This window comes from Hydra vulgaris, chromosome 06 (genome assembly GCF_038396675.1).
Source record: "Hydra vulgaris chromosome 06, alternate assembly HydraT2T_AEP".
NCBI lineage: Eukaryota > Metazoa > Cnidaria > Hydrozoa > Anthoathecata > Hydridae > Hydra > Hydra vulgaris.
The window spans coordinates 47,931,825-48,003,913 of NC_088925.1; the positions used below are offsets into that span (position 1 = coordinate 47,931,825).

The 72,089-nt window shown below is 28.7% G+C and overlaps 2 protein-coding genes and 1 long non-coding RNA gene across 3 annotated transcripts; 2 read left to right on the top strand and 1 right to left on the bottom strand.

Moving 5' to 3' along the window:
* Positions 1–21,639: 21,639 nt before the first annotated feature.
* On the bottom strand, positions 21,640–27,597 carry LOC136081459 (polyubiquitin-like). Its single transcript, XM_065798773.1, has 2 exons — positions 27,130–27,597; positions 21,640–21,984 (listed from the first exon to the last, which is right to left on the bottom strand). Exons 1-2 carry the CDS (start codon positions 27,589–27,591, stop codon positions 21,640–21,642), a joined length of 807 nt encoding a protein of 268 aa, XP_065654845.1. The 5' UTR covers positions 27,592–27,597.
* A 14,626-nt stretch (positions 27,598–42,223) lies between these two features.
* Positions 42,224–45,994, top strand: LOC136081926 (uncharacterized). Its single transcript, XR_010639248.1, has 4 exons — positions 42,224–43,020; positions 43,291–43,387; positions 44,787–44,917; positions 45,801–45,994. It is a non-coding gene; the product is annotated as an uncharacterized LOC136081926 (long non-coding RNA).
* A 5,448-nt stretch (positions 45,995–51,442) lies between these two features.
* LOC136081460 (tigger transposable element-derived protein 4-like) lies at positions 51,443–56,067 on the top strand. The gene is made up of 3 exons (XM_065798774.1): positions 51,443–51,515; positions 54,940–55,216; positions 55,491–56,067. The coding sequence occupies exons 1-3, from the start codon at positions 51,443–51,445 to the stop codon at positions 56,065–56,067; spliced, it is 927 nt and encodes a 308-aa protein (XP_065654846.1).
* Positions 56,068–72,089: the final 16,022 nt, after the last annotated feature.

Genomic DNA, 72,089 nt, shown 5'->3' on the forward strand with positions numbered 1-72,089 from the left:
TTCTCTCTTTATTTCGTGCTTGAACAATCTGAAATTATTTAAATATTTAGTAAATATAAAAAAGTTTAAAACTTTAATAGAGATAAGCATTAAATAACTTACACAAATATTTGTTGAGGCTTTTAACCAAGTGTCATGCGTCTTAAAAAATATTTTTTTTGTTAGGTTACTACTTTTTCATTTTATTTTTAATTTTGTCAATACATTCTTTAGTTTCTTTTTATCATCTGTTGAAAATTGGAAACAAATTTTTCTTCTTAGACACAACTGTGATTGCAAAATATTAAGCTGGTCATCTAGATCTGAAGATAACTCGTTTTTTAAAATTCAAAAATTTCAACTCGAGGAATTTGCAAATGATCTTTTTGTGAACCTTAGATATTAATTGAAAATATAATAATTGAAAAAATCATAAAAAAATTATAACTTTACTAAACTAATTAAAAATAAAGTAAAAAGTAATCGATAATATATTATATTATATAAATTCGATATATAAGAGAAAGGTAAAATATACTGTTAATCATATGATTGTATATAGATATAGTTATTATGTTTTTTGAGAAACTGATTTTGTAAAATTCAATAAAACTATACAAAAATCGTCGTTGCTGAGGTAAAAAATACGTCGTAATCGAGGGGGTTTGTCTCCCCCCCCCCCCCCTACACTCTAACTTTGTCAAAATCTCATTCATGTGTGCTACTAATTTTTTTGTAGTTTTATTGCACTTAACAAAATCAGTTTCTCAAGAAACATAATAACTATATCTATATACAATTTGACTGATTTTGTAAAGAAAACAAAAAACCGCCATTTTGTTTACTAAAAAACACGACTAGCACTACACAATATAAGTTAATGAAGTAATAGGCAAAAATAGGTGCCTTTTCTTGTAATCAATCTTTAGAATACACTTTTATGAACAACATCCAAATTATAACTAAGCGGAATCTCGCGGGATTACTACTTTTTCAATGCTTGAAAAATAGGTTAAAGAAAATAAATAAACTTTATTCTGTACTTTTTTGTTCGCACTTTTCGCATAAAATTTAGAGAAATAATATAAAACTTTTTAATAAAATATTATATAAATACCTTGAATAGTATCGTCCATAGTTAGTTTTTTAGTAACGATAAACAACTTTTTTGTAAACCATACTTATTTGACCACATTTTTTTTTTGTTTTTAAAATGCCTATTAAGTGCTTTTAATAACAGATGTTTAACTGCGTATACAATTTTTTCTTATACAATTAAATGCAACGGGGCTTTGTTTATGTAGTTTCAAAATAATAAAATCAAAATAGTGATTTTTTTTTTTTGACTTTTGGCCAGCTTTTTTGAAAATTAGCCCACTGTGCAGCGCAACAAAAAGTATTTGACGTTTGAAAAAAAAACACGTAGTTTTCATAAACTTTACTCTCTAAAACATTTTTTTATAATAAAGCTAAAACCTTGAGGTTTTTTGCGTCAATTAGTTTGACTCTTCTTTCCAACCATATATAGAAAGTTCTATGTTTAATATGGCTTCTTTTATATTTCATTCATGTCTTAAGACCACTATTGATAAAAAAAATCACGTTTTTTCACGTATTTTCACGTTTTTTCAAAAGTTCACGTTTTTTCAAAAGTAGTTTTTGAAGGTAAGATTTCCTAAGTACCAAAACATGTCAAATTTGTTCGAAAACTTCCATATAAATTAAAAAAAGGATAAGGAATTTAATGAAATGAGGAACCTTTTTAACATTTATACATAACTTCTTAGTTCTTGGCGTTTAAAAACTTTAAGGTCGGTTTGTGAATAAAGCAAGTACAGCCTTTCCTCTATTTAAATAAAGTATTTATTTATATGTTTTCTTGAAGGAATGGTACTTAGGAATTTTGTTCAGAAATTATGTATATTGTTTTTTTCCCTTTACGTATTGTTTGGTTAGATTTTTGCACTTGATTTTTGATGTTTTTTTATTTTATTTCGGTGCCGTTTCATTTCACAGCACAAAAAAATGCAATAACTTTGGATCCACTTAACTTTTAAAGTTGAAAGCCACCTAATTTTTTAATTTTTTTTTAGCTTTATACAACTATGTTAATCATGTATAAAAATCTCGACAAAAAAAAATCCTGTGGAATGGCAAAATAAAAAAAATTAATTTTGATTATTTTATTTATTAGGTTGAATTTATTTCAATTATATTACTTTTGTAATTTGTTTTGAGTGTAAGTGAGTGTAAAAACAAGTATTTCTCAGTATTCTTATTTTTAGTTACTTTTTATATAGCATTTTGTAAGTTAGAACTTTACTTTTATTGTCGGTCATAATTACTTTACTAGTTCAGATCGGACCCGTAAAAATACGGGTCTTTTTAAGTCTATTCCAAACCAAACTTTTCTATACTTTTTCCTCATATATCCTAGCTTTCCGGATCCATAAAATACAGGTCTTTACCAATTTACATATCTTTTCCACACCAATTATTTCTATACCTATTCCTTATTTACTTCATTATTTTTTAGTAAAATAATTTATTCTGAAAAAAATCTTTAAGAGCAAAAAGCTAAACATGCGCACCTTTTTCGCATACGTAGAGCTTATAAGAGAATTATAATTAGGTTTGTTTTTTTGCTTAAAGAATTTTATTGACAGCTCAGTGATTAAGTGCGCATCAGTGTTGTTTTTGGGGGGGGGGGGGGGTTAAGACCTCTTAGCGTAATAAATTTTGAAATTTTTTCAATCTTGCTTATGCATTTATAGCAAAAAAATGATAATATAGCAAAAAAGATTTCTAAAATTTATAATAAAGTTTTAAGCTTTCTCATTTTATAGATAAATTATACGCGATTTTCCATACAACGCCTGCAAACTCAACATATGCTACAGACGTTTACACTTACAGACGTTTGTATGTAACGCTATACAAATGGAACTAAGAAAATTTTAGACCACTAAAACATAGTTACAAAAAAAATTAGTTCATTCTTATGTTTATGATTAAAAACTAAAGAATAGATAAATCTACAAAGAATCTACAAACTAAAGAATAGATAAATCTACAAAGAAATCTACAAACTAAAGAATAAACTAAGATAAATCTACAAAGAATAAACTAAGATAAAACTACAAAGAAAAAAGAATAAACTAAGATAAATCTACAAAGAAATTTACAAACTAAAGAATAGATAAATCTACAAAGAGGTTATGAAGGGCAAATAAATTTTGACAGTTGTTTAACATACAATTAATATAAACTGTAAAAACTTTCATTTTTATCAATCATATATATCATGTAATAAGAGTTTTTTTTTCAAAATACAAATAATTAGAAAGTTGTATACTAATTTGACATAACCATGAAGAGTAAACTTAAAACTTCTTAAAAGTTTAAATGATTTTTCGGACGATGATGACTCAGATAGTGAAACGTAAACTTATAATATAAAGGTAATATATTTTTAAAATTGAAAAGCACAAAAATAAAATGAATATATTATGCAATAATTTCAATAATAACAATAATTTTAATAATAACACTGCGGTTTAAATAAAAAATTATATTATATCTTTGAATTAAAAAAATAAAAAGTAACTACTAAATAATTCGCGTTTTCTTGAAAAGAAAATTTTTAAAATTAGATTAGGTAAGTGGCGATTGTGTCGCAAAAGTTCGCAAACGCATTTATACGTGCAAGTTACGTGTGAGTTACGCTTATAAACGTATTTAATATGCGTGAATTGCGTATTAAATGCGTGCGTAAACGCGGTTATTCGCGTAAGTTGCGGTTACGTTTACGTAAGTAAACGCAATAAATTGCGTCAAATGCGTTTGAGTTTGCGGGTGAGTTTTTGTTTTGAAACACAAACGCAAAACGCAGTTTTTTTTTTGCCTTCCCATGTATGATTTTAAGTAAGAATTCTAAAACAACAAATTGAAGGTATAGCTATTCCTTTAATTCTATAATAACAAATTAAAGGTAAAGCTATACCTTTAATTTGTTATTATAGAATTGTTACTTAAAATCATACATAGGGAGTTGTTTCAAAAATTGTATTTTTTTACAAGACAGACAAAAAGTTAGAATGGAATTACTTATTAGTAGCCATAGGAAGCTCGCAGAAGAGAGGAAACCAGTTTTGTCATCGAGTAGATTTATACTAAATGTATACAACACAAAAACACGTCAACTCACTCTGTAATTTAACGGGTGATGCGGAAGTTATCGGACAAATCTAAATTTAATTATTTGAGCATAAAAATTTGTTTTCGTTTTTTTAAGCGTACGCATAAACGTTCTATAAAAGATAGATTTTATTATATGAAATGCAATGAAAATGAGATTAAATGCAGCTGAACGAGAATCTTTTCGAAAGCAACTCAAAATGTTTTTTTGTAAATAAACCTAATGTAAAATAAAAGAAATTGTAAATCACTTTGAAAAGGAAAGATTTGCTCGAAGTATAATACATGATAAGTTAAAAAGACTTGAAACTGTTCAATCCTTTGCTGATAGAAAACACCATGATAGTCCAACATCCTAGACTAGAGAAAAGAAAGCCGAATTAACGAGACTTGTCAACAATCAAAAAGGAAGCAGTCGGAGAAAAATAGGTTTTAAATTCGATGCAGATCAATCGACAATTGGTCTTCAGTTAAAAAAAATTGAATATTAAATATAGAAAACATGAAAATACATTAAAATACGCTGTAGAACAACAATTAAAAGCAAAGAAAAGAAGCAAGAAACTAGTTAACCAATTCTAGAAGCACAAACTCGCTTCTGGTTATCGATGACGAAAAATACTTTTGTTTTGCAGAGGACAATAAGCTTGGAAATTCTGGATACTGCACAAACAACAAAAAGACATATCCAAAAACTGTTCATTTAAAGGAAAAGAGAAATTTCCAAAAAAATAATAATGTAGATAGTGTTGCGTTAATTCGATAACCCTACAACCAGATTAGTTTCTTGCGCATGCCCGCAAATTTATAGTGTTTAAACTATTGCGGCTTGCGCAGTAATTTTTTTCTCTTTTTGCAGTTACGCTCTTTTCTTTGCACTCAGCTCTTCTATATTTGGATTATTGTAATTTGTATTGAGCATCCTAAAATATATGTATAATAATCAAATCGCACCTTTATTCTAAAGGTAATACTTGCCCCACGTAGTATTAAGTCTTTTTATGGAGCCCACGGACAGATCATGCTTGTTATGGAAAACATGATTAAGAAGTTATTGGAAAATTAAACAGCTAAGTGTTTTTTCTATATTTATTAAATTTATTGCGATTAATGATTATTTATTATTTAATTAAGGTTTCATTACTACATTTTATGTATTTTTTGATTTAGTATTACTAAAGAAATTCTTCGTAAAGAATTTTATTAATAAATGGCTCATATAAGAAATTTTGCGCATGGACAGGCTTATTCTGCAATTAATAAACTGTCGCTTATAATGACAATTATATTATAGCATTAGACATTCTAAAACAGCGATTTTCTAATATACAATTAACAATTTCTTTTTATATGAAAAAACTTTTAAAACTCGAACGCGTTTAGAGTATTAAAAATATCAGTTCGTTACGAAACCTTTTAGATAACATTGAAATTCAAATTCGCAGCCTAGAAAATATTGGCATTGATTCTTCAATGTATGGCTGTTTACTTATTCCAATTTTATTAGAAAAGCTTCTTGAAGAACTTCATTTTATAATAAGTCGTAAGCTTAACAAACATGGAACATGGGATATTAAAGATGTTTTTAATGTATTAAAATGTAAATTAAGAGCACGTGAACACGTTAATTCTTCTGACTTGATTACTTTACCGATTACTGCTAGTACGTTCCATTCCACTGAAAATTCTAATAAACATAAGAAAACAAATATTTACAAGCAAGATAATTCGTTCTTTATATGATATTAAATTTTGGAATTTAATACAAAGTGAAGGAAATCCCGCACATATTATATCTTGTGGTTGTAAGCTCAATACCTTTCAAAATAATGATCTTTGGTTTAAAGGCCCGAGTTTCTTATATAATAGGTGTTTTCTTAATCTGCGGAATAATTCGTTGTCACGGTCGACTCAGTAATGCGCCGTTACCTTAAATACTAAATTCCCGATATATTTACCGAAAAATTCTCTTATTACAAACTTAATAATTTTACATTTCCATTCATTTAGTAAAAATAGCGGTGTTAAGGAAACTTTAAATGAATTATGGTCAAAGCTTTGGTTGTCCAAAACTCGTAATCGAATTAAAAACATAATTAGAGACTCTTACATATGCAGAAAATGCGGTAGCAAACCTTTTCCATATCCTAATGCTCCGCCTTTACCTCTATCTAGACTTGACGATGATTATGCCTTTAAAAACGTAAGAGTAGATCTTTGTGGTCCAATTATGTTAAAGAATATAGATGAAAATTGTGTAATTTACAAAGCATTTGTGTTTGTCGCTACATGTTGTAGTACACGTTTACTTTATTTAGATTTGGTTCCCGATTGTACGGCGGAAGTTTGTATCTGTGTCCGTAAATTTATTGGTCGCTATGGCGCGTCTTCTCAAGTCATTGTGACAATGGTTCACATTTTACTGCGGAAGAAACTCAAAAGTTTGCAAGTATGCAACGAATTCGTTGGAGTTTCAATATTCCTGAAACTCCTTGGTGGGGAGGGATGTTCTAAAGATTGATTCGAATTACTAAATAAGCTCTCAAGAAGACCCTAGGCCCATTAAAACTTACATATGAAGAAATGCAAACAATACGAAATAGAATTAATAACTAATAATCGTCCCATCACGTTTACTTACGAAGTGCCAGGAGACGAACCGCTCAATCCAAATCATCTATTATACGGAATAAACGTTCATCTTGAATCCGTGGATTTAAATGATATATTAATCAAAAATGACTATAAAGCATGATTTGGGAAACGATAATCAATTGGCGATGTTGTGTTTGTTGACGACCCGAAAGCTCCTCGGTCAGTATGGAAAATAACAGTTGTTTAAAGTTTGAAACCATCGAGTGATGGTCAAGTACGAGCAGCGGAAGTTAGATTTATATTTAATGATAACCCGTCAATTTTTAAGAGAACGTTAAACAAGCTGTATCTGCTAAAAAATTATAAACATTTGAAAAAAATAATTGACATAACATTTATAAACGAGAGAAACATTGCATTGATATATTATTTAACAGTGCGCAATGTTGCGTTAGTTCGATAACGCTACAGCCAGATTAGCTTCTTGCGCATGTCCACGATTTTATAGTATCAATATTTAAACTAATTTGGCATGCGCTGAATTCTCTTCTCTTTTTGCAGTTACGTTCTTTTTTTTTGCACTCAGCTCTTGCATATTTGGATTTATGTAATTTGTATTGAGCATCCTAAAAAATATGTATAATAATCAAATCGCACCTTTATTCTAAAGGTAATACTTGCCCCACATAGTATTTAGTCTTTTTAGATAGCCATATCTGAACGCGGTGAGTTCGAGCCATAGTTTTGCACATCCAAGGCTGCAGCAATTAATTCATCAATCTATATTAATGAATGTTTATAAAAACGACTTCTTCCATTCATTCAAAAGTATCAAAGAGAATTTAACTATTTATTATGGCCAGATTTAGCAAGTTCTCATTATTCTAGAGATTCTCTAAATTGGACGGATCAATGTCTATTACGTTGATGAAGAATTTAATCCCCCAAATGTGCCTCAAACACAACGAATTGAAAACTTTCAATTGGTCGTGTTTATCTTCTGTGCCAAATGTTCCCGGATTAAATTCCTGAGCGATAACATTCGGGAACATTTGGCACAGAAGACCTATATAAAGAGTAATATATATTAACAGAAAAGTTGATGAATTTTCAATTTTTTGTTATAAGAGTTGAGCTCCGTAAAGTAGTATATTGTTTGATATTTTAACGTTCATATTAATGTTTATATTAAGCTATCCGGGCACAATTATTGTAAATATTAATAGTAAAACAACGGGTAACAGCTACATTACGTGGGAAAATTCTTATTTGATTAGACGCATAAGGACGATTATCCAATAACAAGTAAAAAAATATCCAATTTAAAAAAATTTTTCATTAGGTAAAAAATTGTAATTAATATATGTTACTACTGTTTAAAATTATTCTAGAATTTATTAGGGTTCGTAACTTATGGGCATCTTATGCATATTATGCGCATAATTTATGCAAAAGTTATGCGCATAAAATGCGCATAAAAACTTGACGGATAAATGGCAAAATAAATTTACTAAATATTGTCAAATTTAGAAATTTTTTCGGCAGAATTCATTACTGTAGCATTGTTAGTAATAATGCTTCTGAACTTTTGTGGGCCGAGAGCCTGGATTACTTTTATGATAGCTGCATCGTTTTGAATTATGCCCGATGTATCGAATGAAGTAAAAAAAAAAGTTTCGGATTTGGTGGCTTATTACAAAAGTTTACTTTATAATCGCAACCAATATTTGTCCAACCATCACCGACGAGCGTTAAATTTCCAGATGATTCGAGAATTTCTCCTACTTAGCGGAGCTTACTTTTTATCAAGAAGCGAACCTGACAGCGCACAGTGACTCAAAACAACAAAAAAATGGTAATAAACCCCTCACAACTTTTCTATAAATTAAATGCCCTTTTTTAAATAATTATAAATTGCAATAATTTTTTATTTCAAAAGTATAAATAATTTTTTAATAAAACTTTTATTTTGTATTTTATAGTAAAAAAAGTGAAAAAATTTGTTGTTATTTTCAAAGAAATCTGAAAAACGTGAGATTTTTATTTAACTAAAATAGAGTACTTTTAATTTAAATAAAAGTGTATATTTATTTTGAAGATAATCTTATGGCTCTATATATTTCAAATTTACTAAAAAGAAAAAAAAAAGTCTGATTTTTTTGTTTAAGTTTAAAGACTTTTTTTAAAAAAAAGGCAGCAAGTAATTGCATTTTTTTGATTTATATATCAGCTAAAAAAATGTTCCACCGAGTTCCAAAAATATACATATATTTTCTAGTTAATTAACATTTCTACTTTCAAAAATATAAAGGGATTACTGCGGTCTCATGCTGTATTGGAAGTTATTAAAGAAATACAAATGTTGTTAAACACTTAAAAACCTTGTTTTCCGCCATTTTTGAAAGTATTTTGTTATTACCAAAACAAATGAAAATGGCGGGAAACTTACAGTTTAATTTTTTACTGGTATTACTTGCTCTAATATACTTTTTAAATCATAAATATTATATATAGTTTTAAAAAACGTGCTTTTGTCATTATATACTATTTAAAAGTTTGTTAAGATATTTATTGACAATTTTAAAGAACGATTATTATTCGATAAGTACAACATGTTTGAAAAAGCTTAACTGAACAACTCTATTATTTCCTGTTATATAAAGTTAACTTAGTAATATAATGTTTTTACAGGAGGTAACAATGTGACAATTGTTAAAGCCATAACAAAATAAAATTTTAAACAGATAAATAAAAAAATATATAATGTAATTTAAAATGTTTCTGATATATTAGTTTTATTATATTGATGGTTCTTAAAAACAATAACAATGAAATGATTAGATCTTATCCCAATTATACGTGAATTAGGAGTGGATAAATTAAAATTATGGAAGGATTTATTACTGAATACTGAAGAAATTCGCTAGGAAAACTTAAATAAAGTAAAGGTTGCTTTAGTTATATTTATTTCAAAGGTGAAGAAAAAACTAAAACAATGTGGACGAAATTATGATACATTTATACAAAAAGAAAATCATTGGCTTCAAAGAAATCTTATGAACAATAAAAATAGCCATTTTGGTTCTAGAAGGCCCCATAAACAATGTAGTGTTCTTGGAGAGCAAAGCAAAAGGAAAAAAAAAAAGAACTAGCCACTGAACATCATGAAGCTCTATTTCTAGCTTCTGCAAAAAGTGAAAATATTGCTGGAGAAAAAAAAAGCCTCTTTTTTAAAAAACAGTATTTCTAATGTTTTAGAGATAGAAAAAGTTGAAGAAACTTTGTATAAAACCTTTCCTATTAATATGAGTGTAGTGGAAGCTCTTGCGTTAAAAATGAACACTGATCTCAGCGATCTCAACAATATCAAATGATCAAAAACTCTTGTACACAATGTACATATTTTTCCTACCTTGCACGATATTTTGAGGAAAAATTGAAATGCTATCCTGAAAATATACACTTCTCTAAAATTTCTGCAAAATGTATATTCTCAGTGTAAATACTCTTCAAAGCATGTTAGATCACACGGTGAGTAGAATAACTGAAATGATTGATATGCCTAATTGTGGTCAAGGTAACGAAATATTTGGAGTTTTATATGGAAAGATTAGTTTTGATGGAGCATCAAGCCAAACTATTTATAAACAGAAATACGAGACAAGCAACACAAGTATAGAACTTAAAAGTGAAGGAAATCTTTTTAGTACAGCTTTTGTGCCTCTATTGCTCAAAGCAAAAAATGGCGAAATTTGGAAAAATGGAAATCCTTCAAGTTGTCACTTTTGTAGACCTATATCTCTAATATAAAAAAGAGAGTCCAATTTTATCCAGAGAAGAAAAATTGGATCTAAAAAGTCAAATAAATACCTTAAAGACGTTTTGCAAAGTTTTTGATATTGTCGGAAGAAAGGTGACCTTTAATATCAGCTGTAGAGTTGATCTTACAATGTTTGATAATAAAGTAGTTAACGCACTTACTGAGACAAAATCCACTCAATCCTGCAATGTGTGCAATGCTAAACCCAACAAATGAACAATATTGATTTATTAAAAGCAAAAACTGAGAATGAGTCAGCTTTGGGGCTCGGAATTTCAGCTTTGCATTGCTGGATAAAATGCTTGGAAATTATTATTCATTTGAGTTATAAAATTGAAATTAAAAATTATTAGCCAAAAACAATTGAGGAAAAATTATCTGTAGACTTAAAAAAAAAGAGATTCAGGTACTCTTCAGAGAACGGTTAAGCCTATATGCTGACATGCCTAAAACTGGGTCTGGAAATACCAATGACGGCAATACTGCCAGAAGAGCATTTAAAAATAGTGCAGTTTTTTCTGAAATTGCTAAAGTCGATTGTGATATAATTGAAAGATTGCATAATATTCTCATAACAATATCTTATGGATATCCTATTAATATCAATGAATTAGATTTATAGTGCACTGAAACAGCTAAACGTATAGTGAGTTTGTACGACTGGTATGTTATGCCTCCTACTGTACATAAACTGCTACTGCATAGTTCTTCTATATCAGATAAATTACCTTTGCCAATTGGGGTATATTTGGAAGATGCATTGGAGAGTTTAAATAAACAGATGAGAAATTCTAGACTTAAGCACACGGCAAAAATATCAAGGTTAAACACAATGATGAATCAGATGCACTACCTTCTATTAAAATCAGATCCAAAAGTATCAAGCATATCTTTTAGAAAACATAAGATCTATCGAGGAAAACCGTTACCAGACAAAGTTATTAAATTAATTGTAATGTAAATAATAAAATAAATGAAACAAAATAGAGTTTTTTTTCTCTATGCATCAACAACCTTTAAAAACCATTTTTTTTTTAATATCAAGTAGAGCAATATATCAAAATAATGTGTTTGTCTTGAAGATTCTAAAATTAAAATTTTTTTTTTGTACGCGTATAGTCACCTTTAACGCGCACATACGCGCATTATACGCGTCGAAGCTGCGCGTAAAAAAAAAATTTATCAACAAATTTAAAATCTTTGACCCAAAAAATATTATTTTGATATATAACATTCTTTATTTACAACTTATGTCAAACTTTATTTAATTTTTGCCGTTTTTTGAACGTCCTGAGTGTGCAGCGTTTTCGCGCACGCACAGTGACACAGTTAACTTTTATCACACAGTTTGACGGCTGTTATAAAAGTCAACATAGTGATGTACTTAAAAAATATTTTTTTAGATACGTGTATAGTATCATGGCTTTTCTAAACTGGATATTATTTTTTTTATAACTCACAAACTGAATTTTACAGTTACAAATTAGAGAGGGGTCCTTTATAGATATTCAAAACAAGTAAAATTTGATAAAAAATATGTTCAACTTTATTTCTTCATAAATTTAAAATTAATTTTATTCTTTGCGCTTTTTTTAGTAAATTTTGAAATATATTTATAGTTTATTATTTTCTTGCAATAATAAAAAAATGTAAATAAAAAGTATCTTTTTTTTCTATTGTTTAAAATGTGTAAAAAATCTTTATTACAATTGTCAGAGTGGTAAAGATATAATGTAATACTTTTCGGAACACAAGCGAACACATTTATAAATATGTACAAAAAATGATTAACATGTTTACTATGAGTTAAAAAGAGTTTTAGCTGCTACCTCTTGCAACTTTGAGCACAGTCAAGCTCAAAAGCTGAAAACATTTTGTAGAACCCCTCACTTTGAGGGTGTTTTAATATTTGGTATTGATGTAACTTAAAAATTCCAAAAATTTTTGTTGATGAATTCAGTTAATTTTAATAAAATGAGGATGATAAAAATATGTTTATTCTTAAATTTGAAAACTGACAACCTGAAATAATTAGTTCTCAATGAATAAAGAGTCTTCCGTTTGATAAAGCAACGCAATATAACAAATTTGATGGTTCAATTAGTCAAAGATTATTAAACAAAAATTATCAGATAGCAGTTCTCATAATTTATTAAATGTAAGTTCTTTGACTAAATCTGTGTTGATTAATAAAGAAAGTAAACTTAAAAATGAAACGGCAAACTTGCTTTCATTCATCATTTTTTTCGTAGGGCGAAAAATATCTGCTACAAACCAAATCATGATCATGAATGATGAAACGGTACGCACTGCCTTATCCAATGCAACTGACTCTAGTCAGTCATGTTTTAGTGTATACAGCTCATCATAAATGAGTGAAATTGTTATTAAAAAAAGCATTCCACTCATACTCTCCAGTAAGGTTTTTCAAACTTGCATGCTTGGATAAGATGCTTTGAATGCTAATTGGATATTGCATATAAAATAAAAATTAAATCTTGGCAAGTAAGATATTTAAAGCCAAGAATTCAGTTATGGAGCAAGAGAGTTTAGTTCAGAAAAGGTTCTTGGATAAAGCCTCTTTAATTGATAGTAGATCAACTATGAGCAGAAGGTAGTGGGAACCCTAAGGAGAGCTTTTTTATATAAAGACGTATTTAGTGAAATACGGGAATTGATATAGTGCTAATTGAAAGATTGCGTGTTGTACTTTGTTGAATTTCCAGTGGTTTTAAACTAGATTTTAATATTTCGGTATCATTGTTTTAAAATGAACAGCTATTTTGTTAAATATTACTCCTGGTACTACCCCAGCTAGCACACATACATTGATAAAACGTTAGAACAATGTTGTGCGTTGCGTTGGCCCAACATCGACCGCCAACGTTTTTCATATCATTTTGGTTACAAATGCGACGCCGCCAACAACCAAAAAACAACGTTGGTTCAATGTTGTATTTTAAGTCGGCATTGCGTAATGTTTTACTTTGATTCAACGTTGTACTTTACGTTGGCACAACGTTGTATTTTACGTTGGCAAAGCGTTGTATTTTACGTTGGTAAAACGTTGTATTTTACGTTGGTAAAACGTTGTATTTTACGTTGGTAAAACGTTGTATTTTAAGTTGATTCAATGTTATATTTTACGTTTCCTCAACGTTATATTTACCTTTTATCGGAACCGAATTTATTTTTTTTCATGTTATGCATATACATTTAAACATAAAATATTATGTATTTATACGCGTGTATAATCGTATATATATGTTTAAATGCATTTATATATATGCATTTCCGCCATTTTGATGCTGAGTTAACAATTTTTACTACATATAATTATACTTATTATTATGCATCTGATTAAAGAAACATTATTTATGTTTGTTTTGCTTGTGGCTTGATATTTCATTACATAAAAAAGAGAAAAATATATAAGCAAATATATTTCCATGATGAACTGAAATATCTAAATTAAAAATAATTCTCATAAATTATACAAATGTATATTTGTATATCCGCCATTTCTCTATGCAAACGTAACGTTAATCCACTGTATAAAATCCAACGTTGTTCCAATGTATGTATATACATCAAATCAACGACGGGTGAATAACATTGGATCAACGTTGGGTTTAGATCGTAAAAAAAATCATCTTTTTGCGATGTTTTTACATACATTAATTCAGCGTTGGTTTATACACCCCAGCTAGCACACTTACGTTGGGCCAACGTATGTAAAACCATCGCAAACGTCGGCTGTTTTTTCAAATGCAAAACCAACGTTGATCCAACGTCATTTGTTTAATGATGAAATTAATACAGATGGAACTAAAAACAGCTGGCTCATTTACATTGGTTCAACGTATGTAAAAACATCGCAAAAAATTGATTGTTTTAACGATGTAAACCCAACGTTGATCCAATGTTATTAAACCGACGTTGATTTAATATTAAATCAACAATATATAATTATATAATTTTTATAATTCACCATCAGTAGGTTCATCAGGAAGATTCATTTAATATTAAATCAACGTCGGTTTAATAACATTGGATCAACGTTGGGTTTGCATCGTAAAAACAATCAATTTTTTGCGATGTTTTTACATACTTGAACCAATGTAAATGAGCCAGCTGTTTTTAGTTCCATCGGTATTAATTTCATCATTAAACAAATGACATTGGATCAACGTTGGTTTTGCATTGGAAAAAACAGCCGACGGTTACGATGGTTTTACATACGTTGGCCCAACGTAAGTGTGCTAGCTGGGATATGCCTCAAAGTCTGCATAAAATATTAATAGACCGATAGATTTAGTGGAAAAAATGAAATTTTCTATTGGTCTTATGTCAGAGGAAACTCATGAGGCTTGTAATGATGATTTTAAGGGTTATCGCCAAGACTATGCATGAAAAATAAGTCAATCAAAATGCAATGAAGATGTAATAAATTGATTATTGTGCACTTCTAATCCGTTTAAGAAATAAAGCAATTAAAAAGGAAAAAAAAATTTTAATTGAGTTTTAAAAGTTTTATGTTGTCCTGACATATAAATATCAATCAATCATATATATATATATATTCTGAAAATAAATTTTCACGGCTATTTACAAATAGTAATGAAATACTAATCTCAAGTAAATACCTTAAAAAATTAGTTCATTTATATACAATTAATCTTAGTAATAATAGTAATAATAGCATAATAAATAATAGTAATAACAATAATAACAATAATAATAACAACAGTAATAATAATAAAGTAATTATAATAATTTAAATAAATCGGTATTACTTTTCATACAGCAATCGTTTTTACTTACAAAGTTACAGTAACAAACAGTAATAAACTGACAAAACGTAACAACTAACAATGACATAAAAATGGCTATTGCTAAAAAAATTATAAAGATTTAGTAAATATATTAATATAATCATAGTTGTTATAATATAATAATCAAAATATATTGCAAATATTATGACAAAATAAATAAATACAATATAAACAGAAAAACACTGAGAAAATCAAAACAAAACACAAGTTACAACAAACATTACAAACAAAAAATTACCTTTAGCAAAAAAAAAAAAAAAAAAAAAAAACTTAATATTAAAAAAAATGATAATACACGGTAGAATAAAACATGTGATAAATGGCTAAAATGAAAATAAAAACAAATAATATATAACTGTATAAAAAAAATTTATATATCATTAAAAATAAATAATAATTAAAAATAAATAAATAAATGACTAACAAAAAATAATAAGTAAAACTATATACGCTAAAAAACTGAAGAAAAATAAATAAATAATCCTAAGAAATATATGAAAGAAAACTAAAGAAATATATGAAAGAAAACTAAAGAAATATATGAAAAAATAATAAAAATCTTGATTTGCCCATCGTGGTTCCGATGTTTAAATAGTTTTTTTTTCTTTCTTTGCCATTCTTTTTATATGTTTCATTCATTAACGTTTTTTTTTTTAAGTTCTATTTTCATTACTTTTTTACTTATTTTCTTACAGATATTTCTTTTTCTTTTTTTCTTTTAAAACGTTTATTTATCCTTTTTTTTTGTTGATTTTATTTTTGTTTGATTTATAAATGTTTTCTTTTCCCTTTTACTTTTTTCCTTTCCGATATAATAATAATAAGTTATGAGTTTTGTTTGTTTTGTTTTATTCGAAATGTTGTATAGTTTTCTTGTATTTAGGACTGTTAGGAAACAAGTAATAAATTTATGTGTAAAAAAATGATTGTTTGATTAAGGTGGTAGACTGCTAAAAAACATTGAAAAAAGTAGTTTTTCAAAAGTTGATTAGTTAAAAACTTTAACTATTGCTGTTTTTAAAAACATACATATTATTTTACAAAAAAACATAAAAAGGCCTAAAAAAACAGTTTAAACTTAGTAGGGTGATTTTGCTTCCCCTAGCAACGCTCATAACAACGTCAAAATAAGGCAATTTTAACTAAATTTTACAAAATCTAAGCACTCAAACCAATAGCTACTTCTTTGTTTTTTGTTTTTCTATGTTTAAATGACATGGTGTGAAAGAACAACGTTGTTGAATTGGTTTATTACTATATATTAACTCGATAAAAGTGCATACTATCAACATGGGTTCTGCAGAAAGAAGAAATAAGTCTAAAAGCAAAAAACGTAAATGTTATAGATTACTTGCGAATAAAATTCACTTGACTTCTGAATATACTACTTCAAGTTCAAATAATACATCAAATAATACATCTCTAACAAATACTTCTTCAAGCAAATCAGCATCTGCTGAAAAGTTAAATTTACCTACTTCTGATACTCCAAGTATTAGTCAAGATAGTAATCCTGAATGTTACATTATATTTAATTCTGATGTCTTGAGTTCAATTTTAAATCTTGTTGGTTCTTGTCCAAAATGCCAATCTTTAATAAAATTGAATAATGATTTATCAAGAAAGAAAGGATTTTCACATCAACTTGTTTTGTCTTGCACTGCAAAAAAATGTCAATGGCAAAATGAGTTTTTTACCTCAAAAAAAATTGAAAAAAACAGTGATAATGAAACACAAGGCATGAAATCGTTTGACATTAATATCAGAATGTGTGTAGCTTTCAGAGAAATTGGAAAAGGTTATGCTGCAATGGAAAGTTTTTGTAACATAATAAACAGTCCACCACCAATGCAAAAAAAAACATACAATAACATTGCCTATAAATTGCATTCGTCTTATATCAAAGTTGCCCAAGATTCAATGAAGCGAGCAGCTGCACAAGCACAACGTACAAGTGAGTCTACTATTGGTGACCCTGATATAAAAAATGTTACTGTAAGTGTTGATGGAACGTGGCAGCGACGCGGTTTTTCCTCGCTGAACGGTGTTGTTACAGCTATTAGTAATGGGAAGTGTGTTGACACTCAAACTCTCATAAAGGATTGTAAAAGTTGCCAATATTGGCAGAGAAACAAAGATATACCGGGATACAATGACTGGGTAGAATCACATATTTGCCCAATTAATCACAAAGGTAGTGCAGGTGCAATGGAAGCTATTGGGGCATTGCAAATATTTAAACGATCAACTGCTTTTAACAAACTGCGTTATACAAAATACTGTGGTGATGGTGACAGTAAGTCTTACCAAAATATAGAAAGTAATAATGTTTACCCAGGGTATAAAATTGAAAAAAGTGAATGTGTCAGCCATGTTTAAAAAAGAGTTGGGTCTCGTTTACGCTTTCTTAAAGTATTGTACAAGGGAAAAGTTTTAAAAGATGGTAAAAGACTTACTGGAAAAGGAAGGATGACAGATAAAGTCATTAATACATTGCAAAACTATTATGGAATGAGTATACGACAAAACAAAGGGAATTTGTATGGCATGAAAAAATCCATAGCAGGACTAATTCATCACTGTTCTGAAAGCAGCAGCGATGAAGAACGCCATAAGTATTGTCCTCGTACTAGCGATTCGTGGTGTAAATATCAAGGGACAAGATTAATCAAACTTTGACTTATAAAAACAGTATAAACATTCCAGAAGCTGTTTGTGAAATTATAAAACCTATTTTTTCACACAAAGATCTTGGTGCAAACAAGTTATTAAAAAGATGTCTTGATGGAGAAACACAGAATGCAAATGAATCGCTCAATAATGTAATTTGGACAAAATGCCCAAAAAATGTGTACGTGGGTAGGTCAACACTTGAAATTAGTGTTGCATCTGCTGTCATACAGTTTAATGAAGGTAAAACTGGTATGATAGATGTTCTTCACAGTTTAGGAATTTTACCAGGACATTTTACTAAAAACGGTTTTCAAAATAGTGATGTGCTACGTGAAAAGCTTATGGACATAAAATCATCTGAAAAGTTTAAAAGCTTAGAGCAACAAGGAAGGGGTTTGATGATAAGCACAATGATGAAGAAGGAACATTATATGAAAAGGGGGGGGGGGGGGTTTAACCTGTTTTCAAGTGTTAATATATTTGTACTTTTAAAATATAAAGTTTTATTTGCATTTTTCTCTGTTGTAAAGTTTTTCATATTCTGGATAAGATTGCGGGAGCTGTATTTGTCCAATTGATTTGAAATTTTGTACAGATGTTCATTTTTATGAGCTTTATGTCCTGAAATAAAGAAATTTTGGATAAAAAATAAAATTAAATTTTTTGGGCTGTTTTGGGGTCAGGAATTTGGCCTAAATTTAGACGCATAGAAAAAGCTTATGGTGCATCGAAATTGAAAAAGATTCAAAGTTTTTGTTTATCTCAGGACATTTATATACTTAAAAGGTACACAACTGTAAAATTTTGAGACTTGATATATTTTACTTTTTGAGATATCTTTTCCAAGAACTTTGCACTTTTTAGGCCTAAAAACACTTAAATTTGCCAAAAAATTAGAAAGAGGAAAAAAAAAAAAAATTTTTTTTGTTTTCAATCCTATTTATCGTGTTTAAAATGAGAAAATCAATTGGAATAATGTCAGATTTTAAAATTTTTTTTTAGCAGTCTACCACCTTAATATAAACTTTGATTAAATATATTGCTACGCTTAATTAGTTTTGCTATGCAAAATCAGTAAACCATAGTTGATACACCACCTAATTTCGCTCTGCAAAATTAAGTAACCATAGTAAACAAATATAAAAATATCACTTTTGTAAGAAGCAAAGACGTCACATATAATACACATTAGGGTGTACTGAAATAACTTTTTTTTTGAAATTAAAAATTTAAATATTATTTTCATATGCCCATAGAAAGTTTAAGATACTATATAAATTTTTTTTCCATAACTTCAAAATAAACTACCAAAATAAGGTAAAGGGGGAGTTATTAACAATTAATAGTCATAACTATTAAACACAATATATTTTTGTTAAAGTTCAAAAACTGCCATTAAATTTTTATCTATTTCAAAATAATAATTAAAAGAAAATTTTTTTAAAATTAGCTTGTTAGAGATTTTGTAAAGATTCAGGGGCGTTGGCGGGAAGGGGGGGGGATTGAGTTTTAAGATCAAACCTAGATAACGTTTTTTTTACTATCCATATTTGCCACATTTATAGTGGGAATAAAATATCAAAAATTTTGGCTCAACCCTTTCAAAAAATAAAAAAACTATACAAAGATTAGATGCAGAAACAAGCCTTTTATGGATTATGGACCCCGTTTAGTAAAAACTAAAATATAAATTCGTGAAGATTGAATAAGTTAAGAAATAAATATATTCATTTTTAAAATATAAAAATTATATAATCATCTGTTTGAGGTTTTTTTTTGTATTGTTTTTAGGTAAGAGTTTACGGTGATGGCAACCTGCTCGAATAAAACCATCTCTTAAATCATGTCCATAGACAGCAGCACAAGCTCTTGTTGCTTGTTTAACAGCCCGCTCAACACTTTGTGTGTGGCATGGTATGGAGTCAACAACCATAGGATTCACCTTAAAATCAAGTATTGTCTCAGTTGTAAAGCTACATGTTTGAACTGGTTCAAATACATTATGAGTCCGAGAACATAACTCAGTGAGATTCTTAGAATCTATGTTTAAATACAAAGAATGAGTCCTTTCTCGGACAGATGTTTCTCCTTTGTTAAAACCTCTTCTGATCTATAGAATACAAACCACTGCAAAAACTCGTTCTTCCACTATAGAACTACAATGCAAAGTGGCTAAAACAGCTTTATTGTGAGAAAACCAGGCTCCTGATATAACATATTTTTCAACAATATCCCTGGTAACCTGGTTTTGCATTTTTACTTAAGGTTTCTAATACATATCTAAGATCCTCAATAAAAGACCACCTCACCTTTATATCAAACCACAATGGATAGTAAACACCAGCAGAATATTCAACTAAACGACTTAAAGTAATTAAGTTTTGCCCAGACAGTCCATGAATTGATACCCAAACTCGCATCAGTCTATTTGCAATGGTCAACCATCTGCTGTGATTAACAGGACCACACTCCATCTTTATAAGATCTGTTGGTATGTTACCTGAAAGTATAGCGAAAATCATTTTATACCCATAGAGCTAATCAGTTGAAAGATTATCGATCACATCTTAATATAATTCAATAGATCTTTTACCAATGGTTATTGTTGGAAATGCTCAAGCTACTGGAAGTAATATAGCACAACTTAAGAGTTTACCCACGACTCCGCTGAACCCATTACTAGAAGTTGTTTTACCATCTAGTTTCTGAACAAGATGCCTATGCGGAAGCTCATTAGTATGCAGCATACATATAATCCATGTTAACTTTTCATTTAAAAGAACCTCTATTCTTTCTAGAGCCGCACCTAATCTTCTAGTGTTAGTAGCTGTAGAGCCTGCTCCAATATACAGTAAGTTTATATCAAATTTTCTACACCAATCTGCTATAGGTTTGGCTATTATTAACGCAGATTTTTCGCCTACTCCAGGCTTAAGAGGAGAGAAATGGAATACATATTTTCCACCTGATTCACTTGTAACAGTGTAGAAGTTCATATTTATTGTTTTAGAATAATATTTTAATGTTGTTTTATGTTGATTATTAAAAAGAGTTAAATTGTCTCTACCGTCAAAAAATAATGCTTTAATTTTATCTGACTGATACAACTGTAAATCTACTGTCTGGAGCTTTTCCATTTCTTTTTTCTTTTCTCTATGAATTTTGTGATGGTCAATGACCAGTTTGTTATCCTTTTCATTAACAATCCCAAGATCTATAAGAACTGCAGAAGAAATAGCAGCAGCTTCTCTCTTACTTGTTCCGTATCTTAAAACTGCTTGAGCAAGAAGAGGAAAGTGATTTGTATTGATGACAGATTGCTTTATTGCGTCTTCAATTTTGGTGTCCATAAACTAGTTAGAAGATTCATTTGCTTTCTTAATCACATCTACCTCTATTTCTTCATTAAAATACTCGTTATTACTTAACTCTACTTTCTTCTCCACTAATTTTTTAAACATTAAAGTTTTTTCTTTTGCATTAGCTTAGCTAGCCGAGTATCTTCTTTTTTATCTCTACAATGTATTTGGTACACACTTTTCATTCTCTTTTCATTCCAATTTTCAATCTCTGAGCTCTGATAAACTTCAGCTCTATTTCAGGAATTTTTAAACTTAATGGACAATTACAGATTGGAAGAATAGCACAATGAGAACATTTTGAGTCAGAACAAGTTGGATCTTCCTTGCATTTAATACCATGTTTGCAACGAAGAATATCAAATATTGCGTCAATTTCGTTATATAACTTATCCTTTTGAGTATTTGTCACTCTTCCCCAAACAGTTTGAGTAACTCTTTTCCACTCTTTTTCATTTTTCTGAACTATATAATGATTAGGTTGAATTTGAATATTGGTATTCACTTGTTTATACTTTGCAACAACCTAAATAAAAAATATATATATTTAAAATAGCTATAATAATGAAAGAGTAGAAAAATATATATTATATAATAATTTTCTTAAAATATTAAACTTAGCTAACTTTACAAGATGATTTTTTGGCAGCTTCGTGAATAATTACTTTTGACACATACTGAAGATTGGTTTTTAAGGACTCCTTTCTAACAACAGTAACTGTAAAACATTTGTGAGGGTTGGTATTTCAGAGGGTAATTCAAAAAATCAGCACCAAGACCAATGAATTCTTTAACTTTTATGCTGCCTGGGATAGAATTACTACGTGTCCTTCTTTTTTTTATTCATAACATGTATTAATTTATAATATATATATATATATATATATATATATATATATATATATATATATATATATATATATATATATATATATATATATATATATATATATATATATATATATATATATATACGTATGTGATTTATTTATTGAATTTAATTAATTTTATTCCTAAACTTATTTATAATTTTACTTAAAATAACTCTTTAACCTTTGCACATCAGTATCTTGAAAACGCTTAATATAATTTAGAGGTAAATAACGCATAACTTATAGAAAATAACTTTACAGATCATTAAAATTAGAGTTAAATAATTTTGTTATTTTATAAACATATTTAATAAAATAATTTAATAAAAACATTTTAAGTTTTTATAGTAAAATATTTTACAATTAATCAATTTAGTAGTTAAAAAATAAGTGTTATTAGTTTAATTTATTTAAATCTGTATTTTGTTTCTTATGCAATGTAAATCTGTATTTTGTTTTTTAAGCAATGTTTTCGTTTATTTTTCTTCCAACCAAATATAGTAACTTTATTTAATTTAATCATTATAAAATATTGAAACCTTCATTTTGGTAATTTATTTTGAATTTATGGAAGAAAAAAAATTTGTAGTATATCTTAAAAGGTCTATGGATATCTGAAAGTAATATTTAAGTTTTTAATTTCGAAAAAAAGTTTTTTCACTACACCCTAATACGCATGTAAAATATAGTGTACGTAGCACAAATGAAAAATCTCTAACTACCAGAAACAGGTTGTTGCTATGCAAAACTAGGTAACCATAGCATCTAAATATAAAAATTATCACTTTCATAAGAAGCACTGACTTCATTTTGGTACTCTAGCAAAATTTGGTAAATACTTTACTAATATTAAACTAGTAATTAATTTTGTCTCATAAATTAACTATTCTGGCCCAATGCGGCACGGTAATAATGATGCTTACGATGAACTAAGTGGTTTAGTCAAATCCTTAAAAGCTTCAAATTCAACAAGACAAAGAGAAGTTCCAGTTCGGATAAAGAAGTTTGCTAACTTCATATCGATTTCTTATTTTGATTATTCAGGATTTTTTACATTAGTATGTTTCAGCTGAGATTAAGATGTCGTTGTTGAAGTTGATTGATGATTCGGCTTTTTGTTTTGCAAATAATTGTTTCTCATCTTCACTTGCGTTTGGAAATGATGTTCGTTTATGTGCTGTGATGCAATCTTTTGCCCGTTGAATTGTCTTTTGGCAGGCTTTGCAAGTTCCAGTTCTCTTTATTGTATCGAGATTTTGCAAATATTTACTTATTTTAAAGTTTTCCATTTCCTTTCTGTTTGAGGAAAAACGTGTAATTAACCTATAAATTTTTCACTTTTTCATCATTTTACTTAATTCTTTATTTAAAGCACGTTTATAATTAATAAGTTAAAGTTATTATTTATAAAAGTGTTTTAATTAAAAAGATTTAATAGTGGAATTAAAATTTATTAACTTTCATTTCTACTCTTCTAACTGATGATTTTTTTTGTTCCAAAAGCACATTAATTAAAAATTTCATGAAAACTAGAATTATGATTCGTTTTTTTGTCTGTCTGTCTAATCGAAACAATTTAACGGTTTTTAATGATTTGAAGTTGAAAAAAAGCTATGCGCATAATTTATTGGCGAATATCTGCTTATACAAATTTTTTCGAACTCTAATATTTAATAAATCCTGCATAACTCTTGTAAACTGTAATATAAAAAGGTTTAAAGTTATATAAATAATTTATTTCCAACATACTACGAACTCTATAATACTCTATTTTTAATTTAAAGTCCTTAAACAATGTTCAACTATCAAGTTATAGTTGGATAAGATCATTTTTGTTGAAATAATTGTTTGCAAACATTTTCAGACAATAATACTACAAACAATAGTAGCCTAATACTTGTGAATAATTTTCTCGTGTCTTATCGGAGCCATATTAAACACCAAATATTAGGCTTTATATTATCACACAAAATAAATTACAAATAATAGCCTAAATCATATTACATATACGATGTTAATTGCACATTCGTAGGAAGGTTATTACACATTCTTACAAAAATAGTTACACATTCTTGCGAAGTTAAATAAACATTCTTACGAAGTTAAATACACATTCATACACTAAAAGTTAAGTACAAACTGTTACATTATTTACTGAAAGTTAAGTACACGTTGTTACATTATTACGAAAAGTTAAGTACAAGTTATTACAAAGTTAAATACACAATCGTACGAAGTAAAATACACATTTATACCAAGTTAAGTATACACACTTACAAAGTTATATACACATTCATATTCTAAAAGTTAAATACACAAATAAAAATATTTTTCAGCCACTAATTAAAGTTCAAGAAAATGAATAGCCACTTTAACTCTTTACTAGCAAGAAAACGCTTTTCGTTGGTGAGGCCTTCATTGTTTTGTTCTTTCGTTTTTACATTGCGTTTTGCATCATCAAAACCAATGTCTTAAGTGATAGCTTTTCATATATATGTATACAATGTATATACATTGTATACATTGCAACAGATTGTAAAGATGAAGAACCTTTCTTGAACCTTTCTGTTTCCTGATGTTCTATCTTCTAATCCTTCCCAGCCAAGATAAAAAGTTGTTAATGGAACGGATTACCTAAACACATTTCAATTTGTTAACTGTAAATGCAAACCACGCAAACATTTTTGTATTGGATTTGCAGTAGACCTATATAGACGTTTTGAGCAGTCCACTTTAATTTTGCTTATTAATTACTAAGCGAACAATTAGTGGCATTAACTAACAGTAGCAAGTCAATAACTTTTCAGTATGTAATATAGTTTTTTAAATAATCATAATTTAGTGCACTATGGTTTTTCAGACTTCCCTTGCAACCAGCAATTTAGCATTATAGTCAAGTTTTTAGAGAAAACTTAGCTCTAAAAATATCCTGTTAGCCTAATATTTTACCAGTGCTCAAAAAAAATTTAAGATAAGTTTCACAGCTTAAAGTTTACTAATAATACCACATCTTTTGGCTTATTAGCAGTTTGTTTTCATCTTTTAAGTAAAAAATAACTTGTTGGACAACTAGAAAACGTAAATATAAATTCAAAAACAGTTATTACACATCAAAGAAAAGGAAAGAAAAAAACTACAGCCTCATTACCGATTGCAAGTTTTTCAAGTGTTAAGAAGTTTTTTTTGGTAATGAATACAAGACAAAAAAGACTTTTACACAAAAAAATTTCTTATACTGATACCTTATACCAACTAAAGATAGTAAAAGTTATGATAAAAAGGTTTGTTGACAAAAAATACGAAGAAGAGGCATCATATTTTGTGACTTTTAGAATAATAACAATTTTAGACTTTTTTTTATTACACAATCATTATTAGCGTTTTTCTAGCGTTTTATTTTTTCTATACTTTGCAACACATAAAACACGTTTTCTCAACTTCTAATGAAGATTTAGATTTGAAATTTTCAGGAAATGTTCCTTGTTGTGTTGTCTGGGGTTTGTATCACAATGAAAGTTCAATTTTTATTTTAAGTATATTTTTTTATCTTTTTGGGTAATTCGTTTTACTACTTTTTGTAAAAAAATTGAATAACTTAAAAATAAGTTATGGATTTTTCACATACGTAGTAGAAACGCCAGTTATTAGTACTCTAAATATTCATTGATAATTTGGAGTTTCTAGCATTTGTAAAACTTTTACAATCATGTTAGAAAGTTTTTTAAAATGGCAACTTAACCTAGTCCTTAATTACTTTTTTTTTTCAATTTTATAAATAAAAAAAAGAAACTTAAGTAATTTAAATGAAATTTAATTGCAAATAATGTTCCTTTATAAAAATTTTAACAATTTTATTTTAAGGGGATCTGCTACCTGATGTAACCATTGAGCAAAACTACTGTGGACTGCATAATATGCCTAAATAGGTCCACTGAAATTCTGCAATAGAGTGTTTGCTGAGGATACTGGAGTCTTGTTAGAATATTGAAGTAATATCTTAACAATATATATTTTTTTTCAGCAATTAAGTATTTTTTTTAAAGAAATGCGTCTTTTCACAGTTTTTTTGTGAGTTCATTGTTTAAAATAATTATACGTGCGCAATTATTCTTTTATAATTGTTTTTTTTTAAGTTACTTTATATGACAACAATATATGATAACAACATTATCAGCTTTAACTTTTTAAGTGGAAACATTGTTGGGAAAACTTAAAAGGTTTTCAGTTTTTTAACAGAGTGGTCAACAAAGATCCATAAATTTCATTTCTTTTTCTAACTTTTATTAGTGGACATGTTTTTACCTACCAGCAGTCAAGAATTGGTAATATAACCAGAACTCATTTTAAAAACAAAAAAAATCTCTTTAAAACAACAACAGCGAAAACAACAAAACAATAATAATAATAGTCTATGCTCTGATGATGCTTAAAAGGAAACCTACAATTCAAAAATCCACATCCTAATAACAAAATCAAAAAATCTTTTAATCATTTTTTAAAACAAAAGCACCTAACAACAAATCTAATTAAAAACCTGATAAAGAAAGAAAGATAGGTAAAAAAAAAAACATTCACACAAAATTACGTTAAACCAAAATGTAACAATACATAATACAATTTAAAATGATTTCACAACAAAAAGCGCAGATAGATTTATTGACTTGTTCATATCAGACTGTGAAAAGATAAATATCTTACTAGTCGATGCATCAATAAGAGTTTAAAACCTGAGTTAAGCACAACTTAAAGATTGTTAGTGCAACTAATGCCTAAAATTTAGTAAAACTATATTTGCATACCATATTGGGTCGTATTGATATCAATTGAACAACTAAAGTAGATTCGCCATCAATATTGTAGCTACTGAGAGTTCTTCCATCTTCCAACTGTTCACCAGCAAAAATTAAACGCTGCTGGTCTGGTGGAATACCTTCCTTGTCTTGAATTTTAGCCTTTACGTTGTCAATTGTATCAGCAGGTTCAACTTCTAGTGTGATGGTTTTACCAGTAAGGCTTTTAACAAATATTTCCATGCCTCCTCTTAACCGGAGAACAAGATGAAGGGTAGATTCCTTATCAATGTTGTAATCACTTAATGTTCTACCATCTTCTAATTGTTTACCAACAAAAATTAAACGCTGCTGATCTGGTGGAATACTTTCCTTGTCTTGAATTTTAGTCTTTACGTTGTCAATTGAATCAGGAGGTTCAACACCCAACAGGATGGTTTTACCAGTGAGGCGTTTCACAAATATTTGCATACCTCCTCTTAATGGAATGGCAGGACTATGATTAAAAGTGTTGCAGACGCTCATTGTTACAGAAATACCCGACTGCGTACCAGAAATTATTGATTGCTGACCTGATGGTATAGCTAAACAAATATCATGTATTTAAAATAAAAATACAAAACTTTTTAAAACATATATTTGAATTCATCTTTTAGGATTTAACGTTATTTGAAAAAATTTTTTTTTTCAAGTACTTGTGTACCACTCAATTTTTTACTATGATTACCACTCAAATTACACACTATGATTTACCCTGAGTTTTAGGGGTAGAGCGGGGCATATAGGGACACTTAAGAAACAAATGCTAGTTGCGGATAAACTAATTTTTTTTTTTTCTTCGCTGTTTATATAAAAATAAAATAACAAAATTACAATGAAACTTTTACCTTACGCAAAGAATATATATAAAACAGACAGGGACTCAAAGAAGATACGGATGACTGGTGTCACCACAATCTTTTCATAAAGCCCCTTTACAATAACATTTAAAGCCCACATGGCTTTAGTAAATTTACAATAAAACATTTTTTCTGAAAAATACTACGTGAAGCATAAAACTCAATAACATAATTTACAATAACATTTAATAACATTTAAAGCCCACATACCTTTAGTAAATTTACAATAAAATATTTTTTCTGAAAAATACTAGGTAAAGAATAAAAACTCATATATACATCCTCAAATATACACATACACAAACAAATATACAAACATACTTACACACACATATATAAACATACTCGCATATATATCAGAAGTTAAGGAGATGCAATTTCATTTGTCGTTTAAAAGAGGAAGTGCTTTTTAAATCTTTTATGTTGTTATTTTTTAATTGATTCCATAATGACGGACCTTGGTTAATAATTGAGAATTTTGACACTTGCGATTTTACTCTGCTCAATTGATAGTTATGGTTGCTATTTGATCGAATATTGTATTTTTGTGAAAACGCCAATGTAAAAATATCAGAAAATACTTTCGGCAGCAAGTTGTTCTTATATTTATACATAAATATTAATATTTAAAGCGAATTAAGTTTTGATATATTTAACACATTCATGTATTTCATTACAGGGGAAGGGTTTTCTAATCTTTTTAAATAGTTAACCGCTTTACATGCGTGGTTTTGTAGCCTCTGTAATCTTATTAATTTAGTTTTGTGTGTGTTAGCCCAAACAATATTAGCGTAAGAGAGATGCCAATGAACAAGACTGAAGTAAAGCATTTTGCGTGATTTATAATTAAGAAAGGCCCTAGATTTATATAATACACTTATAGCAGAAGATATTTTTGCTTCAATAAGACTAATATGTTTTTTTCCATGATGGTTCTCATTAAATATTACTCCCAAAAACCTTGTATAATTTACTCGATTTATTTCATTTTTATTAATTGACAGTTTTGGCAACTTTAACGGAAGATTAGTTGATTGTCTTATTTTATGGAAGAGAGTAAAACTTGTTTTTTCACAATTTAATGAAACCTTATTAGCTATAAACCATTGGTTAAAGTTTTCCAGTTCTGTGTTTATTGTTTCGAACAATATTTTTACATCAGAATTGCTGTAGAATAAATTTGTATCGTCTGCATACATAATTGACGATATTTTATGAGAAGCTTTATTCATATCATTAACATATATTAAAAATAATAAAGGTCCCAAGATCGATCACTGATGGACTCCGCAATCAACATCAAGAGCTCCTGACTCCTCTAGGACAACAAACTGTTTTCTATTAAAAAGATAACTTTTAACCCACTTATATGTTAGGCCTTTAATGCCGTAATGCTTTAACTTTGAAAGCAAAATTCCGTGATCAGCGCACAGTGGGCCAGAATGCACTTTTACTGGATAAAATTCATAACTAATTTAATATTAGAGCTATATTCACTAAAATTAATATGAGTACTAATATGATGTCTGCGCTTTTTATGAAGGTAATATTTTTTTATTTCGTTGCTATGGATACCTTTATTTTGCTTAGCAACAACCTACTTTTGTTATCAGCAGATATTTTATAAGTGCTATATTCACTAAATTTGGCATGAGTACCAATATGAGATCACACTTCTTATAAAAGTGATAATTTTTTAAATTTAGTTGTTATGGATACTTATATTGCTTAGTTACCGGATACTTTCCTTAGTTACAAAGTGGTAAATTGATATTTGAATATCTTATCGGATTTTTGACCCACCTATATTGAATAAAAATTGAGTATTTAGGTAAATAATGTTTTAGGAATAATAAAAGCAAAATATAGTGCAAGAAAACGTTATCAATTTTAAATAACATCAAAAAATTATAAAACAATAATATCGTTTGAAGATTGTTTAAGTAATTGTAAAACATCTGAAGGAAATGCTTTATAATTTGTTTGGTGTGATGTTGATTTACGCAATGATGAAATAACAGGATCACTGGAAACTAGGAGTCTATTGATAAGATCAGTATTTGTTGCTTTTCTGGATGTTTTTCGGCTGAAATTTTCGCGATAAGATTTAAAGTCTTTATTTCTAGTCTCTTGAGCTTCCTCTGACATAAGTCCGATGGGTAATGTAAGGCTTTTAATTATGTCATGTCCATGTATCAATACTTTGTGAACTGATTGAGCCATGTAATACCATGGATAAAGGGACACATATAGTCTAAAAGTGTCAAAACAATAATCCTTGAACTTTAAGCAGTCTATTTCATATCCTGAAGAGAGCGTTACCAAGATAATGTAAAATCTGAATATAAGATTTTGGTCAATACCCAGAATTTCAGCTGTTTGTTCATATGCTGCAAAAGCACGCCTTGAGGTATTGCCATCATTACTTGTTCCAGAACCACCACTTTTAGGGAAATCAACAACAAGTCCCATTTTGTTCATAAAATCAGTCTGAATCTTTTGTTTAGCTACAGATGCCTTTTCTTTGTGTTCTTTAGATCTTGCTTGCCACTTTCTTGTTTCTTTTTTATATGCAATGTGCAATAACATCTCAAAAAATCGAATCCATGCATGAAGACTGGAAAGACCATATTTGAACTCTCTGTTAGTATAATCTATATTAAGGATATCAAGACTATTCATATTTTTTGGAGAGACACCACACACTGAACAGCATTGGTATGAGTTATTTTTTTCAGATAATATTGTTTGAACCTTCCCATCAATCATTGTAAGTTCAATAATACAATTCACTTCAATAGAAGATCCGCAAACCTCTAATAAAATCATACCCAAGCTTTCTATCTCACTTATAATGTACTGATCTTCTTCAATCACAGATTCCTTGGACTCCATTTTGTATGCAAATCTTATGGGTCTACAATAGGCTGTGGAGGACGACTTTTGATTTCTCCATATAGGCACCTTTTCGTTGCTGTTGTTAAATCCAGTCAAATCCAATGGGACAAGACAAGTAATAAATAATGATTCTTCACGCTTTAAATCTCTGTTAATGTTGGGTTCTGATAAAACTTGTTTATAAATGCTTTGGCCAGTAGCACCATCAAAACCAGCCTTACACGTTAGTGTCATTGTTTTTATTGCTTTGTCGTTCAATATCAAGTGCCTTAGAACAGGTTCCTGAACTGCACAGATTCTTTGCAAAGTATGAGTCATTAAATCTTTTAAAGGAACTGAAGCTGAATAGTCCTCCACTGTTATGTTTGCAGGGTAACATTTCAATTTTGCATCTCTGACATCATTGTAAGCGGGGTAGATGTTATATTCTTTCTCCAAGGCTCCGCTTCTAATCAATTGATAGGAAGCTTTTGTCAGACTTGCATCAATTATTAAAGCCAGTGCTTCGTCTGCTGAATATTTAGTTGCTTTATCTGTATTTGATATATTTTAAGCATTCTTGGCAGCAATAACAACAGATTCATCTCTAAATTTTTTATTAGCAGCAAAAAATAATTCATTGGATGAATGAGATTCAATTAAACAAGATACACGCCGTTTTTTAGTTTTATTAGAACTATTATCAAATGCAACTGGTTTTCGACCACGTCTACTTGCAGTTGGTTCATTGTCTTTTTTTCTGACAATTAAATATTCATTAAGCCAGTTCACAAACTTTTTTTCAAAATTTTTCACAGTATAATTTGCAGATTTCCACTTTTTTTTATACAAGTATACAAATCGTTGAACAGCATGTCTAAAATCAACGTCTTTAAAATCAGCAAATTTTGGCTGAATAAATTTTAATATATCTTCAGTAATATTTTGTTTTGAAATACTAAGATTGTTTTTTTGGAGAAAATTATGAATGTCTAAGTTTAACAAAACCATATCTAAATAATTATTGTTACAAGTATTTTGTATTTAAAAGTAAAATGTTATCATATATATGCCGCCTGGACTACTAATACTTGTTAGTAATTAAGTTACTACAAGTGTTAGTAATTAAAATTAAAAGTAATTAAATTACTGTCAGTGTTAGTAATTAAATTACTAACAACTACCGAAAATATGTTGTTGCTATGTTATGCAAAGTAAGGTATCCATAGTAACCAAAAAAAGTTAACCTCATAAGAATTCTGAATCTCATTTTAATACAAACTCCCAATATTGTGTATTTAGCGCAAGTAAAATACTGTTAAAACAACGTTAATGCAAAAATGAGTTGTTGCTATGCAAAATTTAGTACCATAGCAACCAAGTTAAAACATACATAAAATCTGAACGGGGATTTAAGGGGACGAGCAATCAATTAAAACTCGATTGAAGCATCATATAGCTCAAATAAATATAAGACAACACATGGCAAATTGTGGTAATTATTAGTTATTGTGCGGCAAAAATAAGTTTCTTAAGAAATTTTTTTTTTTAATCTGTGATTTTCAAAGTATAACTGAGATAACATGCTATGACAAATTTATTTCACACATTGGTTTTTCTTATCTCTAAATACTCTAGAATAACATGTACTAATTTTTTGTTTCGAAAACGTAGATGTAATTGAAAAATAACACAACGTTGATGTCACCGTTAATAACTTATTTATAATTTTTATTTTTTTTTTATTTTATCTCAATATTCAAATGCTTAGAGTCCTGGTAACTAAGGGATTTAATATAAATAAATTATCAATAGATTTCTCCTAATATATGTAGATACTAAAATTAAATAGGTTTTCAAGATTAGACAACTAAAATTATTCCCATTTTGTCCACCTACTGGCCCACTGTGCAGCGGTATCGAATGCCTTAGAGAGATCAATAAATCCTCCAAGTACTTGTTCCCCTTTATCAAAGCACATAGATATTTTATTGGAAAGTTCAATAATAGCGTGTTCAGTAGAGCAGTATCTCTGAAATCCAAATTGGTTTTTGTATAAAAGCGTATTGAAATTCATGTAATCATAAATTCTATTAAAAATTACCCTTTCAAATATTTTTGAAAAGACAGGGAGTAATGATATAAGGTGGTAATTGGAAACAGAAGAACAATCACCATTTTTAAAAACTGGGTAAATTTTAGCTAATTTTAATTTATCAGGAAATATACTATTCTCAAATTAAAATGCTATTAAATAAAATAATGGTTTACTTATACTATCCATAACATAGATAGCTACATTACTAGTAATGTCGTCATATCCACATGACTTGTTACGCTTTAGTTCAAAAAGTGCTTTGTTAAACTCGTGTTTATTTATTTTTTCATTAGATATGCTAGTCGCGGGTTTATCTTCCAAGTATTCATCAAACATTTTAGTCGACTGAACAATATTAGATGCAAGAGAGGCGCCTACATTAACAAAATATTTGTTAAATTCTTGACATATATTTTTTTCACTTGTTATAGTTTTGTTGTTAATAATTACTTATTTTGGTAAGCAAGAGATTTTCTTTTTCTCTCTTCCTGTTACTTCATTTATAATAGACCAAATTTTCTTGATATCAAACTTGTTTTTATCCAGCTGGTTAGAATAGTACTTTATTTTAGCTTGTTTTAAGTTATTTTGATAAAACTTTTTATATGATTTGTACGCATTTTCGTCAATTTCCTTTTTAGATTTTAGAAATTTTGTATAAAGCTTTTGTTTTCTTTTTGCGCTATTGGGGTCTGCAGACATATAGACATCTGGGGTCTGCAGACATATAGACATCGACAGAATAGACATCTTCCCATCGCTCTTCGTACAACTTCTTTTTAAGTTTATCCAGGCTTTTAATACAAAGATTTCTTTTAGTAACAAATACTTTTTTATTGCCGTCGTTACATGAAACTCCGTGCGCAATGTGATAGATAGGAAAATGATCAGAGAAATCTGAAATAAAAATGCCAGATTCGAATTAAGTATCTAAAAAATTATTAGTTAAAATATTATCAATTGAGGACGAAGTAGCTTTTGTAATACGCGTTGGCTTAAAATGGTAGATATAATGTTTAATTCAAGTAGTAAATTAAAAAAGTTTATTGTATTTACAAACTTTTCATAACACATAGCATCCAAGTTTAAATCACCAGCGAAAAAAATATGCTTATTCTGAATGCTCATTTGCGATATAATTGCTTTAAGGCTATTATGAAAGTTAATTTGCTTACCGCACGGTGGTCGATAAAGCGAGGAGATTAAAAAAGGCTTACCAGTTTTATTTAGAATTTCAATACACTAAGTTTCAATATGTTTGTTTGCTTTACAAAAAGTTTTTTTTGCTTTAAATACAAACTTGTCAAGAATATAGATTGCAACGCCGCCTCCCATGCTTCCAACACGTGGTTGACTTATTATTTTGTATGATGATAAATTGTACAAAGAATTTTCTGACAAAGGCATTTTTGCATCTTCCCAAGTTTCTGAGGTACATATAACATCAAAAAGATAGTTTATAGAGTAATAAAAATGTTTAAAAGCCTCAAAGTTTTTATTCATTGATCTTATGTTTATACTTAGGATACTAAAATCTTTATTGTTTTTTACTCTATTAAACTCGTCAGGTTTATAGTATGTGTTGTCGAGACAACTAATATTTATTTCAGTCAAAAAGCTATATTCATTTTTGTTAGCTCTCGAAAAGTTTAAAACTGGAGACTCTAAGTTTTCAATATTAATTGTTATATTCAACTGTTTTTCTTTCATTCTCGGTAGATTCGCTGACTAATTTTCCTTGAAAAGATTTGATTCCGATTAACGATGTTTTAATTTTTTAATTTTTTTGTCAACTTTGCGTATCTTTGTCTCAAGTTGATCACCGTTAAAATTTAGGCCACGTTTAAGGTCTTCAACATCTATATCTAAGCTATCAATTTTTTCTTGGAAGCATCTGAAAGTTTCTTTAAAGCACTTTAAAATTGTGTCAGATTGAATTGACATTAATTCCTTTAGCATTCCCATAGTAATTACCTTTTCATTCTCCATAACAATAATCAAAAAAATATTAAAGTCAAATATATTAAAATATCTCTAACTTTCTTTGTTTACACGTGCGCTCTGCTCAATGATCAATGTGTAATCATTGTTAACACTGTTTTTTACAAATTTCCTAAAAACCATTGATAAAAGAAAATGAAAAAACAAAAAACTAAAATATTAAAAATAAGTTACAACAACCAAAGTAAAGAAACTCAAGACTAGCAAAATCTTTACATTTTGCAAGTGGGTAGGTTGAAACGGGACAGTTTAGAAGCTGCATTTATTCGTCAATTGCTTTATAAATGATGAAAAATGAAGGCTATCAATCAACTTAATATGTTCAGACATTAGGCTCTCAAATAAGTAATAAACCCATAGAAACTACACGCTCTTACACCCATACTCCACAAATAAGAAGTAACAGCTAAAATATAATTTTGTTGTTGTTTTATTATAAAATACCTGTATACTTTTAACCTGTATATTTTTAACTTTGTAACTACTACTAAATTTGAAACTAAACAAAAAATTTTATGAATCACATAAATCACACAAAAAATATGCTGAAACTATTTGTAAATATTTTTGATGAGCTGGCTAATTAGCAAAGGCGAGTGTAGAGGAAACAAAAATAAGCCACATTTATCAGCAGCTATTCAAATGCTAAGTTCTTTTTTACTCACAGCTAAAACTGCATTTCATCCCAATTTGGAGTAATGACCTTTTTTTTATATAATTTTTAACCATCTTTGTTTCCATCAAACACTATTAGTAAGCGAAGTTAAGTTATCAGAGTAAGAATTTCTTTTTTTTTTTTTGATTATTTGTTTATTTCGCCGTTTAATAACTTTTACAGTTTAAAAGTTTATAAATGAAAAAAAACTGGCGGGGCAAGTAGAAGACATTAATTTGTCTTATCACCGAGTCCCAATCGAACGTACCCAGTCGGCATATCTAGTATTGTAAATACTCGGAGTATTCATCACGTATAACATACCGCCGTTGATAACAGAAAAATACGCATTTAGTTTTAAGTTTTGAATTTGAGTTCAATACCACTTATTTATCAAAAATACGTATTATTTAATACTAGCAGTAAGCAACCCGTAATACGGGTTTTTAGTAATTTAATCAATTCTTATAGTTAACGAAAAAAAAAAGACTACATTAACATCGTTAAGTTCTTTTTAAAATCTGTTACACACAGCAGGTATTATAAAAAGAAAGTCAAGTAAAGCTTGCCAACACCTAAAAAAAGAAATGAAAAGTAATTACAATTTTTAATAACAAAAGTATCATTTGCATTTTATTGTTAGTAGAGTATAACAGATAATAATATAACAGAAAATATAAAGAATTAAAAAAATAGCTATAACAGCCCAGCTCTATCAAGACAAAACACAGAAATAATAGCGCATAGCATAAGATATTTGTAAGCACACATTATACTATGTTTCTCAAAATACTTAAAAAAGAAAAGATTATCGAAAGGCTTGACAACTTAACGTAAAAACACGGCTAAATAACACCACAAATTTATAAGATATTTTATCAACTGAAATATTTGAACTAAAAAATTTTTATTTGTTTCAAAATTGAACAATTATGGTTAAACAATTTGAATAATTATATCATAAAATAGCAAGCAAATCGTAAAATATTTTATATACATGGTCTGGTGTTTTATATACATGTTTTATATACATGGTCATGGTGTGGTATAAAGAAATACGTAAGAGCTCAGTAATTACATGTTTTATTGATGCTCCCTGTACTAATTCTCATTTAACTCTCATCTAAGTGAGAGAGGGAGAGAAAGAAAGTGTTTCCAAAGCAGCATATTAAAAAAAGTAAAAGACACGCAATAAATAATATCAACTGGTTTAATTAAGTTACCAGTAAACAAAACTATTTTTACCTATATTATTAGAAGTTCCAGCTTCTCTCTAACTGTTGACTAATGACTAATAGAGTAAATTTCATATCATTAAAATTTACAAAATTAAAACCATGTTTCAACAGTAAGGAAACTAATCAAGTGATGACAAAGACAACTAAAAAAAAGAACATTGAAAAACAACAGAATTATGTTTGAATTTATAAAAAAATTTAAAATCATTTTAATTTAAAACTGTTATCAACTGTTACTGTAAATGATAAAATTCATTTTTAGTATTGTTCTAAAGTGTTTAAAATCATATAAAAAAATATTAACACTGCTTGACACTGAATTCTGGCAAGTAAGTTTTCTGCTTGCCGAGCAGCATATTTTACATTTCAACAATGACTAATTTTACCTTGCCTAGATCTATCTCTTTCATTTGGACAACAATTATTTTTGCCTATTAGAATTTACACAAATAAATTCTTCGCTTATTAATAGCCATTTCAATTTCACTGTATTCTTTAAAAATACTACCAGTAATATTACTATTGTTTCAATTGGATAATAAAAAAATGTAAAAGAATCTTACAATTTGTGATCTTTTCTAATTAAAGACTATATTTTAACTTAAAATTAATTGAAATCCATGACTTTTTTTAAGTATATAAACAGAAAAGCAATAATATAAACAGAAAAGCAATGATAAAAACAGAAAAGCAAAAAATCTGGAACAAACATTTCTTTTAATAAAACTGCTATATTTAAACGAATTAAATTAAATAAAGCTCTAGAACTTCCCACATTGTTGATGGCAAAACTACAACACGTCCTGGTCTAATATTATGATCATTTCCAAGGTTGTTTACATGTTTGTGTAAGGCATCATACTGCTTGCTTCTGTTTAGGTTAATTGTCTAACTGAAAGTCTGTAATTGTAATACTGAGATAATGTAACATGATTTCTAACCAATGTAGCACAGTCAGGGTTGTGAACCATTTGCAAATTATGCCAACCAGCATCACCCTTTGGAAAAAATAGAGAATAAAGCGTAGAATCTATTTTGGCAGACATACTTGATTTAGTTTTAAGAGGATGACCCTTGGGTAAATAACAACTCCCCTGGAAGCAGGTGGAGCACCGTATTTGCCAACAAATATAACTGCAACATCATGTGAAAGGAGATTATAGCAACGTTTATCTTGCCCTTCAAGTAAAGTCATTTTTATAACTAAGACTGAGCAACCTTCTATAGCTGTTAGGCGAATTTCTTCATCTTGCACTTCAGCTATGTTTTTAAATGCAGGAGAAATTGGATTCTCTTCACTAATAAAATTTTGCAATCAAAACATTAAACCATTTAAGCAAAGATCAGTACGACATTGTCGCATTCTAAATATTACTGCTGCAAGTGGATCATAGATGTATAGTTGACAATGTCAGCGGAACATCTTGATTTTGCAGTAACACCTAAAGCAGTAACAGTTTGACACTAAATACTGAAGTGTAACCCTCTGTTATAAGTACATCACTTGGCTGGCAAGGTTGTCACATCTTGCTCTACACATTTACCAAGTCACAGCACTTTGAAAACATGGAAGCAACATAATATAAACATATGTACCAACTATACATGTATAAATGTGTTTAAATATGTTTAAGGTTAAATATATACCTTATATACATATTTAAACACATTTATAAAACAATTATATAACACATATTAACACATACACAAACAAAAAAAAACACTTTACATTATTATAAAAAAACATTGATAAAACAACTAAAAACAAACAATAAACATGTGCAAACAAAAATTTTTAAAATGATGCTAGAAATTTAAAAAAAAAATTTAAAGTAAAAAAATAATTATATACAAACAATACTCTTTACCTTCATTTTTTCATAAGAACTGTAATCCTCATAGCAAAATTTAACCTTTACATACAATAACATGTGACATGCCATGTCAGTGTTGGCACAAAATTTTAATTTATTTTTCTAAATTTTCTAAAAAAGAACAAAAATAGTTAAGAGCATCACAGAAGTTTCAAAGTAGTAATAACCAACTTTATGGAAATAGTATTAGTATAACTTTTTTGTTGCATAAAAAATAATTAGGCCTCATCCATGCCCCTATTTTCCTTCTAAAAAATAAAATATAAGCTCAATAAAAACAAAACTGCTAAAAAAAAACAACGAAGCTAAGAGAAAAACTAAAGCAAACAAAATGTAAACGATTTTAAAAATTAAAAGAAGTGACCCTTTCTATTTTATATCTAAAAAAATGTTATGTATAAATTGCTATTTTCTATACTTACTTCAATTATAATATGATCTTAATGATAATTATTTATCTTAATATGATTCTTTATGTAATATTTTTAAACTAATTGATAATAATTAAATTCCAAAAGGTAAAAAGTTTTAACTCGCTTAAAAGATCTTTCACCTATGACCGCGTGCATTTGGAGAACGCGCTCTTTCAAAGCCTAGTAACTAAAGAAACGACGTTAAACATTAAACGTTTCTGTAGCAATTAGATTATAGATATATATACATTTATAAACCCTTGGAGTCGCGGACAGCGTCATAGTGCATGTGTTGGGAGAAAACATTGAACAAAACATGATAAAACTTATAAATGTGTTATGTACAATACAAAACAGGTTACTAACGCGGGTTTGTAAACCGCCCCCCCCTCCAACACACAAACTATGATGCTGCCGCGACTCCAAGGATATATATATATATATATATATATATATATATATATATATATATATATATGTATATATATATTGAACTATTTATTAGTGAAAACATATGAAAATCAAAATTTTCTTTTTAATATAGTATATTTTATGAATAAACCTCTTCAACTTCCTTAGTACAACAACTCAAATATGATTAATAACAACTCCGTAAACATGAATTTTTTAATAATCTAAATCTTAATAATTTATAAACAATTAAAATTAAATAAAAATGTATGAAAATGATTAATGCTATATTAAATATAGAAAAACAAAACATATAATAACACAATTATATCCTAAACCTAATTAAATTTAAAAGTACAATTTAAAAAAAGATTACAATAAATTAATTACTTAATAAAATTTTAAAAAGATTTTATATTACCTTTTATTTCAAGCTACTAAACATTATCTACCTAATGTCTACTTAAACACTTTGAACTTGTACCATGAAAGGTCGTGACTTCTTTAAAAAAACACTTGGTTAAGAAAAGTCTGGAAACTACTTAAAAACTAAAAAAATTGTGCTTTTTACAGAATACAGAACTGTAACTAATATCGAACAATAGGCATAACTATGTGCACTAATAATAATATTCACTGTGCTATTTATATTAGGAAATAAAAGCAGTGAGTTCTAGTAATGAAACTACCTATTAATCATTTTTAACAACAGACACTATCATAAAGATAAGCCAAAGGTAACAACATTACGCAAAAAATTATCAAAGATAATGTTATGTATTTTCAGAATAGTTATTGAAGGCTAGACAACACTTAGACCTAAAGCAGTAACACCGCTTGACTGGTAAGGTTGACGAATCGTGCTCTAGATCTATAAATCAATTATATTGTGTTTCATAGTTTTACTAACTATAAAACACAATTTTTTTTTTAATGTTACATAACATATAAAAACACCTCTTATAACAATCATGTACACATTAGATAAAATACATTTCATACTATTAGAAAAACATATTTATATAAACATATTTATAAAACAACTATAAAACATATATCACCACATACACGTATTTATCAAAAACTTTTTAACTTTGAGCATAATATAAACATATATGCAAACCTTTAACAACTATAAAACAACATTTATTAGCATCAATTATTTTTAATGTAACAAAGAATGCAGACTACAATTCACAACATTGGAATGAAAAAGATGAAACCATTTAAGAATAAAATTAAAAATTTCTACTAAATACATATTCAGATACCTTGAAATGAAGCATAACACAACATTCTTTTGACAAATTCCAGAAGAATTTTTTTTTAATTTTTCTATTTCTCATTATTTTTCCTAAGAATATAAAATATACATATAGATATAAAGAAATATAAAATAGATTAAAAGAAACGCAAACTTATGTATATAAACTTACATGACCACAAGCAACAGTTTTATTTTATTTAACTTTCATAATAAATACATAAATAAAATTTTATTCTCATTATTCTTTCTACAAAAAACAATCTTAATCTATAAATAAGAAAATGAATTGAACTTATTAAAAAAGCCATCAGCTCCTCTTAACTGCTCTAGAAAATCAATCAATACTTGCTTAAAATGTTCTAAAAAGACTAACGACAAAACTGAAACAGTTTACTAAAAAAGAAACATTGTACTAAAAAAACTATTTTACCAGTCAATTTAGTTCTAACTTCCTCTAAAAAATGAAAACAGGCGATAAAAATTAGAAAAATAAAAACAACCAACAACAAACAAACGATTATTTAAATTTTTATTTTAAACAATGAACAACATTAATTCTTTTTGAAAATAAAAATATATCAGCTCTAATTTGCTTGCTTGCGAAAGACCGCATGGAATATATAACTGCGCATTCGCAAGTTTAGAAACTACTTAAAAACGAAGAAATGGTGTATTACAGAATACAGAATCGTCATTAACAACGCAAACATTAGGCGTAACTCTGCGCACTATTCATTAGCGTATTAATATTTAGATTTGATCAAAATCGGATACGATATCGTACCCGAATCTGATCAAATATCAACATGTAACGGAAAAACGAAAATCTTTGCTTTAAAGCGCATGCTTAAACTGATTGTGAAAGCAAAATTTAAATTAAAAAGTTTTTTCTCGAGAAATTTAGTAAAAAGTTTGTCTGGAATGAAAAGGAATAGTCAGGAATACATGAACAGTTGTATGAAGAGATATCGTTCTGCTAAAGCAGTATCGCATATCTCCAATACAGTTACAGTACTTTTTTGTACTAAAAAAGTTACTAAAACTTTATCATAAAAATATTTATTACAACTTTTAAATTTATTTAGTTTTATGAAGTCCTAAACTAATATAATTCAAATATATTATAAATCCTATCATTTCATACCTTGCTTATTTCATTATGTTGATTATTATTTTATTAACATTTCTGTTATGCTATTACCTTTTTTTTGTACTGTTTTAAAAAATTTAGAAAAATAAATTAAAATTTCGAGCCAACACTGACATTTTATTGTTGCTAAACGTTAAATTTTGTTATAAGGATTGCAGTTCTCCTATCTGTTTTTTCCTCTTTATTCAATAAGTATTTGATTTAAATTAAATATGATTATAATTTGATATTTTATTGCGAGATATATGTTTTTATATATGAATATATATATGAATTTTTTTAGATTTTTTCATGTTATTTTAAAATTTTTTGTTCGCGCAATTCAAGTTATATATGTTTATAGTTTGCATATATGTTTATATTATGTTCAAAGTTAAAAAGTTTTTGATAAATATATGTATGTGGTAATATGTGTTATGTAATTGTTTTATAAATGTGTCATTAAAATAGTATAAAATATATCTATTGTGTATATAAATATTATATGAGGTGTTTATTTATGTTATATAAAGTTAAATAAACGTATTGTGTTTTATAGTTGTTATATATGTTTATATTATGTTGTTTCCATGTTTTCAAAGTGTGTGACTTGGCAAACGTGTTAAGCAAGATTTTGCGTAAAGTTGTTATTTATGTTACTAATGTTGTTACATTTGGCTTACCTTTATGTTGGTATCTATTGTTAAAAATTATAAGTGGTTTTATTATTGAAGCTCACTGCTTTTTATCATTCACTAAAAGCCAATCAAGAAAAATCATTTTGCCGTATAAACATTTAGTTTATATCTCAATTTGAACTTTTAGAACCATAAAGTACCAACATGATTTGTTTTCTAAAAGCTAACATGAAATAACAATATTTAACAACTACTACTCTCTTATCATGACATCTTATCTCTATCAGATATATTGATTTTCGATTCATATATGATGTTTTTCTTTGTATTTACTTATCCATTACATTTTTTCATTTCAGATTTATCATATGATGGATTTATGCGATATAAAAGAGCAAAGGTATGTAAATTTTTATGAATTTTTTCAAGGCTTTTCGAAATGTGTTTCTTATTAACATGGTTTTACAAGCAAGGTCTGCAAGCAAATTTGAGCTGAAAATTTATTTTAGCTTTTAAGGAGAATTGGCATTATTCTTTGTTTAATTTAATTTGTTTAAATATAGTAGTTCTAACAAATATATGTTTGTTTATTCTTGGTTTTTTACTTATCTGTTTTCAGATTCTTATAAACTAGGCAACTCAGCTAAGCAAGTTTTGTTTTATTTTTTAGTGCTATTGGAAAGAGCTGAAAGTTATTTTTTAGAGTGATTGAAAAGAACTGAATTGTTTTTTAGTTATTTCACATGGTGTAACTGATACTGGTTTGAGTAAGTTTACTATTTTGTTTTAATTTATATTGGATTTATTTTATATTTGATATATATTATATTAGATATATATTTTGTGTATTTAACATGGAAAACTGACTGTAATTTGTTGACACGAAAGTTTATAAACTTAAATCTGCCTATATTTCAGTATATATATATATATATATATATATATATATATATATATATATATATATATATATATATATATATATATATATATATATATATATATATATATATATATATATATATATATATATATATATATATATATATATATGTATATGTAAATGTATGTATATGTGTGTATGTAAATGTATGTATATGTATGTATATGTAAATGTATATGTGTATGTAAACTACGTTAGTGTATTTTACAAATAGAGTGCTCAATGTTCTTAAAGAACAGAGCAATAATAAATTAGTAAAAAACACTTATCTAACTTTTTTCTTTTACTTGAAGTTTCACCATTGCTGGATCAATTTGACCATTTCTTGATCGATCTGATTCAACCCCCCCTGATGACCCAGCAATGGTGAAACTTCAAGTAGAAGAAAAAAGTTAGATATGTGTTTTTTACTAATTTATATATATACATATATATATATATATATATATATATATATATATATATATATATATATATATATATATATATATATATATATATATATATATATAATATATATATATATATATATATATATATATATAATTACTTTAGAGTAAAATATACTGACTGACATTGCTTCAGTTTTTTATACAAGATTGTGCATTAATTATTTTTGTTCATTAAGGTAAAAATAGTTTTGTGCATTGTAGATTCTTTGTTAAACTAAAAATAATTGATGTAAATAAATATAGTTTAATATTTTTGATAAACGACTTATGTATATAAACATATAAAAAGATATGGATTTCAATAAATCTTAAGTTTAAATAAAGTCTTTGATTAGAAAAGATCACAATTTGTAAGATTCTTTTACGTTCATTTATTCAATTGTAACAATAGTAAGATTACTGGTAATATGTTTAATAAAAACAGTGAAATTGAAATAGATAGTATTAGGCTCAACGAAGTTATTAATGTAAAATGCTAATAGGCAACTTGAAAATAGTTGTCAAATGAAAAAATAGATCTAGGCAGGATGAAATTAATCATTGTTGAAATGTAAAAAATGCAACTCGGCGTGCAGAAAACTTACTTGACAGAATTCAGTGTCAAGCAGTGTTAATGTCTGTTAATTTGATTTTACTTTAGACACTTCAGAACAAAGCAAAGTATGAGTTTAACTATTTATAGTAACAATTAACACTTTTAAATCTAAATAATTTTTTTTTTTTTATAATTTCTATCATAATTATGTTCTTTTTTTCATTTTTTTTTTTTAGTTTGTCTTCCCTTTGTCATCTTTTGATTAGTTAGCTAACTGTTGAACATGGTTTTAATTTTGTAAATTTAGTATGATGTGAAGTTTACTCTATTACTCATTAGTCAACAGTTAGAGAGAACTTTAATCAAGGTAAAAATAATTTTGTTTACTGGTAACATAATAAAACCAGTTACTAGTATTTATTCCGTGCTTTTTTACATTTGTTAACATGCTGCTTTGGAAACACTTTCTTTCTCTCTCTCTCTCTCTCTCTCTCTCTCTCTCTCTCTCTCTCTCTCTCTCTCTCTCTCTCTCTCTCTCTCTCTCTCTCTCTCTCTCTCTCTCTTTCTTAGATGTAAGGGAGGTTTAATAAAACTTATGTAATTACTGAGCTCTTACGTATTTCTTAATACCACAAATAATAATGATCATTTATAAGAAATATTTTACGAGTTGCTTGCTATTTTATGATATAGTTGCTCAAATTGTTTAACTATAAATGTCCCTTGATTGTTCAAATATTGTAATAAATAAAATCTTTTTAGTCCAAGTATTTAAGTTAATAAAATATCTTATTAAGTTGTGGTGTTATTTGCCAGCGTTACTATAGTAACAATGTATACATTGTGTTGTCTAGCCTTTTTATAATCTTTTTTAATTATTCTGTAGACAGAATATATGAACCTGTCATTTCATAAAAGAAATAAGTCCAAAACTTTTAGCAGTTAGTTTATAAGTTTGAATTAAAAATTTCTGTATGATTTATGTTTTTTTTATAAAAAATAAAAAACACATAAGTTATATACGTTCTTTATTTATCTACTTCTATGTTTAATTTTTTTAGCAACCTTGACATTATTTAAAAAAAAATCATATTTTTGTTGATTTTGAAAAGTTTTAGTACATGTGCCCTTTTCGAAATGACAGGTTCATATACTTTCTGTTATTATTATCCTAATTCTACTAACAATTAAATGCAAATAGTACTTTTGTAATTAAAACTTGTATTTTTTTTTTTCATGTCTTATTTTAGGTATTTGCAGGCTTTACTTGACTTTCATATTCTGGTACTTGTGTTGTGACAGATTTTAAAAAGAACTCAACTGATGTTAATGCGGTCTTTATGTCGTTACCTATAAGCAATGACGTTGCTGATACGGAGTCAAAGTTAAAATATTTATAGATAAATTTGTATTTAATATTTTAGATAATATATCAAGTTATTAATGTGTTTTTATTGTTATTAATGATTTAATAACTCATAACCCGTATTACGGGTTGCTTACTGCTAGTCATTAACAGAGTAATAATCAAGTAAACAAGAAAAACTGAAAGATATAAGATATTCAAGAACTCAGATTAAATTTCAATAATAACTTTTAAGATTAGAGGAAACATCATAACTGAATTTAAGTAAAAAAAAGAAGTTGATAAATTCTGAGACATACTTTCTATAATTGAAATTTTAGTTTAAAAGAAGCATTTAAAATCGGATATGTTAAAATCCATAAGTAATAACACCTGTTTCGATTCATTTTTAAACTGTTGTATATTAACTTTTTTCGTATTTGCAATATTAGAAAACTTTTTCCACAAATAAGGTCCACGATATCAAATTGAATATGTAATTTGTTTTAAATTATATTTAGGGACAATGTAGTTATTATCTGAAAATTTTGTCGGGTATATATGCACTACTTTTTCAAAATAGGACTGAAATACTTTAGGAGTTAGTCCCATCTTTATTTTATAGATAAACATTAAAACTTGGTGTAAGTTGATTTTATAAACGTTTAATGCGCCTAGTATACGCAGAAGAGGCTCGCATGGTACAATTTCATCAACTCCAAATAATATAATGCACGCATCTTTTTGTTTACTGTACAATTTTTTTAATTTTGTGGGATTAGTACTTGCCCATGCAATATTACAATAAATCAAAGAACAATTAATGAAAGAAAAATATTAACTTTTTAAAGATTTATTATTTAGAAATCGTTTAGCCCTATATATCTGGCAATATCTTTTGATGTTTTTTTCTTAATGTTTTTTATATGTTCACTCCAACGTAAATGTTCATCTAATATTACACCGAAAAAGTTTTTTGCCCTGGGGGCACTACAAGTTACTGCATATGTAATTGTTTTTTTTGCTCAAATTGGATGAGCTGCTTTCTATTGATCAAATAGCTTTTGAACCAAAGTAAGTTATTAGTATTAAATTTCTTTAAATTTAATACTAATATTGCTTTTCGAATAAGGGATCGTCTATAAATTACGTCACACAATTTTTGACCGCTTTTGACCTCCCCTTGTCACAAAATCGTAACACTTAAGAAGCAAGTTTTGTACGAGTTGTCACAAAACCAACGTCCCCTTCTCTCCCATAGCGTGACGTAATTTATAGACAACCCCTAAGTAAAATAATATTTTAGATTAAAAATAAAATTATCAAACTGTAAACAGCATTACGAAATGGTAATAATATAGTCAATTACATAAATAACATGTTGTCCCAATGTGCCCCACAAAAGTCATTTGACTGAAATTATTACTTTTTAAAAAGTTCAATTCCAAATTTTTTTTTCAAACCAGTTTCTTAAAGAGGATAAAAAATACTGTCTGAAAAATATAAACTTTTTATAAATAAAGCAAACTTGCATTTGTTCAAAATAAATCTTTTGTCGTTTTATCGCTTAAAAAATACGCATGTTTTGTTTATCGCAATCTTACCGATGCATTTTGGTCCTGTTAATGCATTTTGGTATTTCTAAAAATAATTTTTTTTTTTACAAAAACAAGCCACAATAAAATAAAATATTTTATTAAAAAAAAATTTGTTTAGCTGAGGTATAAGGTTTTAGGCATACTGTCCCGTTATGCCCCACTGTCCCGAGATGCCCCGCTCTGTTTGCAGTATTGAGTACAAAGAATTAAATACTTTTTTGTATCACGAAATTAACAAAATATTTTTTTACAGTCGATGTATTTAAATAAAATGATATTAATGTTCAGGGCATGGATATATGTGCCGCCACAGAAGCTAAAATTGAAGTGGAGAAAAATAAAAATAAAATAAAAAATTTAACACATTTAATTACCAAGGTAAGTTTGATAACTAAAAAATTTTAGTTTCAAAGGTAACAACTACAAGCTTTTAATTCTACATTTTTTCTGGAAAACTTTATTAGTGCAACACTATACTTATTTTAGAACATAGAAGAAGCTCAAGCAAATCAGAAAAAATATTATGACGAGAGAAATACAAAAGTAGATGAAGAAAGCATTATTATAAAGTTTTACATATGGATATACGAGGTAAAAGAAGAAAAGGTGCTGCTTTTAAGCCTAGGTTTACAGGTCCATATTATGTATCCTTTGTTACGAAATGCGGCAATATCAGACTAACTGGAGAAAATAAAGTTCCTTTAAAAAGATCACATAAAATGTTGCACATAACCAAGTTTATTGATAGTAAAGATAAAGGTACTTAAATTAATTCAGTATGGGAATAAGTTAATTACAATTAACTTGAAAAATATTTGAAGTTAGACACACTACAATTGTTTAACGTAACAATAAACATAAATAATTATAAACATAAATTTTAACTGCATTATCTATTCTACACCTTAATATAAGGAACCTCCTAAAAAATTTTGAGAATTGTAAACAATTTTTATTTAGTGTCAAAATTAACTTTCATATTATGTCTAGCCGAAACATGGTGCCGCGAGAGGGAAATTGAAATCAATTCTAATTTTCAACTTAATAATTATAAAGTTTTTCATCATATTAGAGACTCTGATAAAATAGGTGGAGGATTGTGCATTTTTATCCACAACTTCTTAGATTTCAAACTACGCAAAAGTTATTTTGCTGTTACGCATGATTTTGAATTGTTACGAATTGAAGTTGTAAACAAAATTTGCAAGAACGCAGTTGTACGCGTCATAAACAGACCTTCTAGTAATAAAAAAGCATTAAACAAACAAATTAAAAGCCTAATTATAAGTGAAGAATTATGTGGCAAATGCGGTTACTTCGTAGGCAATCTGAATTTAAATTTACTTGAATACAACAAAAACAAAGGCGTCAGAACTTTTTTCAATATTGTGTTTCAAAATGCATTTATTCCAACTATAAATAAGCTTACTCGAATTACTGCCAAAAAATTACTGCTACTTTAATTGATCAAATTATAATTAATAATTTCAAAAACATAAAAATTAAAACTGAAATATTTGTTGCAGACATATCTGATCATTTTCCGGTTTTTATAACAGCACAAATCGTTAAATCAACCTTCTAAAAAAAGTAAAAACTAATAAACGAGTAATTAAGGACGCTTCTCTTGTGACATTTATTAGCCTTTTGTCGACAACAAACTGTAAATCTGTTTTTAAAATAAAATTTTTTAAAGTAGTTTATGATAAATTTTATCATATACTTGAATTGAAGCTTAAATCATCTGAAACTATGACAGATGACGAGCATTAATTTTGGTACCAAAAAACAGTAGTAAACACAGTAACTTGCTTCTTGTACCAATGTGCTGACTGCACTTCATCTTGCCACAAAGTTGAAAAATTTTCAGCAAAATCTACTTGAAGGACGGCTGTGTTTGGATTGCTTTGAAGTTAGATTTTATGATCAATATGTCTTTGATTGCCGAAGAAATGAAGGTAAAGATTTTGAAAAGGGGCTGTAAAGATCATCAACTCTTCCCTTTTTTTCAATCTTTTTAATATATTTTTTATGGTAGCATGTAATCCATTTATTCTTATCATTTTTATTCAAAATATATAGATTATGAAACTTTGCAGCATCTTTGCATGTTGTACACATATTATTATTATAAAAATGTCTTTTCACTATCACATACAATGCTTAGAGAAAATTCATGTGAATACAATAAAAAGTTCAAGGATAAGGATTATATTTTGATGTCATTGACAACAACAAACGTTTCTTGACATTGAACTAGACAAAAGCACATGTAGTGCGCGTAAACTAGCAAACTTTGATTTTCCAACTGATTCTTCAGGATAATCACTTTTAAAAACAGCATAAGCTTTATTAACATTCACATACAAATGAAGTTTTTGCATAGTTTTTATCTTGTTCTTTAATCTCACGACAATGATGTCTCTTTTACCAGGTGCTTGACGGGAAATATTATCACGCTGGTAAAAATCAAGAATTCATTTTTAGCAGTTTTTACCAATTTTACAGTTAAAGCATCTAACGCATTTTCACTCAAAATTTTTTCTGGACTAGGGGTTTCATTCATTTTTTTTTTAAAGTTTTTGTACAACTTAGCCGTCTTTCTGGTTGATTTTGGTAGTGCTGATTTGGCTCTCTTAACAGCTTTTCCAAGAGTGCTTGCAGACTTGTAAGAGGGTGATGTAACAGCTACAGATTTTCATTCTGCTATTTTTTGTCTGCTTTTTCTTTTTTGTTGCCTCTCTTTTTCTCGTTGAGCCTCTAATTGAGCAAGTCGTCTTTCTTTTCTCCTTTTTGATTCTTTTTCTTTAAATACTTTTTCGCCAAATTTTTCTAACTGCTTTTCACGATATTTCTTTTGACGTTCAGCATGAGTAAGAGACATGTTAAATCCTTGAAAGATTAAAAAAAAGCAACACAGTAGTTATGGAGATGGACGTATTACATTCTAAGACTCACTGAGCATTCATCCTCCAAATGTTGTCTATGCAAAACACACCTACATTTTGTAATCTTTGTAGAAAACGTTAAAGAAAAGCTTGCGACACAAAAATATTGCCAATTGAATTTGATAAAAACTCAATTGTGGTTTCAGTTTAGCGGTTTTGAATATTGTTTTAAATTTTGTTAAAAAATTGTCACGGCGTGACACAAAAAGATTCTAAAAATAACTTGAGATAATTATTTTTATAAAAATGGTAATATTTTTTTAGATGTACTTCTCATTGCGCTCGAATTTTAAAATTCTAAGTTTCACTGGTTGTCTTAGAAATAAAACTATTGGTACTCTAATTGTCACAGGGTGACATGTCATAGCGTTACAATAGTGGTAATAACATTTGATTAAAATAAATGGTTTTTTAAATTCGTCTGGCAATAAGTATGTTTTTATCATTAGTAGCAATGATTAGTTCAGCTAAAAACCTGATTGTAATGAGCAAGACAGTTTTCAAATTTTTTTATAGGTTCAATTGAACTTTGGCATTTAAAAATGATTTAAATTATCGCAAAAACGCCTATTTTTACCTTCTGTTTCAGCCAATATAGTTTTTTATGATAGCGGCATACAATAACGAACTATATATTTTCTGAAAGAGAAGTAGAGCTTTATACTGATAAATAAAACTATGTATATTGGCTTGATTTAATTTTTCATTTTTTGTGAAACGGTCGTGGTAGCTTGGTAGCCAATTACTAAAATACAAAAATAAATACAAAAAACTTGCAACATAATAAAATAGGTTATAGGTTAAAAAGATATGAATATTAGTCGTTTATCAAAAAAAAACTAATTGTAAATGACTGTAAAATTATTAACGACGCAATAATTGCTAATTTGTTTAACCATGCATTTGTTAGCACAGGTCCAAGTTTAGCATCAAAAATAAATAAAAGTAAAACTTGCTTCAAATCATACCGAAACTCTTATAATAATCCAATGGACAATAATATGCTATCAGAAATGCTTGATGCCATGTACTTACTTAAACCAAATAAAGGTAATGGAGTTGAAGATGCAAGCAGTAATGTAGTAATTGAATCGATGCCTTATTTAAAAATTCCACTTTTGCATATTTTTACGCTCTCTTTAAACCAAGGAATCTTTCCGATAAACTTAAAGTTGCAAGGGTAATACCTATACTAAAATCAGGAGATGAGACTAGTGTCTCCATTTACAGGCCTATTTCCGTACTATCATACTTTTCAAAGTTATTGGAACACATTATTTATAAAGGATTGTATTACTTTTTAGATGTAAACAATATTCTCAACAGTAAGCAATTTGGGTTTAAAAAGAGCCACTCTACTGATCAGGCTTTTGTTCATCTTGTTCATGATATCTTTAAATCATTTGATAAAAATAAATATCATAAGGTGTATTTATTGATCTCAGTAAGGCTTTTGACACTGTCGATCATTACATTTTATTAACAAAATTAAAAAACTATGGTATTAAACATATAAATATTGCGTGGTTTGAAAGCTGTTTGTCAAAAAGAAAACAATACATTTCTTATAATAAAGGTGAAACAACCAATATGAACATGTGGGGCTCCTAAGGGATCTATATAAGGACCACTCCTACTTCTCATTTTTATTAATGATTTAAGCAAAGCTTGTACTGAACTAGATACAATTTTATTTCCAGATGACACAAATCTATTTTATGCACATAATGATACAAACACTTTGTTTAAGTCAATAAACAAAGAGCTATTAAATCTTAATGAAATGGCGACCAAATTATCTCTAAATGTAACCAAAACAAAATATACTTTTTTCCATCGTTTTCATGACCGAGATTAAATTTCTTTGAAACTGCCAAAACTTTGTATTGGCAACCATGACATAAAAGAGAAACCACTTTAAAATTTCTCAGCGTGCTTCTTGATAAAAATGATAAAAATTCTTGATAAAAATTTTCAATTTCTACTAGAGGGCCGAAATTATGGAATAAAATATTAACTAATAAACTTAAAACAATTTCTACGCTTAAAGTGTTTAAGAACAAATTGAAGCAAAAACTACTGATGAACGACGTTGCTCGGCTTTTTCTGAAGTTTTAATGATTGCTACTGTTAAACTTTCCCAACAATTAGAGGTTTGTCATTATGGACTTGACGATCTTAGAAAAGGATTGTGCCACTTGTTATTGCTTAAATTCTTCATTTTCTTTTTTTTTTTCAATATATATAAAAATTTATGGTTTATAATAATTATTCACATATTTTAAGGTATATGCTGGTGTACAACGAAAGCTTCAGGATTATGCGTATTAACTTACAAGCTTTTTAGTAATATAGTTTCTTTGTACTAATTTTTTTTTCTTTCTTTTTTTAAATTTTTCTTAACCAATACAAAAACAAAAAGTTAATGTAGAGCTTTAGAACCAATGATTTTTATTTTAATAAGTCTTTTGAAAAATGTTTTATACTATATAGTGTTACGTTTTTTAATTTTTGTTGTCTTATATTTACGGTATTGACTAAGGGGCTTGGTGATAAGACCAATTATGTCTCCTTCTTGCCCCTGCTATTTTTATTTATATAATGGTTTATGACTAATAAATTTATATGACAAAAAAAAAAAGTTTCAGGAAATTTTAACGAATATAAATGTTACGAAAAAATTAAGGAGAGTTTGACGCAATGCAATTTTCAAGTAAAAATCAAACTTTAAAATTTGATAAATGTTTCAGTATGTTTTAACATTACTTAATTTGAAATTTACGTACGTTAGATATTTACATACAAGTTCGATCACGTTTTCTTATAAAACAAAGTGCTGCGACGCTTTCTCATCACTCCTCGGTTGCAATGTCTGCCAAGGGTTCCATGTCAAACACGCTCGAATGAGCACTAACACTACTACTAACACCATTAAGTTCAACAATAATATATAGAGATGTGAACTTTTTATACATTTCTGTCAATGGCTGCTTTATTTATGATCTTATAATTACTTTCACTTTCTTTTTTTAGACGATTTTATGAAAAACAGTAAATAAGTTTAATAATTTGTTTATTTCTGGGATAGTGGCTAATTTATTTGGTTATACTCTTGGATTTGATACCAAAGCGAAATAAAGTATTCATATCAACAGCCTTTACTTAATATTAAATTATAACTATAAGTTTATTGTTCTGGACCAAATACTTTGAAGAACAGATGATGATTTTTAAAACCACTTATGTAATGCAGGCGCAGATTTACGGTATAGCCGTTATGGCTAAGGCTACACCTTAAAATAATCAACGAAATGAAAAATGTTATAGTATTCAAATATGGTTTCAAAGTAATAATATTATTAGTTATAATAAGTTTTTTTGCCGTGTAAAATCGGCTTTTAAAGAGGTTATTTAAAACTAAAAGGAACTAAGATCGGTAACTGCACCTTATAAAATAGCTCAGTGGCTAACTAATGTTTTTGAAAGTAATATGTTTTTATTGTAGAGTTGTATGCCGTCAACACTCGACGCCCGAGGCTGGATTGCTTTTTGATTTGTCACATAACTTGCGATTTTACAAAGATTGGGGGTGGGTTCCCATTGGATAAATTTTAGTTTTAAGGACATTTTTTTTTAAGGAGCCAGTTGGTTCTTATAAAGAAATCACCTTCCCCCTCATTTTATTCGTAAAATTGCCTCTGCTTGTCATATATTGATTTAAAACATATATTGTCCCCTAAACTATGCGAACATTGCGTGGTATACTACTAAAAAAAATAATTCCAAGTCTCTTTAACAGAAACATGTTGTACCTCTTATTAATTTCAAGGATCAACTTACACTCATGACAAGCCTCTTCCCAGAGAGCAAACTTACATTGGCCCAAAGTAAATTTTACATTGGCAAATTTATTCCGTTAGGCGAATATTTCTTTCCAGAGTAATAATTCCATTCTCCAAATCGGTTATTCGCAAATTTTTTCGTAAGTTTATAAAACAAACTTTTCTAATATTGAATTCATATAATTTCTAACAAATTTAATTTAGGGATCATTACAGTTTATCAGTTTTTACAGCCTAATAAAATGGCAATAGTATTTTTATAAAACTCTGCTATAAAAACTAAATGTATTTTATTATATAAAGTCCAGTATCTCTAATTCGAATCTCCTTAATTCGAAAACCTCTATAACTCGACTAAATGTAAAGTCACCGTGAAATGCGCTTAAGAAACTTTTTTGTTTAACTTTCTATAATTCGATTCTTTATAATTCGAAAACCTCTACAATTCGAATGGATTTTTCAGACCTGTCAGTAAGATTCTCTCGTAAATCGAACTTTTTAAATTTTTGTCGTATAAAAAGTTCGTTAACCATTAAACTCTTTTTTCAAGTTTCGAATGTTTTGATTTTTTTGTTAAACATTTAGCGTGAATTATTTCCTTCTGTTTAAAAAAAATCATGGCATCAAAAAGACTGCATAAAGAAAACAATTTAAAGCTGAAATACGAAGCTCTACTGGAATTGGAGAAGGAAAAATAAATAAAGAGGTTTCAAAAATCTTTGATATTCCACCAAACACTCTTTTAACCTGGAAAAAGAATAAAGATAAAATCTTTGACGCTTTTCGTCAAGGAAACTTGGCTCAACGGGTTAAAGTTGATACGTATTATCAAGTCAACAAAGCTGAACTTAAATGGTTCAAACGAATGAGAGATGATAATGTCCCAATCAGTGGTTTGCTGGTAAAAGAAAAAGCTTTATATTTTGCGAAAGAGTTAAGCTTCGAAAATTTCTAAGCTTCGGATGGATGGCTAGACAGATTTAAGAAAAAGTAAATTAATTTCTTATTTTATTCTCACCAATTTTTATGATTAATGACTTTGCAGTATATGATTATTCTACAGCTTTTTCTTTAATTGCTTTAAAAAAAAAAGTAAATATTTTCCAGAATTAGACATTCTGGAAACTTGCAAAGACCTCGAAGTTAAATTCAAAAGTACGTATTGCACGTATAAGTTACGTCAAAGCAACTATAATTTTTTTTGTAGATATGGTATATCTTTCAAAACTATTTCTGGAAAGGCAAATTCTGTTAACGATCAGATGATCACTCCATGGCTTGAAACCACACTTCCTACAATTCTCTCTCGATACCCACTTGAAAAAATTTTTAATGCCGATGAATTCGATCTTTTCTACCAATGTTTGCCTGACAAAAGTTTACATTTAAAAAATGAAAAGTGCATAGGAGGCAAGCATAGTCAAGTTCACCTGACTGGGATGGCCGCAGGTAATGTAAAAGGAGAAAGACTTTCATTGTTTGTAGTTGGAAAATTGAAGTCTCCTAGATGTTTTAAAGATGTGAAAAATATTCCTTGTCGCTTTCGGGACCAACCAAAAAGTTGGATGTTGGCAAAGTTATTTGACAAGTGGGTTCAAGACATTGACCTAAAGTTTAGTTTTCAGAAAAGGAAAATTGCTTTAACTGTAGATAATTCTTTTGCCCATCCTAACGTACAGAAACTTGATAGGGTGGAGCTTATCTTTCTTCCACCAAATACAACTTCGATCTCCCAACCTATGGACCAAGGAATTATCCGATCTCTTAAAGCCAAGTATCGCTAAATTGCAGTAAAAAAGAAAATTGCTGCCTTAGAAAAAGAGAACAAGATGCCTAAATTTTCTATGCTATGTTTATGCTAACAAAAGCATGGAATTCCATTCCAGATGAAATCTTCGTAAATTGTTTTAAAAAATCAAGAATATCATTAGAAGCAGCGGAAAAGCATGTAAGTGATAATAACGACCTATTCTGTGACTTAGATGAAGACAAGACTGTAATGGAAAACTTAAGGAATGATCTCGAATTGTTTAAAACAAAATTCGATGCAGATATTAACCTCACGGCCGACGAGTTAGTAGACATAGATTTCGATATTTGCATTGCCAACAAATCATTAGATGAGGACATCATTGCAGAAGTATCTGAGCATGATGCTATTGAAACTGAAGAGGAATCCGATGATGAGTGCGTTGGTGTTTCTGACAATGCTACAAAACGAAGTCTAAACGAAGCGATGCATGCTGTTACTGTACTCGAGAATTACAGTCTTTATTCTAACTTTGGAGATGATTTGACGAAGGCTCTTAAAGACATAAATCGTGTCATTGAAATGGATTTAAAAGCCTCAAAAAGAAAATTACTGACTTTTTTTTGAAAATGTAAAAGTTTAAATCACATACTATATTGCATTTAAGCCTAAGAACCACTATTTGATTGTTTGTTTCATTTCTATTTGTTACTTTGACCAGAATATTTGAAAAAAAGTCAACTTTCTATAATTCAAAAATCTCTCTAATTCGAACTTTTTTTTTCCCTGTTAAATTCGAATTAGAGAGATTGTACTGTATTTATTTAGTAAAAAATATTATAATAAAAATTAGGATACAAATTGTATACAAATTTGACATAACCATGAACATACTTAAGTTTGGAGTTTACATAATGCCCAAACAAGTCATACATAAAACATCACAAAAATTCTTGTAACATTTGCCGATGTAATATTCAACTATATTTTATCGTCTTCAATCTAAAAACAAAGTTTAATTAGTGTTTCTTGTACAATGCTTAGTTGAATTGATTGACTTGTGCTAATTCTGCCTGAACATAGTGTACATTATCTTCACCATTGTCCTCGAAGTTTATGTCATCTGGAATTTCCCATCTGGAAATTCTAATCTAATGGAATTTCTAAGCAATAGTAAAGGTTTTCCAGTAAATTGCACATAAAATATACTTTACAATATATTGTTCGAATGAGCATATGTTAAAAGCACTAAAATGCTCCACCACTCTTGTGACCTCGGATTGTTTCACATCACTATTTACCTGAAGATGAACTTTATTGAAATATATTTTCTCTAGTGTAGTTGACTGATTAAATGGTGTAATCATGAATAGTAGATGTAAAACGTGATTTTGACACTACCCGAAAGCACCATTTTTCACTCTCTCTGACACCATCTCTGAAAACCTGTCGGAAAACTTTTTAGCACCCACTTTTGTAAAAATGTTTTAGTACCACTCTGAGAAATATTTTTTGGTATCACTCTCGGAAATCTTTTTTTCGTATCACTTGCGGAAAAGTTTTTTTGCACCACTCTACGATTTTAATCTCTGGAAATTTTTTGACACCCTGTGAAAAATTATAAGTAGTGACGTAACTACTTGATTACTTTACACCGCTTATTGGCAATCAATTTGTAACCCCCCTCAAAAAACATTTCCCCTCCATGGTTTAGTACTATTAAACGGCAATTCCATGGAGGGGAGGCTATTGAATAATATATAAGCATCGTATAGATTGTATTTGTTATTTAATATAATCTTGAGAGAAACTTGAAACGACCTCCATCAAATTCAGCAACTGGATCCATAACAAGGAGCGCAACAATATCTACTTGTCCAGTACCAGATGTTCGAGTAACAAGTATTTGGATGCTATTACCTGTATTATTAAGCTTTAGCCCTGATTTGCTTAAATGTTGATTGGAACAGCTTCTGAAATCAGGTGCCAAATATTGTTGGGTACTCAAAATAAACCATTAGGTATTTCAGTTTGAAAACCATCACCACTATTTAACATATTGGTTTCTGTACTAATGTTGCATGCTGATCCACTAAGGTGTCTATTAGATTCTTTTACAAAATGATAAAGTTGCATTCCGTTTGAATATAGTCTATTAGGCTGCCCATTAATTAAAACATCAATTCTGGTAAGGTTTATTGAGTTTAATTTTTCTGGTTGTCTTGTGAAAGAGGTAGATTGGGGAGCATTAATTAAAACATATTTCAACAAGTTGCAGGCAATATTTACATTGAAAAGCTATGAAGTTTAAGTTGAATTTTCTTACACACGTCGATGAAGAATAACTCGCTCGAATGAAAGACCAAAACGTGAAACACTACCGTAAGCAATTTCTTTTGCGAGTTGCTCATTTTCAACAACTTCATATTGCAGAGCTAAATTATTTAACGCATAGTTTGTAGTAGCTGAAGTATCAGTTGAAATAATAACCTTACTTCAGTCAGAGAAAACTATTTTATATACAAGCTGATCTGAAAATAATGAAGGATGAAACGGCCCTTTGCTATTAAATAATTCAAAATCAAAAGCTGTGCAATGCATAGAATCAGTAGGAGCTGGACCTTGTCCAAACACTACTGAAATTGTAGTATTAGCTCCACTTATTGAACCAGTGCTTGAACTAGACCTGAAAAGAGTTAATTTCCTGTCTAGAATTTAATCTGTCTGGAATAGCTCGTACTGATGAGGGTAAAAACAAATCTCTTGACTCCGATAAATACCGTAGTCAAAAGTACTTTGAATTTTCTGATCTTGCATTCTTATTGTAAGTTTATTAATAATGCTTTGACCTAAATTTGCTACATGTCTTGCTGTATGGTCTGTACCTCTAGTGAAAACAACATCGTAAAGCAAACAAACTGATCCAGGCACTACTATCATTGAAGGTGACAAAGTTGGAAAACAAATTAAAAAAGTTTAACCTGATGGGTTTGCTAGTGTTGCTGGATTTAAACTTACAGTAATGATTTGTCTTTAACCTCGGACACCATACACTTTACTAAGGTTGCGACGAGGGTCTAACAAAGTAACATAACTTGATTGAAGAGGTGAACTGATTTCTGTTATATTTAGAGGTGAGATCACTATCTAATGTCTTGTTTTCTACAAGATGATAGTAGCTATCAATCCAGATAAATTTGATCCTTAACCCCCTGATGGGGCTGCTGAAACATCATTTTTTGATATTGATCCAAGCGAAACTTTTCCAGAAGAGTAAATAGGACTTCCTGAAATTTCAAATGAACCTGGAGAAAAAATTTAATTTCTTTGAAAAGAACTAGAGAACTCGGAAGGCACCTTTAATAAAGAAAATATTACTGTTCAAGATAGTGATCTAAAAACAAAATTTAAAATATTGAAAACACTTGATGTTTTTTATAAAAGACTTGAAATTATTGGGAAAGAAAAAGATTTTAAAATAGATAGCAAATGGATTAGGGCCGAATTTCATTATTTTGACAACAATCTTGTGTTTGATGGTATAGCGCCTAAGACAAATAGACCTTACAGAATTCAGTTAACAAAAAGTTATGGAACGAAATTCAGAGCTTTGAATGATAATAGTGAAAGACAATATATGCTTAGAGATTTAGGTAAAGTTGACTTTAAAAAAAAATCACATATATCTGACAAAGATCATTATTCAATTATTGACCTTGTTAATAAAAATAATGAAATATTTAACTTTGAAAAAATAGATCCAACTGCAATTATCTCAAAAGGGTTAAATAAACTTACAACAAAGCATTATTACAACTATTTTTAAAAATAATAATCCGGTTAATCAAAATGCAAGTGGTATAAAAAAAGAAATCTACGTTGGGTAGAAAAATAGAAGATGGTAAAAGTGAGATACGTAGACTTAAAGATAAATTGAAAAAAATTGATGAAAAAAATAAATAATAAAAGATGGAAAACAAAGCCATTTAAAGATAGAAAATAGAAACCGTTACGAATGTTTGGAAGATCTTGACAAAGCATATGTAATTGTAAAAAATTTTGCAAGCAATCTTAATAGACAATACTATAGGATTGGAGAACTTATTAGTACACTTTATTATGATGAAAGACTTACTTTAAAACAAAAAATAAAAATAATTTTCACTCAAGAAGGTTGGACAATATCTGCTGTAACTATTTCTATTGGCGCCATTATATAGTTAAAACCTTTAGTGGTAGTTCATCTAGCTTAATAGTTAATAAAGGAAAGACTGGCGATAAAGATGGTGATAAAGGAGGTGAAACTGATAGTAGTAGACCTGAAAAAAATAAAAGCTATCTTGACCATCTTGCAAACTCTTTAAAGTGATTAGCCTCAAAAACTGCAGACGCAATTCCTATTATAGGTAATATTTTATATTGGATTTTTATTATATGTTCTAAAAATGTTGAATTTGTTGCACAAAATGTATGGATCCTTTTTACAGTTGCTGGAGCCATAGTCATACGACTAATTGATAGGTATAACACTAAAAAGAAACGTGCTGTCAAAAATAAATGACGTTAAATTATAAAAGTGTCTTATTATAAGCCAGAAACAAGGTTATACTTAATACCAGATAACGCTTTTGGTTGATTTGATTTTATATATGCTTTAGTTGATGATAACGCAATAAATATCGAAAACCAAGAAAAGATGCTAAATATTATGCTATTGAAACAAATCAGGAAGTTCAAACTTAATGGCTACAACAGTCTTGCAATCCAGATAGCAATCAAGATAAACTACCAAGATTGGTTAACAAACCACGAGCTGAAAGCAATGGGCAGTTTAATGGAGATGGTTCTCATTATTATTCTTATGGTGAGTACAAAGAAAGTTTCATTTATAAACTTCTTGAAGATTTGTCAAACTACATTTTCAAAACTGAAGATGTAAAATTGAGTGATGTAATTTATAACACAACCGTAGGGGCAAATCTATGTCCATCAACTATTACAGAAATTGAAAACCCAATTGATTTTGTCAACAAAGATTTCATTTTCAAATCAAAGTATAATAGCATATTTTATACCAATAGTTTCAAACAACCTCATGTTTCTCAAGATTACACTCCAAGTGAGGATATCAGTCATATATATCTTTTAAACTTTACTGTCTGTTGTGCTACTGCTTGCTGTGGTGTAATCACACTAATGTTATATTGTACAGATCTTTTGGCAAGAGATTTGTTTAGATTTCATTTATTATACTGTACGCCGCGTTTTATGGGGCTTAGCGTTACACTCCCGAATAAAGCACGTTTTAATGTATGGAAATATGATTATAATAAAGAAGTTTTTGAAAAAAATAAAATTGAATTTATTATTGATTTAGAAAAAAATATTAGGACATGGGAGTATAATTATGATTCAAGAAGGTTAGTTGAAGACGGAAAGACAGGTGATTATTTAATTATTGATTTAGCGGTAGGTCAAAATCCTGATCAAACAGACGGTCTTACAAAAAGCGGCCTTCAATTTATTAGCAAATCACTTCAAGAAAATGCTAAATGCCGTTTGTCAGCACATATCAGATTTATGTGCATTTCAGCTCAAGCTGAGTTTGATAATGCTTTAGAAGCACAAGTTAAACTATTGACTTAAATTCTGACATAAATTCTTATCAAACTATAACGCAAAATTCATCTTACCCTAATAATTTTGCTCTTGGAGGAGAAATATACATGATTCCAAGTGATCTTTGCCTTAAAATAAATAAAACAGTTGAATATAATAACCAGCTTTAATTGCAATTTAATATGCTCTCACCTGTTAAAGGTATAAATTTGTAATAAAATACAAAATGTCTCAAATACATACCAATTACTGGACTAGTAACTCAACTGTAACATACACATTAACAATTAATGACGTTAATGACGTCAATCTATTCAGAGATTGCTTTAAAATGAATGGTATGGCAAGGTGGCCCAGGCTCTCCAAGCATTTCAATTGGTCTTTTGGAATATGACAAATTTGCAAGCAACACTGCAACTTATCAAAGACTCCAAAACGAATACTGGAAACTATGCGCTTCGAAATTGAGGGAGCGAGTACTTACCAAGTTTGAAATCCAAATAATTTATTTGGCATACTCTTCAACCTTATCAAGTAATTGACCAACCTCAGTTCAAGTTTTATAATCCTGATGGAACAGCTACTAGTTTCTCTGAAGTTTTTCTTGTTTTCAAAACTAGATAAAAGTCTTGCTGCAAATTAAAGAATAAATAAAATATATAAATAATTATGGAGAAATAATCATACCCAGTGTTGGCTGAAATAACATTATAGAAAATACCGGAAACAAGCACATAGTGTTTTAATACAACGTTAACAAGGGTTTAACGTATTACAACTTTTTTAGACAATTTTCGTGATAAAAGCATAAAACGTAAAAAAGTTACAAAACGTTTATCTGTTGCTGCAACTTCTTGCGATAAAGTTGGACGTTTATCAGGGGTGGTTGCCGATTCTAATGCTATTACTATTGTAGTTGCTCCTGTAAGCATTGCGCTTGCTGCAACTGGTGCTTCATGAGGATTTATTTCTGCAATGCTCGGTTTACTACAAAAAAATTAATAATAAATAACAGCAGCAGCAAATGCTTCCACATGTTATTTACATTAGCTACAAAAGCAGCTTCTTCTTTACAAGAAGAGAGACCTTGTGCGCTTGTTGATGGTGAGCTGACAGCTGATGAGTGTCAAAACCTCGAGGAAAAATATCGAAACCTTTTTAGGCAAGTTAATGCAGCAATGCAAAATAGTGAGCCAGCTGATGTAATGGATAATGGCCCAGAAAATGTATAAGATATTCAACGATATCTAACAATGAGAAGAGCTTAACAAACACTCCAACAATTTTTTTATTAATAGTATAAAAATTATTAATAAATAATTTTACTAATAAATATGGAGAAAAATCCATTACTTGGATTTTCTTTTTTATTCAACTTTTTTTTCAACTTCTTCTTTTTTTAAAAGTTCTTTTTTACTTTTTTCAAGCTCATATTGTTACGCAGCTTGCTTCTCTTTTCGATTTGCGGCAGATATCTACCAGCTCTTACTCTTTCTTCTGATTTCATTTTTATCTCTGACTGTTTGTCTTCTTTCATTTTACTATTGAGTATATACTTAGCAATTTTTAACTGATTGCTTAGGGTTGCTAAGCATTGACTCAAGAACTTTCTCAGATTGTTTCTTAACAGTCCAAAATGGTTTTGTTACATCGACATGATTTAATATTGGTAAAACAACAATTAATGGAGCAATTCCTAATTCAAAACAGTTGTAAATTTCTCACAAGAATACATAAAGCTTGTTGAAGGACAGGATTATTATCAAGATCTTCCATAAGAGTTTCATGATTGCCAATTGAAAAGACTTTTTTAGTAAATCCTACATACACTTTTAGAGCAAGTTTTGAAATTGAATTTCCTATCCCGCGTCCTATTCTTTCTCGTTATTTGCTCAGGTTTTATTTCTACTAACTCTTGATGAGTTAACTGCCGTCCAAGAAGCTTTGCACTGTTTCCTCCTGAAACAGCAGCAGCGAGAAGTGATCAATAAAGTTGAAAAGAATTATCTTTTAATACGCTCTCCATTGTTTTATTTCTTGTATGACGTAGTATTTTTCTCCCAATACATGATATCACCAAACTTAAAATAATTATTCCAAGCAAAAGCTTGGAATAATTATTTTAATTTTTTTTGATTATTTGATCTCTTACAATAAATGGTACAGCATTGCAACGCTGAGTTAATATCCAAAGACTTTGTTTTATATGGCGACCGCCAAATTGCTAATTTTGCTAAAGGTGATCAACGGCTGTCAAGGTCAGACTCAGTGATGCAATCATCGATGAGGAAAATACGTTCATCTTCTTCCATTACTTTACTTATAATTTCAACAATACATTGCATTCCACACCGTTCAAACCTGAATGCTGGAACATGAAACCTCTCATCACGGATAGTTTCACTGTTTAGGTATGTTTGATTGTTTTTTATTGTTGGACAAACAATAAAGACAAAGGCTGTTGGCCTTTTCTCAAGAAGTTGCAGCACAAGCTCTGTTTTACCTGAGTTGGTTGCTCCCACAACTAATAGGTGACCCTGCATATTAAAGAATGAATATATATACAAAGTACATATATTAAAAATGCAAAACTCAAGCCCGCCTCCAGCTCCTATTTGGAAATTTTCCAAGCAATGATGTTTGCTATAATGGTCAGAAAAAACAACTTTGACAAAGTTCAAAAGTTTTGAATAAATTATACAGTGACTGAAAAGTGGCTCATTGATGTAGATTTCTTTAAACCAGGTTGTCGTACTAAACTTAGTCAATACCGAGCTCTTGAAAAACTGTAGAAGTAAAGTTTAGATTTTATTTAGATAAATAATATGCGCATTACAGCAACCATGTCTACTAATCCTATCAATGTTAAATTATCAGGACAGGATATATTATATCACTTGACACTTTTAAGTGTAATTACATCACGAATATTTTTTTATTCCTCAAAAGATTCATACAACAACAAAAGCTGAGCTTAAAGCTGACTTTAATATTATAAAAACAACGTTTTTAATTAAAGGTGTAAACGTTCAAGCAGTCTTAGTTTATAAAAAATGGTTACCAGCAACAGTTACTAAAAAACTTTCTATTTAAAGAAAAGCTGATATTTTGCAAATATCGAAAAATAAGTATCAGCAACAACGACGATTCGTACAAATAGATGGCAGCAAATGCCATTTACCACAGTTTAACAGTTTACTGTAGGAGTATCAAAAGCTGCAAAAAAAATGAAAATAATAAAGCGTACTGAGCTTGATTTGAAATGCCAGACTTGTGGAAATTTTCCTTATTTTCAACTGTCGGCAAAGTAATACGTCAAAAACTTGTTGACTATCTGTGGATACCAGCCAGCATTATGAAAAATGGTCCTCCTCCAAAATAATTAATTAAATTAATACAATAAATAACATAAGATGGCAGACATCGCAGCTATCGCAAATGCTGTTAGCTCTGTTGGAGCCAAAGCGATTTTTGCAACAAGATCGCTTGACAAAATAAAAAGACATAATGAAGGTACAGAAAAGCTTTAGATAGTGCAAACTGAGTGGCAACAAAAATGCATAGAAGCACTCGATAAAATAAACAAAAAAAATCCAAGCTGAAAATGCCTCAAAACAAAATAAAAACGGTTATGTAAGCCAGTTGATTGAATGGTGAAGTTTACAAATCAAAAATCATCAAATTGATACTAGATTGTTAAGTTTACCTAAAGAACCATAGTGCGTGCTCACCCAACTTAAGTTTCGCTGCATTTCCGTAAAGTTAGGGTAGCGCACGAGCTGCGCTGAACTTACGCAAAAACTTAAGCAAAAAAAGGAAAAAAAACAACTAAGTTGGATTTATTTTAAAGAACCAAGTTTTCGTAACTTTATTACACAAACTTTTCTAATATTGAATTCATATTATTTGTAACAAATTTAAATTCGGGATTATTACTAATTAATATTTTTTAAGCCTAATAAAATGACTATAATATTTTTATAAATCTCTGCTTTAAAAACTAAATACTTTTTATTGAATATTTATTTTATGAAATATTTAGTAAAAAGTATTACTATAGAATTAGAAAAAAGATTTTAAGTAGAAAAGAGGAAGACAGGGTTTCAGAATTGATTTATCTACAAAGAGTTCATAAAGGGCAGTTAAACTTTGACAATTGTTTAATATAGAAGTATTAAAAACTATAAAAACTTTAATTTTTTTCAATCATAAATTTTACGTAAAGAGTATTTTTTTAAAAAACAAATAATAATAAATTTGAATACTAATTTGACAAGCATAAACATACATAAGTTTGGAGTTGACTTAATAAGACATGTACCATTTAATAAAAACTGCGAAATGGAATAATTATAAAGATATAGTTGTTTCTTTGTTAATTTTTATAGTGTTTTGTTAATATTTATAAAGATATAGTTGCTTTTTTGTTAATATAATATTTCAATAACAATATATATATATATATATATATATATATATATATATATATATATATATATATATAAATATATATATATATATATATATATATATATATATATATATATATATATATTTATATATATATATATTACCAAAATCATAACTGCATCATAAAAATATAACATCTTTTAAAATATATAATATATACTTTATACGATAAATAAAATATACTATACTATAATATCTTATTTTATATAAAACTGTTAACATTATTTTATTTAATTTATTTATAATAATATTATAAATAAATATTGATGTAACATCTCAATGTGGTATTGCTAGCATCACATCATAATGCACATAATTTAAATATATTAAGATCCTATTTTATGCTGTTATATAAATATTGTAAGATAATATATTTGTAGTAATATTTATGACTATTGAAGACTTTATTATAATCTTTTTTTATTTATTAATATTTTTTTAGGTTATTTAGGTGCTCCCAGAAGTCCTTACAATCATATCATGGAGCACCGCGGGAGAGCATTTAACTGGAAGTTTACGCCTCCTACCTTACCAATGTCGCTTTTTGGGCTTGTGCCGGCGTCGAACCTAGGACCTCTGGGTTCTGAGCAAGAAATGTAACCACTGCGCCACGGCTGCTCAATATATGCAATTTATATATATAAATTGTATATATTATAATTTATAATAAGTTTCTAACGGGTGATGCGGAAGTTATCGGACAAATCCTAATATCATTATTTGAGCATAATAATTAGTTTTTATGGTTTTATGCGTAGACATAAACGTTCTATAAAATATAAACTTTATTATTTGAAATACAATTATTTAAAATGAGGTTAACTGCAGCTGAACGAGAATTTTTTCGAAAGCGACTAAAAATGTTTTTTGTAAATAAACCTAATATAAAAAAAAAAAAAAAAAAAAAATCGCAAATCATTTTGAAAAGGAAGGATTTGCTCGAAGTACAATATATGATAACCTAAAAAGACTTGAAACTGTTCAATTGTTTTCTGATAGAAAGCACCCTGGTCGTCCGACATCCTGGACTAGAGAAAAAAAAGCCGAAATAACGAGACTTGTCAACAATCGAAAAGGGGTCAGCCTGAAAAAAAGTGTTATTAAATTCGGTGTAAATCAATCGACAATTGGTCGTCAGTTAAAAAAAATGAATATTAAATATAGAAAACGCGAAAAGACTCCAAAATACACTATAGAACAACAAATAAAGGCAAAGAAAAGAAGTAGGAAACTATTTAACCAACTCTATAACACAAAATCGCTTCTAGTCATCGATGACGATAAATACTTTTGTTTTGCAGGGGACAACATGCCTGGAAATTCTGGATACTACACAAACAACAAAAAGACATGCAAAGAAATGTTCGTTTTATAGAAAAAGAGAAAATTCCAAAAAAATTATTAATGTGGATAGCCATATCTGACCGTGGTATGTCCGAGCCATTGTTTGGCACTTCCAAGGCTGTAGCGATCAATTCATCAATCTATATTAATGAATGTTTAGAAAAACGACTTCTTCCATTTATTCACAAGTATCATGGAGACTTTAACTATTTATTTTGGCCAGATTTAGCAAGTTCTTATTATTCTTAAGATTCTCAAATTGGATGGACCAATATGTCTTTTACGTTGATAAAGAATCCAATCCCCCAAATGTGCCTCAAGTACGACCAATTAAAAAATTTTGGGGAAATTTGGCACAGAAGGTTTACGAGGGAGATTGGCAAGCTTCAACAGAGCAAGTTTTGATTGATCGCATTAAACTAAATTTACAAGAAATTGATTTAAACTTTTTACAGTCGCATATGAAAGGCGTCAGAGCAAAATTGAGATCAATTGCAGATGGTGATGTTTTTTCATATAAAAAGTAATATATTTTTATTAAAAGATAAATGCTTTATTAAAAAAAATATAATAGTAGTTTGTTTTTTTATTTATAAATAAGTTATTGACGCTTTTATTTTGTCCGATAACTTTCGCATCACCCATTGTATCAATCTGACAACATATGAGTTATAATAATATTATATCACTTCTAATACTTAGTAATTTTAACGTTACGCTAAAGTTGAGGCGTTTATAGCTAACGCAACTTTTCTTGCTTAAATTGATCTGAGCACGTTTTTAAAAAGTATGTTAAATACCATTTCAGCTTGGTAAATACCGATTTTTTTGCGCTAAACTTACAAAAAAACTAACGTAAGTTTTGGTAAACGCAACTGCACAAGTTTTGTTTAACAAAAAAAGTTTCGTTTTTTAGTCAAAAAAAGTTTACTGAATTTGCTCCCAGAACTTCATGATTTTTACCAGCCTAGTGAAGAACACAGAACAAATGAGTGCTTGTTCGTCGCAATGGCTGCTGTTTTTGTGGTGTGGTAGGGTAGTATCTTTTTTCTGGAATGTCATAATATAAAAAAAAAAGTCAACCAAACGCAACCCAACCGGATGTCACGTCAAGCTAACAGTTTTAAAACTGTTCTATTTTTAAAGTTATAATATTTTTTAAATTTTTATTTTAATTTTATAATGAACGCTGCTTAGTTTTGCTAGTTAACAATATAGTTGCATATATCTAATTGAGCATTGATGCAGCTAGACCACATATTCCTAAGCTTGAAGCAATAAGAGCATAATCTCTTGCTCAGGCAATAAGCTCAGGAATAACATAGTTAAACTGAGGTTCAGGGAGGGAGGATACTAAAACAGGATCAGCGTTTACCTAAAGCATTCTTATAAAAAACATTTGCATCTTCGAGATTAGTTTGATTGTCAGGCTGTCCTACAGCAGCAAGTGCTGCATTGATTAGTACTAGGCGGGTGTGTACTGCTGATTGCCATCTTTGATGAGCAAGATGAAATGTTTGCTTGAGACTATCTTTTCTGTCGAACACAGCTTTGACTAGTTTAAGGAGACGCGTTTGCAGGTTTATTACTGCTTGAGCCATTTTGATACATATAATATTTTTAGACCTTTAACTGAAAGTTTGGTGCAAATTGAAGCTTTTTAAAATGTTGTGCATATTAAATTATTAGAAATTGTAAAATTTCTGACTGATAAAGAATGTACGTGAGAATATAGTATTATAGATTTACCTGTAAGAAAAAAAGAAAAAGAAATAGTTACTTTGCTACACAACGCTGGTCACCAATGGGATAGATATACATGTCTCGCTGTTAATGATGGTGTTCATACTGATATTACCGAGTGGAAAACTAAACATAAATGTCACTCTGAAACAGAAAATCCTAAAACTGTAAAATCACTTATTTAACAAGGGTGTCCTTCTAGATAAAAATTAATTATAAAAAAGCTCAAGAAGCTGTGCAAAAAAATAATGTGAACGCTATAAGAGCTAACATTATAAAAAGAAATACGTATAATTTTTGTATAAGCTAATGCTGCCATTCGACAAGTATAAGCTCATGACGAAGATATAAAAGGCGAATATATCGAAAGATATATTGATTTTGATAAAAGATTATTTTTCATTGCGGATGTAAAAAGCTATTCTAAACTCTTGACAGCTTCATAAATTTTGCTTTTACCTCAATAGGTAATGATACAGTCATTGAATTAATTTTATTGGAAATGTTAATTATTTCTAAATAAAGGTAAGGTCCATATAAGTCTATATAACAAATAACTCTTGCAAATTTTGAACTGAGTTGTGATCTATTTTTACCACGCAACTCGATAACATAATTATCAAATTCTTCTTTGTTATCTTTAGCTATCTCACTGAGGTGTTAGCTTTTTGTGTTTTTTTAACAATTCTTCCATTTTTATATTGTACACACGGCTTTCTAATTATAAATTTACAATGGAGCTTTCTAAGATTTACTATAGTCCGAAATGGAACTGGCGTGGTCTTTCTGCTAATCAAAAGCTTGCAGTTGCAGCAAAAGTTTTTGACAAAGAAGCAGGGGAATGGCTTAAAAAGCAAGCAATATGGCAAATTTATTTACCTGCCCCCGCCTACATACCAAGAGTAATAGTTAACAAAGCTCATTCTAATAACGTACACTGATTTGCTTTGTTTACCTCATGACAAAGTTGGTCGATATAACTATAAATATGCATTAATGGTTCTTGACGTAGTAAGCCGCTATATAGACGCTAAACCTATTACTAACAAAACAGCTTATGTTTCAAAACCTCTTGCAAAAATATACAAGCGCAACCCTCTCACCTGGCCCAATCTTATCCAAGTTGGTGCTGGAGGTGATTTTAAAGGGGCTATAACAAAACTTCTGGAAAAAATCAAGTCCAGATCAGGCGAGCGGTTGCTGGAAAAGTCTATTAATGAACGTTATAATCGTACACTTGCTGAAAAACTTTTTGGTCGCCAGTATTCTCAGGAGTAACTAATGATTAAAAGATTAGTTGTATGGGTAAAAGATTTACCTGATATTGTAAAATAAATTAATAACCAAACTACACGCTTATTAGGTAAAAAACCAATAGATGCAATAAAAATGGAAAAAACCGTTTAACCCCATCGATGCCGGATGCAAGAAAAGAATTTTAATTTCTCCTAGTGTAATAGTTCGTTACTTGTATGCTTCAGGTGAATTAGAAGGGGGCCAAAAATATGATTCTGATCTTATTTGGTTATTAAAGACTTATTCTATTAATTCAGTTGTGCGACAAATAGTTAACCAGCTCTTTATTGTCTTGTAGGTAGAACAAATAGACAAATTTTTTGTGAAGAATTGCAACTTGTTCTGTTTGCAACTCAATTACCTCCTGATAGAATTTTTAATTAAATTTATGACCACAAGCCAAAGTTGTATTTCCGCCTAGAACAATTCATCGCTAAGTATGAAGAGGTGATAGAGACGTTTTTACTTGCTCGTATACACCAATTTGGTGTTAATTCTGATCTGAGAGTGTTTTAGTTTGCTCATTAATGCATTGCTTGTACAATTCATACTTAAGATCTTTTTTAACAACAGTCCTGTAGACTCCTTTTGCTATCTTTTTGTTTTCTCCATCAGCTTCGAGGGAGGAATACATGTTAGGTCTTAGCTTGACAAATTTTTGAATAAGTAGGCCATAAGACTCATCCTTAAATTTTTGAGAACCTTTTTATTAGTCTCGTCAAAGCATGGCTGATCTTTAGGACATTCACAAAAGTTGAAACAAGCTGTATTTTTATTCATATCTTCGTAAATATATTCAGTTTCTACTTGCAACAATAAACTATCAGTTTCGGTATAAAGTAATTGTGCCTTTTCATTAAACTTTAATTTAATCTGGTTGTACCAGAAATTGTACATAAGATGTTTTAAAAGATCGAGGACAGCTTGCCAAATTTATATTGGCTTATTCAATTTTAATTGGGTTTTTGTTCTGTGAATAGTAGCAAGATCACCATCAAATATTTTATGTGATAAGTAAACTGGATCAACAACAAGTTTTGGTAATTGATTTTTTTCATTTTAACAAACAAACTCAACATGTATTTGCTTTCGAAGGTTCTCCATAGTTTTACCAAACGCGCTATTGTTCATGAGTTCAAAAAAATCTTTTTTAAAAGCTGAAGTAGCTTTAGCTTTTAAATTAGTGTTCATCTGAATATAAGAAGCCATCCAAGGTTCTTGCTTAAACTTTACAGCTCTATGAATTTTAGTAACTTTAATTCCGAGTGATTGATATAGTTTAAGATTACAATAGTGTACAATGTATATTTCTTTGTTTTGCAAAGTTGGAACAAGTATTTAGTAAATTTTACATCTATTTTTCTTACCATTTCTTGCTGGTATTCACTTAACCATTCTTCTTTACCTACCATCCTCTCTGGGGCAAGAGGGTAGTCGTTGTCGATGAGTGGTTTATAAGTAATAAACTGCCTCTAAATGTGGATAAAATCAAGTTTATTTTATTTCTTAAAGTGAATAAATGAGAAAATATTCTAATTTAAACTATTAAATCTAATAATCAATAACGCTAACATTAAAAGAGAA

What these genes read in the sequence shown, in the direction of transcription:
- LOC136081460 (XM_065798774.1), top strand. Translation starts at nt 51,443, where the DNA reads ATGCTATCAGAAATGCTTGATGCCATGTACTTACTTAAACCAAATAAA. An exon ending in TGGAGTTGAAGATGCAAGCA is followed by an intron (nt 51,516 to 54,939) that starts GTAATGTAGTAA and finishes AACAATTTAAAG; the next exon opens with CTGAAATACGAAGCTCTACT. An exon ending in GCTTTATATTTTGCGAAAGA is followed by an intron (nt 55,217 to 55,490) that starts GTTAAGCTTCGA and finishes TTTTTTTTGTAG; the next exon opens with ATATGGTATATCTTTCAAAA.
- LOC136081459 (XM_065798773.1), bottom strand. Translation starts at nt 27,591, where the DNA reads ATGCAAATATTTGTGAAACGCCTCACTGGTAAAACCATCCTGTTGGGT. An exon ending in TATCAATACGACCCAATATG is followed by an intron (nt 21,985 to 27,129) that starts GTATGCAAATAT and finishes TTTTTTATTTAG; the next exon opens with GTTGTTGCAAAGTATAAACA.